Source organism: Columba livia, chromosome 1 (genome assembly GCF_036013475.1).
Source record: "Columba livia isolate bColLiv1 breed racing homer chromosome 1, bColLiv1.pat.W.v2, whole genome shotgun sequence".
Taxonomy (NCBI): domain Eukaryota; kingdom Metazoa; phylum Chordata; class Aves; order Columbiformes; family Columbidae; genus Columba; species Columba livia.
Window position 1 is genome coordinate 105819133 of NC_088602.1, and position 72089 is coordinate 105891221.

Consider the following 72089-nt stretch of genomic DNA (forward strand, 5'->3'; position numbering starts at 1 on the left):
TGGATTATGGATATTAGTTGGAATGACAGCATCTCTAGCCCAATGGGGTACAGGCTCAAAAGCTGTTAACACACTGCAAGTAACATGGTTTGGGGGTGTGAAAGAGAAAAATCACAGTGTGAGATAGAAATCATAATTTCTACTTTGAAAGCTGCTTTTCAAGAGGGAGAAGTCCAATACTCCCCATTCACATGCTAATTCCCTTGTTTCAACAAACTGGTATTCTCCTCACCTATTGACATTAGCATAAAACAAGGAGCTTGAATCTGCATTTCTCATAGGCTTCAAAAGAACCAGGTTTCAGAATTTCCAAAATGCAGCTACTCAGGGATGGTTCATACATGCTAAATGCCAAAGTATGATATAATAAATGCAATACCCCTTTGCCTCCTGCATCCGGAATGTAATTTCCATTTTTATTTTAATCACTAGCGATCCATTGTTCACATTTCTTTAAATAAATATCCCCCACTGCTGCCTATAGCTTCTGCAGAAACAATTTTGAATATTTTGCAGGGAAAAATATCAGAAGTGTTGAAATTCATGCCATTCCTCTCCAGAGTAGATGACTGATGAAATGCACATTTCCAAGCCTGTGAAAATATGAGCCAGAAATAAATGGCAAATGAGATTATCCTTATAGTGATTTCTCTGCAGTACGTTCTGATTAATCAGCAAATCAAAGAGGTTTTTTCTAGCGGCCCCACCAAGATCACATTCTTCATTCTCACTGTGTGTGCCTTCTGATAAGTAAGTGCTTCTTTTAGTTATCAGATACCTGGGGGCTTTTCTGCTCTGCTATCCAAAAAACTTAGTCTTCTTCCTATATGTCTGAACTTTCCAAAGGTGGGTTCTAATATTCTATTTGCTCTCTACAAAAGACTCCACCACAAAATATGTTGTTCAGATCTTTTACAGCCTATTTCAAAACCAGCAAGTCTTGCTGAAAGTGTTCTAGTGTGCTTGGCCCTTCTTAAGGTGTTAAAGCGACCACCAGGACAATCTGTCTGAGCTTGCGGGACATTTTGGATCGCCAGAAGATTTTTTCAGAAATCAAACCCAGTGTGTTTATCTGAAAGACCTTCTGGGATATAATCAATGGTTAGCTCAAGGACTCTATTGCTGGTGTTACGATGAGCTGTCTAGCCTGAACTTCATGATAGTGCCAAAATATCCAAAGAGCTAGTAGTCTAACCTGCCCTAATCATAATTAAAAAACCCCAGTGCTAATCATCAGTGTGACATCAGTCCAGGTGTCATGACAGAGGGCAATATTATAGCTTTACCTTTGTTCTGGTGCAAATGTGCAGCTAACTTTCAAATGCCACACACCAGCCCAGATGTTCAACTGCCTGTGACCCAAGACCTGCTTTTGCAGTGGCAGAACTGTGATGCCTTTGCTGAGTTTTGCTTAGAAAGCTGTTGTCCAGCTGCAAAGAAGATTTTAATCTAAAGCCATGTGAAAGTACACAGGCAGAAGTGAAATTGTAGTGACAGTGAGAGTTAGCTGGAAAATACTGGGGAAGGGTAAAAACTCAATACCCTAAGAAAGAGGGCAGAGACTCAGCAGACAGCAGAGGGATCATGATTTTCTCCAAAGAGCATAGAAATTCCCCTTGTGACCAACAGCTGCTTGCTTGCTTGCTAATGCATGTAATATTCAGCTGATTAGGCTGTACTGAAGTAACACTTTGAGTAGCCTATGTATTGTATCCATTAGCCAACCATTGCCATATCTTTTAAAACCTTGCAGTGTTTTGGCCAAGGTGCCCAAGGAAAAATGTCCCATTAAGACAAGGTTGCAGGCGTGAGCACTAGCCCTGGCTCTCTTCCTCCTCTGTCCCTGCTTCCTTTCTTCTTGCCGTGCAGTAAGAATTCAGGGCCTGAAGTTGTGACGTACCAGCAACTGAAATGGAGCTGGATACCATGCATCACTAGATAGTATTGCTGTCTAGCAGAAGGGGCTGCTGTGAAGTGGTGAAGAATTTTTTTCTCACTAGTAAGTAGAACCAGCAGGCTCTTACTTAAAGGGAGACTAAACTAGGACATTAAGTTCTGACAGTGCCTCTTTAATCAGAAGGAAGGAAAAGGCTCTCACTAGAGGGCACATTGAGCTTGGATTTTTATACATCCTATTCCAAACAGCTACTCTGTATGACTGCATCATCCTGGATGGCAAACTGCAGATGGCTTTGAAGTGCTCCGAGCCCTTGGCACCACAGACTGTGAGGTAGGGCAGTGGGATACGCCACTTCTCTGTATGCAATGAAATAAAATTTTTCCTGTGTCTAGTACCATACCTATCAGCACTGTGGAAAAACAAATCCCTCGAACAGCCACGACTGGTATTTCATACACAGACAAAGAGAAGAGAGGAAAGAAAAATATCACACAGTGGGCACGTTTTCACTCATTGATGGCAAAATTCTCTCAAGGCTTTCATTTGAAGGAAACAGCACATAGTATAAAGATTGGTGGTGGACAAATTCAAGGACTCCCAAATGAAGACTGGGGGAAATTTCACATTAAGCATCACTAACAGTACCTCCACATACATTTGACACCATAGGATTAAATCTGTAAAACGCAACAGTTTGTTATGAGGACTCAATATCTCCATTATTCACTTTTTTTGCCACTTTTATGCTGGTTCTGTGAGCTGAAAGCCTGCTGGCAGTTGAGGAGCCCTAGGTACACTCCTGGAGCACATCTCTCCCTTGAGCTTCCCCCAAAAATCATCCAGCCAGAGTGCTCAGAGATCAGCCCCCTGGTCAGCTTAAGGCATTGTTAGAAACACAATTAGGAGATCTGCTTCACAAATGCTAATCCAATTTAAAACTGTAAACATATCCAGCCTGGCCAGCTGTAAAAATGCACCCCCCAGGAGTTATTTGCTTTATGCCAGGCAGGGTGTTGACTTCAAGACAAGCTGAAGAACCAAGGCCCCAGCACCAGTGCCTCCAGTTGGAGGGCAGGATTCAAGAGCTATATGTGCATATAGTTTCATGTCCCATGGCTGGTCTTAAGCTGGCAAGGCTGAAGGTCAGAGCTGAAGGTGCAATAGGAGTAACTGCACTGCGTTTGTGATCTTTGCAACTCAAAGGTGTACTGTATGGTGAAGGAGATGTTACCTGGCAGGACTAATAGAGTAGGATCTGAGCAAGGACAGCTGAAACTGGCACCCATCACCTGGTTTGATTTACATTTTTCCTCTACAGGAATGGCTAGAAGGTAACCCAATTTTCATTCTTACAGCTTATGCTACTGGTAGCAGTGATAACAACAGTAACTCCTACTAAATATTTTGGGGAGTGTAAGTAAAACGATGGAAAGCATACAAATATTTTGTAAAAATTGTTATTTCAAAAGAGTATCCAGGGTGGACCACACAACGCATTATTCCTCCCCCCCCAAATAAATCACAGATCCCCCTAACCTTGCAGCTGTGTGACTGCTGCTGGAGTGACAAGCCAGGTTCATGTTACTATTTGCAGACATTCCTCGAAGCAGCCAAAATAAGCCATAGTCCAACATTAAAGGCAGCAAAACCAATTTAACTATAACTGAAAGCAAAGAAATTGAGCTTTGCATACTAATAATAAATTGTAAGCTTAGCAACAAAGGCAGGAAACTGCAGTAAAAATACCATATCGTCAGAACTAGACTGCACATCAAAGAACCCTTGTCTCCCGTGGGAGAAGCTCTCCAGCACCTGCAGAGCCAGGTAAGGAGCACTGTGTGTTGTTTAAGTGTGCCATCTAGTGATGGAGTCTGCTGGGCTGAGGCTGCCTATGGATAAACCACCACTTGCAGTACCTATATGTAAGAATTCCTCACATTTCTGTTCTCCAGAACATCTGGTTGCCCCAGATGTTACGCTGAATGCTTCCAACTGCAGTTGCTGGTAATGGGGCTATTGGGGAAGGAAAGAGGAAGTGTGTTCAGCCTCTCAGGGCCACTTACTCTCAGGTGGAGTCACTGAGCATTCAACAGTGATAGTCGCTCTGTCACCTGTGAAATAACCTACCTTGTGGTGCTACACTGAGTTCCTCATTTGTGAAGAAAGGAGGAAATGGGAGGGGGAGGAAGGGTGGTGACACACCATTATTTTAGCATATTCCTCTTTTTTCTTCCTTTTGAATCAAAGCAGGGAATTATCTCAAAAACAGTGATTTTGACTTCATGAGCGGAATGAAGTTCCTTTTCAAGGTGTAGTACTAAAGCTCCTGGAGAGACTGTAGAATAAAAATAGATTAAATGTGGATTGACTGTATTTACAATCATGGAACATATAGAAACTCCAGCCTCTTTTGCTATTCCCATGGCAGTATGCTGAAACCTCTGCAATGGAGGCTGCTGGAGAATTACAACTGTCCTGGTTTTGTTAAAAACAAGTTTCTCTTTTAGTGATTTTGCCTGTCAGCTAAAGCTTTCATATTAGCTGCATTTTCCTGGAAAACCAGACACATGTTTTGGTAAACATGGCAATGGAATGCAAACTTATTGATAAGCATGGATGGACATCTCATAAGAGGGGCAAGGAGAAACAGGTGACCAAGAAACTGACCGACTGTGTATGACATTCCATTCACGTGAATACTTTATATGAAAGTGGGAGGTCAGGAGGATCTCATCCCTTTTTGCCTTTTCCCTTCTGCTTATGGCCGACATTAGGAGAGGACCTTGCTAGTCGTCCCTGCAAACTGAGGCCTAGTGAGAGACTGAATCCAGCTCCGGTTGGCTGCAGAGTCTAATCCAGGACTTTGGTTGCCGGCTCTGCAGTTGCTGAGACTTTCAAGATTGGTTTTGTATATTTTGTAGTATTTTCTCTATTATTATTAGTAGCATACTAAAACATCGTTAATTTTTCCAACTCTCTTCTCTGTGTCTTTCTTTCCCTCCCCATCGCCTGTCCTTAATGGGAAAAGGGGACAGGGAGGGGCACAAGGGGGAAGTGGGCGGGGGAGAGGAGGTTAACAATACATCTGCCAGGGTTTTATTGTCACCCTGCAATCTTAACCCTCGACAACAACTCTTGGTGACTGTCCCTCCTTCACTGACACTTCTCTAGTAGCTCTGCTTCCCTTGCTCTGTTAGTCACCTCTGCACACGCAAGCTGAAAGGCCAAACGTACTAGCTGCAAAAAATAATCAAGTTAATTTGATTTAGCTCGTACTGACATATAGAATCACCAAAGACTAGACCAAACAGGCTTTTCCTGGGGACACATGCAATGCAGATGTTACGCATCAGGGAAAAAAAATGAGGCATTTTGCTCATTGAGAACATAATGGGGGATGCTTGTTATTTTTTTCCATTAGAAATATTTTACTTTTCTGATAATTATTTTAACATTTTAAAAATTTACATCTGTCATAGTGTGTTCTTTGATGTTTCCCAGAAAAGCAAAATGGGTATTTGTTCTCTGCTAAAAAATACTTGAAAGACAGGACAGTGTAGAGTACAAACCCAGATGTTCTTCTACCTGCAATATAGAACAAACAGAAAGAGATGCAAGGAGCAGGGAGAAGACGGCATTGCACATTCTTGCCATTTTCAACTACTCCCAATAGCTGGAAAAGACAGAAAACCCTGCGAGAGGCTCGGGGATGGGGACAGCAGTGGCACATGGCTGGGCAGTCAGCTCATACCTTCCCAGGAATACAGGAATTCAGACAGGAGGGAAGGTGGTAGGTCAAATTTTACTAATCATCTCTCACTGCAAATTTTTTTGTGTAGCACAACTACAGAGCTTCTTCACCCAACTTCAGGTGGCAAAAGAATACAGACAGAAGATAAGAAAGCTTGGATGTAATTAGTGAGACAATTTTTAAGAAAACCCACACGTGTCTCACCTCTCCTTATGAAAGGGTTTCAACAGAGATTGCTTACTCACATGGAGGGAAAGCAGCAGTAGTAAGTCTTATCTCAGACAGCTACAACTGTTTACAGAGAGGATTTGCCTTAGTGTCAGGGAAATCTGTTTAGACTATTGGTGGAAATCCAGCTTGAGGATGGGATAAGGTCAGTAATATTAGCCAAATCCTATTAAACTAATAAAGGATTCAGATTGCTTCCTCAAAAAGAGCCATTCAAAGGGTGGGTTTAAGTCTAGAAAATTAAGAATAATAAATCTAAATTAAATCCTTTTAATCTGTCTTCGTTTGTCAGCATTCTTTTCCTTGGGGGAGAGACAGGCTAAAAATGATGACAGAGGTGTTGGTATGATACCACTCTCTTCTTTAATGTTACAAAAGCCATTCAAAATCCCATTACAATCATTACAAGAAAAATGTAATTGATTCCTTTGCAAGGGATTCAGGAACATGGTTTTACTGAAGATGCTCTGGCCGAGGGCACCGTACAGCAGAAGCAAGGCTGAACTGCTGTCTGGTTTCTGATGCCACCTGGCTTCTGCCTTGTAACCTGATGAGCTGCCTTGGCTGTTCAGCAGCTGGAGGATCTGCCTGTGCCCTTTGAAGGGCTGTTTGGCCAATACTTATCAACAGGGCAATTTACATAAAAAACAGAGGATGGCTTGGTGGCCCCGATGGTGATTTGGAAATATCAGTGTAAAAATTATAGTCAAATAGTTTTTATGTTGAATTGCACATAAATAACTCCCAAGAACCTTCATTTGGCATGCTCAGCTTAGTGTACATATGTTACTTCATATATCTTTGATGCCAGTTTTGCATGCCACTCAGTTAAAGCCACATAAGTGGTTAAAAATAGAGAAATTATAGGAGGGATTTGTGTGTGCACACACATTGGGAAAATCACCAAGAGATTTTGTTGTTGTCTTTTTTTTTTCTCTGGTACTGCTGGGTAGCAAAGTAATTTACATTTGACATCCACAATTTTCTGGTAAGAAAACAACTGACATTTAACTCATTACTATTTTTAAGAGACGACTATTAGTTTCCTGAAGCTGGCTGATTTTCTGACACATAATTACAGTGACAGCAAAGAGCATCGGAACCTCACAGCCACTTACCTGAGGGCTCAGAGCAGCCTTGAGTCCTCAGCAGGCAGCCAAACAAGGTGGCACCTCACCAGGGGATGTCGTCAGATATCTCCCATTTCAGCGGAATAGGCTGTTCTCCCCATGTGGTCTGCATCCAGGAGATTGCCATCTTTAGGCCTCCAAGAAGAAAATTTCAAAGGGAGAAGGGAGCACAAAGAGGTTACTTAGTAGAAAGCAACAGGTAACCAAAAGGAAAAGAAAGGAAGAAGGAAGCGGTTGGTTGAGCTTTATCTCCCTAACATGATTCCCAGGCAGACAACAGGCAGGACTTGGTCAGGCAGATGACCTGAAGGCTTTGATGTTCCTTCCTCCTTCAGTGTGTGTTCTTCAGCAACTCCCAAGGTAGCTGGTGCTGCAGAAAAAATTCAGCCCAAAGTTTCCAGGTATGTCTTTTGTAATGCAATAGCCCTTCAGTAAGAATCAGAGCAAAATGGCTAATGTATTTCTTGTGAAATAAGGGTTACTTGACTAGAGCTTGAAATTTGATCCTTTTTGGAAGTAAAAGACAAGGAACACAGGGAAAATAAATAGCTTCAGAAAAATAAACAATTATCTCCAATAAAAAAAAAATAAATTTAATGTATTAGTTCCTCAGACTCATTTGCTCATGTTCTCTTTTTCACATTACATATGAACTGCAAGGGGTGATGCTCCACACAAGACAGAGAAAAGAATATGCTCTCACAGCTCTAGGAATTTGGCACAGGAAGTGTTGCCTATAACCAAAGCAACCAGTTCAGGTGTGAGCAATTCCTCCTGATGAACAGAAGAACCAGCAGCTGATGTCATGAACAAAAGTAGGCAGGTGAACACAAATAGAGCAATAGAAAAGTGGCTATGAGAATAGCAGTCACAGAATCACAGACTGTTAGGGGTTGGAAGGGGACCTCAAAAGATCATCTAGTCCAATTCCCCTGCTGGAGCAGGAACACCTAGATGAGGTTACACAGGAATGTGTCCAGGCAGGTTTTGAATGTCTCCAGAGAAGGAGACTCCACAACCCCCCTGGGCAGCCTGTTCCAGTGTTCTGTTACCCTCATTGAGAAGAAGTTTCTTCTCATACATAAGTGGAACCTCCTGCGTTCCAATTTGTATCCATTGTTCCTTGTCCTACCATTGGCTGTCACCAGGAAGAGCCTGGTTCCATCTTCATGACACTCACCCTTTACACATTTATAAACATTAATGGAACACCCCTCAGTCTCCTCCAAGCTAGAGACCCAGCTCCCTCAGCCTTTCCTCATATGGGAGATGCTCCACTCCCTTAATCATCTTTGTTGCCCTGCGCTGGACTCTCTCCAGCAGTTCCCTGTCCTTCTGGAACTGAGGGGCCCAGAACTGGACACAATATTCCAGATGTAGTCTCACCAGAGTAGAGTAGAGGGGGAGGAGAACCTCTCTTGACCTACTAACCACCCCCCTTCTAATCCACCCCAGGATGCCATTGGCCTTCCTGGCCACAAGGGCACAGTGCTGGCTCATGGTCATCCTGCTGTCCACCAGGACCCCCAGGTCCTTTTCCCCTACACTGCTCTCTAATAGGTCATTCCCCAACCTATACTGGAACCTGGGGTTGTTCCTGCCCAGTTGCAAGACTCTACACTTGCCCTTATTATATTTCACTAAATTTTTCCCCTGCCCAACTCTCCAGCCTGTCCAGGTCCCGCTGGATGGCAGCACAGCCTTCTGGTGTGTCAGCCACTCCTCCCAGCTTGGTGTCATCAGCAAACTTGCTGACAAGGCACTCTATTCCCTCATCCAAGTCATTGATGAATATATTGAATAGTACTGGTCCCAGTACTGACCCTTGAGGCACTCCACTAGATACAGGCCTCCAAATAGACTCCGGCCCATTGATCACAACTCTCTGCCTGCTTTCCTTCAACCAGTTCACAGTCCACCTCACTACCTGATCGTCCAGACCACACTTCCTCAGTTTAGCTGTAAGGATGCTGTGGGAGATGATGTCAAATGCTTTACTGAAGTCAAGATAGACCACATCCACTGCTTTGCCATCATCTGTCCACCTGATTATGTCCTCATAAAAGGCTATGAGGTTGGTTAAGCATGACTCCCCCTTGGTGAAGCCATGCTGGCTACCCCTAATGACCCTCTTTTCCTTGATATGCCTTGCGATGGCACCAAGGATAAGTTGTTCCATCACCTTTCCACCAGTCCAGAATTTCAGAAGCAACAGGAATTCAATTTATAAGCAAAACTTTAAAAAAGCTTATAAAAATCAATACTGACAAAGAAAGGGAGTTGTCGTCAGCTTGCATAAAAGTGCTGGTCCATACCACCTGTGTGTAGCACTTCTGGCAGTGTGAATCCTCCTTGATTGGCATGGACACAAATCTCAAATGCATCTTCTGTGAAAGAAGAAATGCAATCTCTATTTACATGCAAAAAAAAATGCATTGAGAAGAGGAAGCTCCATACAATTAAGATACTAGAAGTGTTCAAAACAGGTTACCTAAGTCAGAGATATTAATCCAGTAAGAGAATTCCCAAGTGCTGACTCACATACACCTGAATCACAATTCCTATCTCAGTGCAAACATCTGCCATAGATATCTGTGGGCATGTGAGAAGACAAGGCTGTGCAGAAAGAGCCACGTTTCCCTCCTAGGGTTTCGTGGGGCAGCCTTTCTGCCTAACGGATGCTGCTTGATGAAGCCTTGGTAGATCAGGTGCCATTTAAAGCTACTCTACCTATGCTGGCTTGTTTTTGTTTTTGTTTTGTTGTTTTCTTTGGGGTTTGTTTGTTTGTTTTTGTGGGAGGCTCTTCTTGGAGGTCTCAGGGATTTAAAAGCAATATGGTGACAAAAGGCAATGAAAAGCTCCAGGTGCTGATCATGGGCAAGCAGAGCTCACGTGCCATGCTGTGTCACTGTACCTGTGGCCAAAACTGCATTTCTTCTAAACTAAGCATTAGTCCAGACAATACACCTGAGCTCTGCTGCACCCTACCCATGCACATGGAGTGGGCTCTTCTTGTCTGTAGGTGCCAAGTCACACCCTCCTTGTCAACAAGCCACAGTGTGCCCACAGCCACGGGGCTATCGACACCCTTGGGTGGAGTTGTCTCAGCTACAGGAGATTAAATCACTCCTCTCCCTTGCACGCTTTGCGGTGAGAGGTCACTAAAGCACTGAGTTGTACTAGTGCCATGCTCTAAGGTGTAAGAGCAGCATCATTTACCAGAAAGAATATCTGGGTTAGACTAGCTAATATTATCTGATAACACATAGAAGTGAGGATGATCAGGGTTATATCAATAGCTGAAACTTTAAAGCAGAAAATTGTTTTGTGCTTTCCAGCTACATTTGTTTCTCCCATGTATGCATCTGCTTTCCTAATTAGTTGTCCCACCTGAACATCCTTTATAAATACTACAGAGCATTCACATTCTTAGGAATGCCCTTAAGGATCAGAACATGGCTCTCCCGGGAACACGCATTTTAAAATTTGCAGAACTCATTCTAAAGCCCCAGTCTAAAATGACAGTTTATGATCTCCTTTTAGAGATAATAAAAGCAAGTAACTGTGGGAAAGTCTATATTGTCAGGAAGAAGAAGAAATAAATAGAGCACCTTTCAAAATAATAATAAAAAAAAAAAAGTACTCATAGCCCTGGAAAATAATTTTAAAGTACAACTCTGCAGAGAATCAATCTAAATAAATACTAGAACACCCTACACTGCAGATATTGATACTGAAAGGATAGTAATAGAGCTCTGGGGAAACCAGGCACACCATTTTCATGCCAAGGAAATCAGTCCTTCTACCGTTAGCCTTTACATAGGTTTTTATGTTATACCATGTGTTAATTATTTCCAAATCACAAGTGCAAACACTCACCCTGATTGGAAAATTAGCAGATTTCAAACTCAGGTAATTTCTCCCTAATGAGGAACTTGTTGAACTGAATTTAACAATTAGCTCACACCCTTTGCTGGCTGGGTATGGAAAGGCTACAAGGAGACACAGAAACTCACCTTTTTTCAGTAATTTGCACTAAAGGATGAACATAAACTCTGTTGTTGTTTTCATGCTATTTCTAACCCCTCTTTTGCTTTTTAGGGCAGTGATTCTCAATAGGTGATAGAAGAGGAGGTGCTGCCTACACTGAATAGTTGGCCTTTGTTTTCTAACTTCCCCCTGCCCCAGGTCAGTTCATTCGTGTGTCTTTTGCTACATACAAGGACACTACAAAAAGGATTTCAGAGCCCAAGAGAGTAAAGCTCCTGATTTATTGGCCAATATACACGATATGTAGGTAGAGCAAACAAACAAAAGCACTTGCCACCCCGATCAGGCACCCAAGGAGTCACTGCTGGCTGGGCAGCCCACAGCCAAGAAGGGAAGGGTTGGAAAGGGATGATCATTGACATTGCTAAACTGCCATCCTCAGGCTGCTTTCCGTAGGTTTCTGTATGGTTTCCATGTTGCTCTTTCTCTTCAAGAGCCATTGAGCTGCTAGCTATCCCTGCGTCAACACTCACCCCTTTGCCAGCAATCTTATCTTCACAGTATCACAGTATGTTTGGGATTGGAAGGGACCTCAGAAGATCATCTAGTCCAATTCCCCTGCTGGAGCAGGAACACCTAGGTGAGGTCACACAGGAACATGTCCAGGCGGGTTTTGAATGTCTCCAGAGAAGGAGACTCCACAACCTCCCTGGGCAGCCTGTTCCAGTGCTCTGTCACCCTTACTGAGAAGAAGTTCTTTCTCCAATTTAAGTGGAACCTCTTGTGTTCCAGCTTGATCCCATTACCCCTTGTCCTATCATTGTTTGCCACCGAGAAGAGCCTGGCTCCATCCTCATGACACTCACCCTTTACACATTTATAAACATTAATAAGGCCCCCCCTTAGTCTCCTCTTCTCCAAACTAAAGAGACCCAGCTCCCTCAGCCTTTCTTCATAAGGGAGGTGCTGCACTCCCTTAATCATCTTCGTTGCCCTACGCTGGACTCTCTCCAGCAGTTCCCTGTCCTTCTGGAACTGAGGGGCCCAGAACTGCACACAATATTCCAGATGTGGTCTCACCAGGGCAGAGTAGAGGGGGAGGAGAACCTCTCTCGATCTACTAACCACTCCCCTTCTAATACACCCCAGGATGCCATTGGCCTTCCTGGCCACAAGGGCACAGTGCTGGCTCATGGTCATCCTGCTGTCCACCAGGACCCCCAGGTCCCTTTCCCCTACACTGCTCTCTAATACGTAATTTCCCAACCTATACTGGAACCTGGGGTTGTTCCTGCCCAGATGCAGGACTCTACACTTGCCCTTGTTAAATTTCATTAGGTTATTCCCCGCCCAACTCTCCAGCCTGTCCAGGTCCTGCTGGATGGCAGCACAGCCTGCTGGCGTGTCAGCCACCCCTCCCAGCTTAGTGTCATCAGCAAACTTGCTGATAGTACACTCTATTTCCTCGTCCAAATCATTAATGAATATATTGAATAATATTGGCCCCAGTACTGACCCCTGAGGCACTCCACTAGATACTGGCCTCCAACTAGACACCAGTCCATTGACTACCACTCCCTGGCTTCTCTCCTTAAGCCAGTTTGCAACCCACCTCACTACTCTATTGTCTAGACCACACCTTCTCAACTTAGCTGTGAGGATGCTGTGGGAGACTGTGTCAAAGGCTTTACTGAAGTCAAGGTAAACCACATCCACCGCTCTGCCATCATCCATCTACCTTGTTACATTCTCATAAAAGGCTATGAGGTTGGTCAAGCATGACTTACCCTTGGTAAAGCCATGCTAACTGCCCCTAATAACCCTCTTATCCTTGATATGCCTTGAGATGGCACCAAGGATAAGCTGTTCCATTACTTTCCCAGGGACAGAAGCGAGGCTGACCGGTCTATAATTACCCGGGTCCTCCTTCTTGCCCTTTTTGAAGACTGGAGTGACATTTGCTTTCCCCAGTCCTCGGGCACCTCCCCCGTTTCCCAAGACTTGGCAAAGATGATGGAGAGCGGTCCAGCAATGACTTCAGCCAGCTCCCTCAGCACCTGCAGATGCATCCCATCTGGACCCATGGATTTACGGATGTCAAGACTATTTAATTGCTCCCTAACCCAGTCCTCATCGACTAAAGCAAACTCCTCCATTGACCTGGCTTCATCCAGGGTCTCAGGGGTACAGGGCTCCCCAGGACAGCCTTCGGCAGAGTAGACAGAGACAAAGAAGGCATTCAGTAATTCTGCCTTCTCTGTATCTCCTGCCACCAGGGCACCCACCCCATTCATCAGTGGGCCTACATTGCCTCTGGTGTTAGTTTTATCTGCTATGTATTTGAAAAAGTTGCTGTCCTTGACCCCTCTTGCCAGCTGTAATTCTAAGGAGGCCTTGGCTATCCTAGCTGCCTTCCTACATCCTCTAACAGCAGCCTTATATTCTTCCCAAGTGGCCAGCCCCTGCTTCCATGACCTGTAAACTCTCCTATTCTGCTTGAGCTTACGCAACAGATCCCTATTCAACCACGCAGGCCTCCTGGCTCCCTTCCTTGACTTCCTGCGTGTGGGGATGCTCTGATCCTGAGCGTGGAAGAAGCAATCCCTGAATGCCACCCAGCTATCTTGGGCCCCTTTTCCTTCAAGCAGTCTTGCCCATGGGATTTCCCCCAGCAATTGCTTGAAAAGGCCAAAGTTAGCCCTGCTAAAGTCCAGGGTTGCAATTCTACTTGCTATTCTGTTCCTGCCACACAAGATGCTGAACTCCACTATCTCGTGGTCACTGCAACCCAGGCAGCCCTCAACCTTTACTGCTTCGACCAGACCCTCCGTGTTAGTGAGGATGAGATCCAGCAGCACTCCTCTCCTGGTCAGCTCCTCCACAATCTGCATGAGGAAGTTATCATCAATGCACTGAAGAAACCTCCTGGACTGTGGCTGGCTGGCTGAATGGTCCTTCCAGCAAACATCAGGGAAGTTAAAATCCCCCACAAGAACCAGGGCCTGTGACTGTGAGGCCACTCTCAACTGCCCATAGAAGGCCTCATCAACTTCCTCAGCCTGATCTGGTGGCCTGTAATAGACACTCACAACAGTGTCACCCCTGCCAGCCTGCCCCTTGATCCTGACCCATACACTCTCAACTCGCTCCTCATCCACTTCTGGGCAGAATTTAGTACATTGTAGTTGCTCTGTCACATAGAGAGCAACTCCACCACCACGCCTGGCTGGCCTGTCTTTCCTGAAAAGGGCATAGCCATCCATGACCACATTCCAGTCATGTGAACTGTCCCACCATGTTTCTGTAATTGCCACCAGACCATAATCTCCTGACCGAACACAGGATTCTAACTCCTCCTGCTTATTCCCCATGCTGCGCGCATTGGTGTACAGGCATTTCAGGGAGCGAGCAGAGCACACCAGTTTCTCCCTAGGGGCATAGGAGGCCACCCGGTCCTCATCAGTTTTAGAACGCTGCCCCACTGGGACAAGCCCAGCTACAACCCCATCCCCCTTCGAGCCTAGTTTAAAGCTCTCCAAATGAGCTCAGCTAATTCCTGCCCCATCTTCCTTTTGCCCCTGCGAGATAAACCTTCCCCGCGTGACACTGTCCGGACTGGTGTCTTATAAAACCAACCATTATCAAAGAATCCAAAGCCCTGCCTGTAGCACAAGTCTTGGAACCAACCATTTAGAGACTGAATTTTCCTATTCCATCCCACATCGTCACTTGAAGATGGAAGGAGTGAAGAGAAGATCACTTGAGCCCCTGAGTCTTTTACCATCCTTCCCAAGACCTTGAAATCGTTCTTCATTCCCCTCAGACTACGGGAAGCAGCTTCCTCCCCATCTGTCTGGGAGACCAGCAGCGGGTAGTAGTCTGTCGGGTGCACCAGTTTGGGGAGCTCTCTAGCGATATCCTTGATCTGGGCTCCAGGTAGACTACAAACTTCCCCAAGATGAGGGTCAACCCTGCATATTTGGCCCTCTGTTCCTTTCAGAAGGGAATTTCCTATTACAATCACCCTTCTTTCTTTCTTATCAGAGGCAGTCTTAAGTTGCGAAGTTAACCGCCTCTTCCTATGTGATCTTGTAGGCAGGCTTGGCACCACCTCCTCACCTACCTCTTCTTCAAGATCCAGGGCCTCAAACCTATTACGGAGGGGCACCTGGGGAGACAAAGCAGGCAGGGAGGGGGGCTGCCCGTGATGCCGAACCAGAATACGCTTCCAACCCTCGTTGTCTTTTAGGTCCCCTACCTCTGCCCGACAGCAACCAGGGCGGGACCATCTCAGGACTTCCGCCTCTGTCCGAGAGGGCAGGAGGTCCATCTCCTTTTGGGGGGTACCTCCCTGGGACCTTTCCGACTGGCACGTCAGGGTGTTACTCCACCAGTCGATCTCCCTTTTGCACTCCCCGATGGTCCTCAGCGTCTCAACCTCCTCCTTAAGTTTCACAACCATGTCGAGCAGGTCTTGCACCTGCTCACACCTCACACAGGTGGAGAGCTGGCCTCCCTCCCCCGGCAGCAGCAGGCTCTGGCACTCCCTGCAGCCGGAGACCTGAACAGCCACCGTTCGGGACAGAAGCTCCTCAGTCTGCGCAGCCACAGTCTGTTTGAAACAAGCTCTCCTCCTGGAGGTGACCAGGGTCGTCAGCAGTCTGGGATGCTGGCAATAAGTTAGAGGGGCTGACAAGCAACAAGTGCTCTCTGCACCCTGCTGCACAAGCTACCACACCTGCTGCTGCAGCACAGTGCGGGTGGGACTCACCCGCTACACAAGCTGGTTGCTCCTCTCTACACCTGGTGGGCAGCAACTAGTCGCTGCCCTCCCAAAGGATTTTTCAAGGCAAGGGGAGGGGGTGTGATCACCGTCACCGTGGGAACGTCCCCTGCCACGTCAGCCGCTCTCTCGCAATGGCTGCCGGGGCTGCAGGGATCGGGACTCGCCGGGAATCACGCTGTCCCTGTACGTTTCCCTCTGAGCTTCCTAATCTCGGCTGAAGCTCGTGGTCGGCTGAACCCCGCCGGCTCTGGCTCTCGCTGGGCTGGCTCCGATCAGCTGACTTCTTTCTCATGACTCTGCTTTGCAGAATGTCTCGCAGTGCTTTCTCACAGCTGTCGAGGGTTAAGATTGCGGGGTGACAATAAAACCCTGGCAGATGTATTGTTAACCCCCTCTTCCCCCACACTTCCCCTTCCCCCTCCCTCTCCCCCCTTTCCACTAAGGAGAGGCGATTGGGAGAAAAAGAAGGACAGAGTGAAGAGAGTTGGAAAAAATTAAAGATGTTTTACTAATGCTACTAATAAGAATAGAGAAAATAATACAAAATATACAAAACCAATCTTGAAAGTCTCAGCAACTGCAGAGCCGGCAACCAAAGTCCTGGATTAGACTCTGCATCCAACCGGAGCTGGATTCAGTCTCTCACTAGGCCTCAGTTCGCAGGGACGACTAGCAAGGTCCTCTCCTAATGTCGGCCATAAGCAGAAGGGAAAAGGGCAAAAGGGACAAAGGGACGAGATCCTCGTGATCTCCCACTTTTATATGAAGTATTCACGTGAATGGAATGTTATACACAGTTGGTCAGTTTCTTGCTCACTTGCTTCTCGTCGCCCCTCTTGCGAGATGTCCATCCATGCTTATCAATAAGTTTGCATTCCATTGCTAGGTTTACCAAAACATGTGTCTGTTTCTCCAGGAAAATGCAGTTAATATGAAGGCTTTAGCTGACAGGCAAAATTCACTAAAAGAGAAACTTGTTTTTAACAAAACCAGGACAACAGCTTAGCAGTTCTCTTAGATGTCTGAACCGACTTCAGCCTCAACAAAAACTATGCCTTAGATTCCAGAAGGCATCTCTGATCTGATGCCTGAATTTCTAAAGGGGAAACTGGCATTTTTTCAGCTGCCAAATTGCATTAAAGGGGGCGGGGGGTTCGGGGGGAATAAAAAAAAGTAACTTTATGCTATCCTTAGTTTCCTACATGTGCTGTGACCTTAATGGGTACTGGGCAGTCAGGTCTTAAATAAGGTGGCCTGTTTGTAGTTCTGAAGGGAAGAGACATCCACAAATGAAAGGGAAATTGCCTTTGGGCAATTTTTCTCTCTCCCTAGAACTGACCCAGAACATCCAATATATTGCCAAAATTTAAGTCTGATTTCTCCCACAAAAAATGTAAAAATTATTCAATAGAATCTTCTTCCTGTTCTTCAGTGGACTTTCTGCAGGAAGGATTTCTTCTCTTTGCTTGAAGAAGATTTTTCAGAGACTTCGTGCTGCCTTAGGCATGTCACGAAGCACCTGTGCCCTCAAGTGCTATGCTGGCACACCAACTGCTTGATTATTGGGCAGCAAGTAGCATCACAATAGGCATAACAAGGTTTTTGAATGTAAAGAAAGGGTAAGAAGAATATAAAAATGGCACAAAAACTTATTCTTCAAAAATAGAGTTCTGAGCTCTTTCAGTGTGCCATTTTGATTGTCTTTATGTATACACATTTTAATAGGAACTGTGATTTTGAGAAGAATGAAGAGTTTCTGCGTATCTACTAATAAGGCTGCATGATGATCTGTGGGGAGTTATACTAAGGTGTGACTTAGCAGAGACAAATAGTCTAAGATATTCTGCATACCTCCTCTTGCAAGTCAAGGATACCTAGATCTGTTCTTCACACCAATTCCACAACCAATGAAGAGACGCTCTGACCTGTAGCTCTTACTCAAATGAGGTTATGAAAACCAAGAGCAACTCATTTTATTGTTCTGGTGGACACATTATCTAACTCACCTAACTATTACTTAACTCAAGACACTCTTAGCTTAATTTGTGATCTTACCACATGTAAGAGGTGTTATTTTTCAGAGCAAGGGGGTGAGACTGGGTAGCTTCTGCAGTATGATCCTAGCTGATACAGAGTTCCTCTGTGTGGCTTTGGGCAAGATCTCTAGATTTCTCTGCCTCAGTTTCCCTTTGCTAAAACAAAGATGATCATGCTCACCAGGTTCAAACAACTGTTAGAATTATCTGTTTAACACTTTTAAAAGGATCTAAAGCAGTAAAAAAATCAGTTTGTTATCTAACCCTCTTCCTCCACAAACTGCCCTGAAAATAGCGATCCCTTTTACCTGGGAGCTAGGGAGGTGCAAGCGGATTCATGAACTGTCCTGAAGGAACACGTGGATGACTGCCAGTAAAAGTGGTAGCATTCAAACTATCACAGCAGTCAAACCTTGTTAAAAAGAATAAGGAAGCCATGTATCAATGTGTTGAATAGGTGGACTCGTAACTGAGCTGTTCCAGCATTTTCATTAGCTGTGTATCAAATGTCTGCTGTCTTCCTCTCTCAGTTACCCATGAGTCTTCTTCTGGGCTTCTCTACTGCTTACATGAAATCTGCCTATTCCCAAACTTGCTCAATTTACCCTTGTTTGTATCCTTGTTGTGTTACTTCTTCCCCTACTCCAGCTCTGGGAACCATGAGATCACAGTTCAGCTCTTGTACTGTTTTGTGTTGTTTTCTTGGCCCTTCTTAGGGAACAGACACTGCGTAGAAAGAAGGATCCATCGTCTGGCTGACCTGGATCTGGAGGTGTGAGCTGACACCCTCGCACTGCTCCACAGAGTCCAGCGCCAGGAGCACTTCAGCTTTTTCTCTTGAGCAGGGAGAATGAGGCAGAGGCAAGTATGAGGGTGCTGGAACAGACAGGAGGGGAGATGGGGGGACAGAAAGGTCTATAATCAACAGAGCAACCTTCTTAGCACCTGAAACAAATCCTTTGGGTATTAAGTCGCTAGGTCTTTGCTGCTGAAACATGTAAAACGCAAAGGCACACACTTAAATACATTCTTTGCTGCCGTACCTAGGGAATGACAGGAGGTCTGCTGGGGGGACCTCTGCAAGGTTCCAGTGCTGCCCATGCTGCAACCAACAAAAGCCTGCACCATGGTCTTCTGGAACAGGAGGCCCTCTGTTAGTGTTGTTTTAAAAATAATAGCATGAATGACAGATGGAAAAGAAGAGTGCTGAGCAGCTGTTGTTTGCCAGCCCACTCGTGCAACTTTACAAGGTGCTTGCGTTCATTCTCCACCCCTTGTACATGTGCTGCTCATGCTGCACATCCCTGTGTCACGCTCCAGGAGGCTTCATGGCTAGCAGTCACCTTCACACCACATCCTTAGTGCATGGCCACCCAAAACACGTAACTATTCTTTTCCCCTGTGTTCTCATGAATTTCTCATGAAACTCTCACAACCTTTGATCACGCATCTCTGTGTATGCTTATTTTTCTATTTAATGCTGTTGGTGCCTTTTATCATCACAAAAGACACCGATAAAATTACCTTTACCTTTCCTCACATGATAATCTCAAGCAAACATAGCATAAATGTTATGCGCTCACCTTAACCTGCCTTACTTTACAGCAGCTGTATAAAATGAGTTGATAAATTTATCTTCTAGCTTTCATAAAATGTTTTCAGATGCCTTAATCACAAATACGTAATTGAAAGTGAGTTTTTTTTTTCACTGACCTGAAAGGGATCCTTATCAGAACTGAGAGAGGGGGAATTTCCGGCTTTCTGGTTTGTTTTTTTTTCCATACTCAGACTACCTAAGGTCCAACCAGGAGGCTGTGATTTGCAATGCTTTCATGTCCAGAGCACCTGAATGAATGCATGGCAGTGCAGGCCACCTGCTGCTCCTGGCTGCCAGCTCCAAGACACCTACCTGGATGCTGCACCTAGACTAGGCGGGCTGCAGCTATTGATCTGAGCCAGAGCTGGGAAAGAAATTCTTAATTTAAAAAGCTCCAAGAAAAAAAAAAATTGTAACAGTAAGACCCATACATTCCGCTGCATTCTTATAAGATGTAACTCAGGAAAGCTCTTAGGCGCATATTTCAGATTAAGTATGTCAAATTTTGCTCTGAAAAGGGTTCTTTGCAAGAAATTTATTTTTGGAATGAGACCTCCATGACTGTACATAGTAAAAAGGAATGTCCTTCCTGCCAAATCGGAAGTCTGCTCAACAATCACCACAGTACATTTTATTACTGAAATATGTCAGAAAAAGATCACAACAAATATTAGATATCTACCCAAAACCAAATCAGCCAGTGATGATACCTGTGGCTAAATCATGCCGACACTGATGTTTGCAAAACCTATTTAATGGGCACTTCAGAGATACGACAGATACCAGATGCGCAGTGATGGGTGAAGGTTCTTGCTGTGCACCAGCAGCTGCCTTCGCTGGACCTGCAGAGACCAACCACTTCTCCACACGCTTCACCTGGCTCCACACGCACTGTCCATGTGCAGCAGATGGATCTGCTCTTCTGTACCACAGATCCCACCCAGCTTGGTGTGTCCCTCACAGAACAGCTACAGAAAACACATTCCAGTAGTGCTCATGTGCCTCATTTAGAATCATAGAATGTCCTAAGTTGGAAGGGACCCACTAGGATCAAAGTCCAACTCATAGAATGTCCTGAGTTGGAAGGGACCCACAAGGATCAGAGTCCAACTCCTGTCCCTGCATAGGACAACCCCACAGTTCACACCATGTGTCTGTCACACCGTTTGCTCTAGCAATTAAAGTCTTTTCCACGGCAATTCACAATTCCTTACCAATTCAAAATATTTTATTTTCTGGCTTTGAATCTGCTCAAACTCACAGCCAACCATTCCCAATGCCATTGTGAAATTAAGTACTGTTCTGCAAGTTTACAAATATACCTGTGTCCTAGACTACACTGATATAAAGTAACATTAGGAATATGCTAATAGCCATAATGTTAAAATACATTAAGAAGATTTCTCATGTTAAGAATATGTCAGCTAATCCCAGTTAATTCTACTGACACACTCTAATGCAGAGTGAAAATTCTTGCCTAAATTATTTTTCAAGTGTAAAGTGTAGATTCTCTCACAGTCATGAGTTCATGAATCCGTTAAATTTCCCAGGCTGTCTGCTTAAAAAAAATAAATATAAAAATTGTTTCAATGACTTAAAAAACAACAACTCCATTTTTCTACTAAAATGGAATCCTGTTGTTAAAAAATACTATTTCTGGCCTCATTCAGAAAGAAGAAAACATTTTGTTTAATCCAGCCTCCTTTTACACTTCCAGATTGCTTACCAGCTGTTTTCAGAATATTTCATTTGCCACCAATCCCCAAACAAAAAGTATTTAAAAAATTCCTTGTAAACTAAAAATTAAAAAAAAAAAAAAAAAGAGATTACTTTCCATAGCTCTTCTCCTCACAGACACCATTAGTACAAGGATCCTGAGCATTATTATTCCCATTTTCCAAGCAGAGAACCAAGCACCACGTACCATCATAGAGCTATGGCAGAAGACAGCTCAGACTCCTACTTTCTTTTTCCAGGCCAGTGACAGAGAATCTGCTGTCCCTGGGAAGAACATCTGCCAGTGACATATCTACAAACAGCAACTGTGTGTTTATCAGGAGGTGAATTGCCAAGGAATGTAAAAAGTCTTGTCCTAAAGAAATCATCATTCACAAAGGTGGAGAGCCCAGACAGGCTTTGGGATTTCGGAACAAACATGTGCAAATGTATTTACTGATCAGAATTAGCTATGGTGAGCTTGTAGCATACAGTGAGAGCTGATAAATTTTAATGGGGTAAGGATGCGAAAATGGTGTGTTGACATTATGACAGCAATCCAGGGTGAAATGAAATAAAAGTCAAAAGAGATGAAGAAGAAGGACTCTGGATGAACTCCAAAGCAAAGCCATTCTAATAGCTAAAAAATAATGCTCAATAACAGCATAAAAGTACATGGTAAGAAATCTTACTAAATTACATGGTATGAAAACACACCGTGTTTGTATCACTGGAAAATAAACAGGATTATCTTTCCACTAGTGGTCCTTTCAATACTATAGCTCACAGGTGTTTATGTCAGAAGTCGTTCCAGCCTGGACAGTGGCTATTTGCAGTGCAAGAACATACAAACTGCTGCAGCTGAGCTCCCAGCTCCTGCAGAACAGGAGCTCAGAGGGCTCCTAAACTCTCGGCAACCCATCTTTGCTAATTGCACTATTCGTGATAATCCTAGGAGTCTGCTTGTTGTCACCAGCTTCTTCAGCCATACACTCCGGAGGCTCCAGATCATCACATCTTCTCCGATAGACCACTCTTGAGATCAGGGTTATGAGAAACATCTCCATGATGAGGAGCTGCTGGATTGTGTCTGCCAAAAAAAGGGGAAAAAAAAAAAAAAAAAAAAAGAGGCAAAGAAAAGCCCCAGAAAGGGGCAAATGACTACCAGACATAAAGTGGATACCTGGCTTATTTATTTTCATCTGTGCAAAAGGAACAAACTTTACTATCCTGTCCCCATAACTGTCTCCCACACTTGGTGATAAAATAAGTTACAGAGCACTGCCCATCAACAAGCACGCAATAAGTTATGCATTCAAAACAGTTTTAGCAGTAATTATGCATGCCGATTTCTTGTCCTCTCATTTCTGATTCCAAATCTTCTCATTATCAATTTTTTCTCTGTTATTATAACAGCTATAAAACATTTGTTATTGGTTTTTAGTAAAAGCTGAGATTCTCCAAAAGCTACATGATCCCAGGAAATTAATATTTTGGGGAAACACCAGATACTGCAGTTACCAAAGCTGAACTGGCACCTTTACATGTAAATTAACAACATCCTTCCCAAAAGAACTTACATGCTCCTCTTGCTGAAGAGGAGAGTGGTGGAGCACAGGGTATAACTCTTTGCATGGCCAAGATGTTGATAATAGCTGCCTGCAGGTGGTTCAGAATGAGGATAAACTGCACCAGAAAGAGAAAACAGAAGCCTTAGCTACCAGGAAAAAGGTTTATATTTCACACAACAATTCCGCTTTCATAACAGACACTCTTTTGCCTCATTTCTCCTTTCCTGATGTTCCTCTCCTTTCGCCCACCAGCAGGCTGCCTGCCTTCTGCAGGATTTGCCTTTAGGACAGGATGATACTGCTCTGAATGGAAGTGTTAAATTAAACCTCTGTTTGAAAAGTGTTTCTTCTCAGCCCTTCATTTGGGAGCTGCAATATACACAGAGCTCCCAGCTGGGATTTTAAATAATAACTGAGTTCTGAATAATAGGTAACAATGTTTTTAAAACTTCCTGTTAATCTAATTGATGAGTTTATGGTCTCCCTTAGTGGAGGAGGGACTCAAAGAATGTTTTTTCTGTTGTCTCCTCTTTTTGCCACAGCAGGGAGATGTGGTGCTCCCCAACTTAAATGGGACTGGTTTCTTTGCCAGAAGGGATGAAGGACTCTTCAGAGCTTGGCTTCAGCAACCATCACTGATGTCTCTTATTACCTGCTATTTGCTGAGTCAGGCCTTCGCTGCCTTGAAGATATCGAAGTGTCTCTCTAGCTGCTGGTGTAACTGCATGAGTATTAACCCTCACATTAAGAGACTTTGCCATCTTATACCTGGATTCACCCTAATGCAGATTTGCAGGTATGACTATCCTGTTTATTGCATTTATAAATGTTTAATAATTTACTTAACAGAGACCTTAGTGCACCAGCTTTTCTACATGCCCTGTTCAAGAACGATGCATATCCAAGGATTCCACTGTATTCTCTTCAGGGTGATGTGAAAGAGGGTGGCCCTGTCCCTGGGCTTTTTCAATCTGACCTATCTGGTTCTGTTCCTTACTGCTTAATGATTCCCAGCCAGTATTTTCATTATCATCTAACTCTAAAGTGCAGAATAGCTAAGAAAAATATTGGCAAAACAGAACATTATGACATGCTGAAACAGTTCTAACAACAGCCACCCACACAATGCTCCACATCCTCTCCTAGTATTTAGAAGTGCACATCAGCATTTTAACATTGTGTTTCAGGATACAAAACTTCCTTCCAGCCCTCCAGAAGGTGCTGGTTTGATTTCATTTGCCTGAAGTTGAATGGATTTTATGTGGCTTCCACACCTCCAGTGCTCCTGAGAGACTAGAGGTAAAATGGCTCAAGCTGAAACCCAACAGAAGCCAAGGAGAGTGCTTCAAAGGGATGCAGCTTTAATCAGGTAAAAATACACCTTTGCACACTGCATTTAATGGGAAAAACAATACTATAACTTTTCAACAAAGGACCAAGAAACAGAGAGATAGTGTTGTGCCTGCAGTTAAGAGAAATTCTTATCAGAAATATTAAACGTCTCACCTGATAAAGAGCGAACTTTGGGATGATCTTCTTACAGATAAGTAGAGTCCTAACTTGTTGAAACATGATTCCAACTGGCCACAGAGCAATAATGGTGATGACACCAACGAAGCAGCTAATCCATATTGCAGCTCCTTTGGGAGATAACTGAGAAGCAAATCAAACAAGCGTAACTATAAAACTTTACAGTGCATTTTACTATTATATTTCCAGGAAGAAATTGTGAACCGGATGATGAAGATGTTAAAATGCTCGTTTCTGTCTCCATGAAAGCTGATGGCAGCAGCCGTTGCTGGGGTTTGCAAGGGGAAACCACACAGAACCAACCGGAGCGCTAGCACAGTGCTGGCGCCCAGCAGGCACTGACATGCCAATCTGTTCTGCCTGGGAAGGTAACAAGTGACACAACCCCTCAATCTGACCCCAGCAACACCTGGGAATGCTCAGCAGCTCATGAGAGCATATTCAGCGTGACATCTCAGAGGGGTAATTTATTTTAGACCACGAAACAACAGAAAAAAGTATTACTTTTAATCTGAGTTATCCACAAGGTGCAAAATTATTAGCCGTTACAGAATTCTCCATCATCTTGCTGCTTACATGGTACAGAGCAGAAGAACAGTGCTATCTTTTCTACTTTGCACAGATATAAAAATCACCATGATTTGCAGAAAAACATAGACTTAGGTTTTGTGTTTACATGCCAGTGCACACACTTGATTCTTAAGGATGTACCTTATAAAACACAGGGCAGGCACATCCCACAGTGCACCCTGCAGTCCTGCTATTCTAACCACACAAGCTGGGAAACATGCTGGAGCATAATCTGATGTCCAGCCCACCCTGATGCCCAGTTTCTTTCCAAGCCAAGACAGGAAATGGAGAGTCTGGCGGGAAGGCAAATATTATGTGCTTAGGGTCTTAAAAGAATACAGGAAGGACTCACCTGGAAGTGCACTCAGATTTCACAGTTTAGTTGTAGGCTAAGATACTAACATCGGCCATGAAACCTATGGATTTTGTGAACCATCTCCAATTCAAATATTTACTTACATTGTAAGGGGTGTAAATGCCATTAGTCCAAAGCACTATTGATAAAAACATCAGCACAGGTCGAAGGAAAGCAAACTGAAAGGTGCCCAGCTTCAGCCAAAAGAGGGTTCGCCTAGCCAAAAAAAAAAAATCACATAATCACATAGGCAAAAATCTTATTAGCAACCTTAATAACATTTTTTGATACTGTCAACTGCGAAACTTTTCCAGTCCTGTAGCACGTGGCTAAAATCCAGGAAGGAACAGCTTCAAGATTAGAAAATCTTTTCAAGAATTACCCCGTGTTTATTTTGTAAAGTCTCTACCAAAATAGCACTTTTTCTGTCCTGTATCAAGTACATACTAATGAAAGCTGGGCAAAACGTGATGTATTTCTCTTCCTAACCAGAGAGCCAGTAGCAGCATAATTGGTTTCTGAACGATAATGACACTTTCTCTTGAGTTGTTGCCTTACTATTTCAGTTTTCTGATGAAATTGGGCAATTTAGCTTTCCTCCTCAGACACTTCCTAGCCCTGTGGTAGATCAAGAAAGGGAATCATATAGACCTAAGTGACAGGACTGGTGGTTCTTCAATGTGTCACTAATACTGCCATGTGAGCACCCAGTTTTGCTCCTTTGTACTCTAGCAGGAGAAAAGATATTTCACTTGGCCAACCGCAAAAAGCCAGCAGAGCAGCTCAGGATTTCCTTAGTTTCCCTACACGTGGAAGGGCCTACAACTGGCCAGCCATTTAGTGCGTGTGCCTTTTCAGGTAATTTTTGTTCCCAAATGGGCTTTAAAGAATAATATGACAAACAGGGCAGTCACTGCTAGACCAGGAGTCTAGATGCAGATGTCTTAACCATCAGACCTCTTCTGCTACGTCTCTTCCCATTGTATGGTTTGTTACTTTGCCTCATTTGTCTACTGTACCTTGTTAGCTTTCCCAGGACTGCTCGATAGCACATGGCTTTTTTAAAGAATTAATCCCTCCCTTGGAGTAGCTCCCTGTTTCACCAGGAGATACCTATGAGAGGAATATGAGACCAACCTTTCTCTGCTATAGGTTGCTCATATATTTAAAAAAATTGTACACTGCAATGGGAAAAGGCTAGAAGTCAGAAGCAGAGACAGCAGATGGGCCTCCAGGTGCTACAGACGCTGGAGAAGGAGCCCTAAGCCTGCTTGCAGAGCAAAAACACAGACAGCTGTCCTTCCTCCCAGCAGAAGTAGGAACTACCTAGCTCCTGAAAGGAGTTGATATCAGCTAATATCATCCTGGGTAAGCTGTCACTGGACTGTTCAAAAGGGGGGTGAGTAGAGGATCCTCTCCCAAGCTCCCAGATACCACAACCTATACAGAGGGTGACAGACATGGAAAGAAAAACAAATATACCGGTGACATGTTAGATCTATAGCACAGATCTGTCCCATGGCATTTCTTCAGCTCTGCTGAAACACACCTAAACCAATGCCCATGAAAACTGGAAGTCTTTTAGATCCATATCAGTAGTTGCTGATTTTATGTCATTGTACTACATCCATTTTTGGAGGTATGTTTTTCAGTTGGTTTACTACCTCTTCTTCTTGATGCCTCCTCCATATAAATACTTACTGTTATTCCATTTAAATAAATCATGGAAATAAGAGTTTAAATTCTAATACTGCAGGAAGCAGTTTAAGGAATAATTGTTACAATAAAAATTTTTGCAAAAGCAGCACAAACTGCTATGTTGCATTCTGTTTGCTGCTTTCATTTAACCAGATCATGAAATCCCCAAGGTCCCTCTGACACTAATGTCCAGTCCCTCATAGAAAAGTCTCTGTCTTGCACATTCAGTCCTTCAGCTTTTGCTTTTAATGAGAGAAACATTCTCATACTCCGTGCCACTAGGAAAGCCTTGGGAAATACACGAGGCTTCCAGGCCGCAGAGCAATATGTAAATGACAGGGTGACACTAGCCAGAGCAGAAGCCCCACCAGGCAATGCTCAAAGGAAGCAGGGTTTATGTTAAAGCACATTGGCTCCTACAGGTGCAGATCTTCATCCTCACCCCACTTCTCAAAGGTGCTTTAATACTAAGTTTAATAGAAGAAAGAAATTGCTTTTACCTCATCAGACAATGCTGTTTCATTGAGATCAAAGCTTTCTGGGAATTAAATCTACTTTTTGTTCTAAAAATTATTTTAATCTGAAGTAGTTCTGAAGTCAAAATCAGAATGAAACATTTCAATTTTATCAAAGTAGGAGAAATTTATTTCAATACAGCCTCAATTTGACAATCCTGCTTGAGAAAAATATCCCATTTGGAGACATTTGTTCCCTTCTGGAATGAAAAGTAACTGAAATCTCAATTATTAGGTTTTCTAAAGTAGAAATTCCTCCTCCCACACACACTTCTTACTGCAGAAATGAGAATGGGATTAGTTGGGGAGATGCCACAGTGCTCAACACTACTGCAAGTTGAAACACTGCACTGGATTAAACCGAGAGAGCTCATGCTCTCGACTCTTATGCAAAATTCTGCATTATAAAACCAAAATAAATTAGTGGAGGCGTACAGCCCCAAAGTGATGGCCGCATTTAAAAGAGACAGCTGGAGACTGACTTTCGGGAAGCAAGGGAGGCCCTTTGCTGTAAGCTTGGCCTTGCCAAGTTGGCTGAATTCCAGCAGCCGTTTTCCAGCTGGGAAATCTTAAAGGGCGACTCACCTAGTGATGCGCACACGAGGGAGGCAAAGGCAACAGCAGCAGCAGGGACCAGTGCTGATCTTGAAGCGATCATTTTCAAACCGCCTGAGGAGCAGCTTTTGACCTCCGCACTCCTTAATCATCATCAGCAGGAACTTGTGGATAACTATGGCGAAAAATCTAGGGGAGGACGAAAATGATGGCTTGAACTTGCTTGTGTGTTTCTTTTATGCCAGTGCCACCTTCTGTCCAGGGCTTTTACAGCTTGCACTTTGCAAGCAACAGAAATCGTAGCACTACCTGTGAAAAAACTTCAGTTTTCCATCACCTTGGAGGACCAGAACTGCCCTAAACCTCACCAAAAGGGGAATAAACTGAGGTACAGACTAGCTGCGCTTGTGGCTGGTGGCAGAGCCACCAAAAGCACAGGCTTCTCTGGCCCAAGTCATTGTGGCCATATTTTTCTATCTATTACCTAGTCCTGACTGGTCCAGACTTTTCAGAACAAGACCTATTCCTCCTTTAAAACAAACAAACAAACAAACAAACAAAAAAAACCCAACAACAAAAAAAAAATCGACCAACCACCACCAACAAACATGGCTAGGTTCATACATATATATATATATAAGGCTATCATTGTATGGGCTGCTGCAGTCAGGGTGTGGTTCCTCTGCAACCAAAGCTGATCCAAGCACCAACGGCCGCAGCCCCACCTCTCCCGCCTTCACCACCTGCACATTCCCAACCCATCCCAGGAACTACAGATTGTGCAACCGCACCTTCCTCCCATGTCTCAAGCCGATTTAGGGAACTGGTTCACTGAAATCCAGTCTCACCAAATAAAAGAGGTCCTCTTCAGCTGCACTGTCTCCTCGAAGGAGCTTGCTGTGCAGCTGGAAACTGTGTGTGGAAGTGGATGTAATTGAGGGGACGGGAACCTGTAGTTTGGACAAGAGAGGAGGGGGGATGCAGATAGGCTCAATGTGCCATAGGACTGGATCCTTGGAAGATTTTGGTAATCTGCACTACCTGCACAAATTGCTGCATGCTCACGGTGTTCCGTACTGCTGTGTTTTCCCTCCTTTTTTACTCTACTGTGACAAGGGGTGAGGCTATTAATGACAATCTGTGTTAACTATCCTGCAGTGGGTTCCAAAATCATCCCAAAACCAACTGTGCAGTGCCCAAGGCCAGAGCATCCCCCCACCTGGCTCTGCCTACCAGGGCCATGCCATCACCTCCAGAAAGCAAGGACTACATTTCTCCATTCTTCTCTGTGCATGTCAGAGCTGTCACGAAAGTGCTTTCATCAGGACAACCGTGGAACATTTTTACATTGATATACTCATTGGAGGCTCACTTGCCACCATTAATAATAGACCTCCACGGTTCATCATTAGTAAAAGCACAGAGAAGTCACAGGTCAGAGTCTCATTCCACATGACACACAGAGAGAGGAAAGAAAGAGTACTGCTTCAAAGCTACTGTCAATCCAAGGGATCAATTACATGCGAGTCACAGATCTTTCATACTGAGGTTCACACACTAGGGGACTGTAGCACTGGAAACTACTTCGGCATTTTCTGCCTCCCAGAAAAGGGCTGCCAAGAGATTTCAACTCAAACCAAAGATTACTAAATTGTTAAATTTACAAAATGACTGTGTTTACCAAGAGCAGCAGATGTTTAAAGGGAAGAAATTCAGGGTTTGGGGCAACTGTCTAGAATCAAGCAGAATACTCACACTGCTGCTGTGAAATCTGTAAACATCGTTGAGCGAGGAATCCACATGCCAATGCATGAAGTAGTAGCGATCACCTACAGAGACAGGGACGAGGGTTGTACGAAGGGCAGAGAAAAAGCAGGTTCATGTGGATTTTCAGGGAAACCCCAGTTTTCAAAATTCAATTTTATCTCTTTTCTGTGATAACTTACTGGAGCTGCAGCATTAACCCAAATGATTATTGATCTTTTGGAGGAGGGAATTTTCCGGTAGATGTAGAGTGCTTCCTCTATAAATACCAGATCGGCAATTAGCGTCATCAGAGTCAAGATTGCAAAGAGAAATTTTCCTGGTAGATCAAGGCCTGCAAAGAGTGAAAAGAAAACACAAAGTTGTGATTTACTTCATAAGCATTCCAAACGTTTTATGTAAAGACACCATCTCTGAGAGGCTTCTTAGCCCTATTCCTGCAAGGACTTTTACTCATCCTTAGCTACATAGATTGACCATTGACTCCACAGGATGATTCAAATACTGAAGTTCATGACTAAATCTTTCCAGGATCCACAGACAGCACATGGGAAGAATATGCCTCCATGTTCTCAAAGCATTATGCAAAAATCCCCTTCAGAAAGACATAGATCCAGGACAAATGTCCCCACATTAATGTAAATACATAACAGAATATAAATAAATATATAATATATAATGTACACAAACACAGTAAATACGTATTCTGGGAACTTTTCCAGGCAGACTACAAGCAAAAATGTATTTAATCAGTATTAGTTCTTTGCTTCCATTGTATGTTCATAGGCATGTTTGTGCATAACTTCCTTATTAGAGGCTTGGTGGAAGTTTCTAGGATACATGAACAATGTAAGGATAGGCCCCTGATATGTTAAGCCTGAGATAAACTTGATGCCTTCACCAAATACTTCTTTACTTCTTCCTTAATGCTGGGTATGGAAATCAACTTTTACCCAAGGCTGGTGTGTTTTATATCTCCCTTGACCCTGGGTATGGATATCAACTTTTACCCACAGACTAATGGTTGAGGTGGATTTTCTTCCAAGAAAGGTGCTTTTGGAGACAGAAGAAAGCACTGCAGTGGAGTCATGCTTAATTTAGCAGAAGCTCACGCCCAACACTGGCACTAACTCCCGCTGTGGCTATAGCCTACCTAAAGGCATACCATGCAGTGCCTGCGAAGGAGAGCCTCTGCCTCAGCTTCTTCAACATAACCTGCTTCAAAAAACACCAACACCTCTAGAGTTGGCTGCTGGTGAGCAGTCCACACCTCAATGGACATCCCAGCACCACAGATCCCATCGCAGGGAAGCCTGAGACCAGAGGCAGGTCTATGGGGTTGGTCCCGTGCCCAGTGCCGCGGGTACCAGGGGCACAGGCGCTCCCCTCGGACCACCCTTCACCTCGCCCCCCAGCTCTCCCAGGTCCCCACCCGCAGCTCCGGGCTGGGGGCCGTGCTGCCCTCCCTCCCTTCCCCGAAGACAGAAGCAGCTCAGCCCCCTGGTAGGCAGAGGTGACGCCGGGGCTGGTGGCCCCCTGCCTCTGCCCGGGGGATTTCCTCGCCGGAGAAGAACGGCGGCGGGGCAGAGGGAAGGGCAGGGGCAAGGGCAGGAGCATATGCTGGGGCAGAGGTGGATGCAGGGGCAGATGCGGGGGCAGAGGTAGGGGCACAGGCAGGACAGATGCAGAGGCAGGGGCAGATGCAGGGCAGGGGCAGATGCAGGGCAGGGGCAGCTGCCGGCTCTCTCATGCCTCCCCCCCGTCACGCCTCTCCCTCTTGCCCGGCCCGGGCGGGCGGCCGCACTTACTCCGGAGAAGCTCCTCCGAGTAGGGCGGCTCGCTGGCGCTGCAGGACGGGTGGAGGGTCTCGTTCCCCTCGCCCTCCATGGCGGAGGGACCGCCGGCCCCCGCCGCGCTGCCGTGGCAGCGCCGAAGGGACGAAGGACGAGCGCCGGCGGGGGTCGGTGCCCGCCCGCTGGTCCTTGAAGAGCGCGGGAGCCGCGACGCGCAGCCCGGCTGGTCGGGGCCGCCGAGGGGCGGTTAATGATTACCCCGGGAGCCGGGCCGGGCAGGCGGCGGGCCGGGCCCCGTCTCCGCGCTGCCTCCTGGCGCCCGGCGGCCCCGGCAAGGTTGGACAGTGCCCAGCCCGACGGGCAACCCGCCCAACTCTCTCGGCGCTCCACCTGCGAGGAGCCATGGTCCGGCCGTGCCCGGCGTCCCTGCTCGGTCCCCGTGGAGGAGCTCCTGCAGAAGCCGCGTCCCGACTGCTTTCACAGGTCCGGGGTGTCAGGGCACCGGGAGTCGGGTCTCGCACAGAAGCGTGGGCTGCCAGCCGAGGAGGGCTGGGAAGTCGGGCTGGGATCCCCAGCGGCATCTCTGCCTCCACACCAAGCCAGTCAGAGCAGCTCCGGCCACTTTGTTCTCTGCAGAGGCCTGTGGAGGCGAAAAGTTGCTTGTTCAACGTAGCAGACATTCAAAGGACTTTCCATGGAGCCCTTCACCAAAGACTTCCCAGTAATCTTGGCTGCAATTAGATGGAAAGCTGCACCATCTTCTACATTGGCAGAAGGAATGCACGTCGAGGATAGAATCATAGAATCATAGAATGTCCTGAGCTGGAAGGGACCCACAAGGATCATCGAGTCCAGCTCCTGTCCCTGCATATGACAACCGCACAGTTCACACCAAGTGTCTGAGGGCCTTGTCCCATCTCTTCTTGAACACTGTCAGGCTTGGGGCCGTGACACCTCCCTGGGGAGCCTGTTCCAGTGCTCCACCACCCTCTGGGGGAAGAACCTTTTCCTCATGTCCAACCTAAACCTCCCCTGGCATATCTTCTTGCCATTCCCTCAGATCCTGCTGTTGATTGCCAGAGAGAAAAGATCAGCACCTGCCCCTCCTCTTCCCCTTGTGAGGAAGCTGTAGCCACCATGAGGTCTCCCCTCATTCTCCTCTTCTCCAGGCTGAATAAACCCAGTGACTTTAGCTGCTCCTCATACAGCTTCCTCTCCAAACCCTTCATCAATTTCGTAGCCCTCTTCTGGACACTCTTCAGTAGCTTTATATCTTCTTTATCCCGGGACGACCAGCACTGCACACAGTGCTCCAGGTGAGGCCGCACCAGTGCAGAGCAGAGCAGGACAATCACCTCCCTCGCCCAGCTGGCAATGCTGTGCTTGGAGGGATTCTCCACTTTCCCACGTTTCTCCTGCTGGAAGGATCCTTTCTGCAGCCTGAGCCTTTCCAGGAAAAGGGAGTGGACTGAACATTAGATCTGCTTCCTTAAAAGCTGCCGTACATCTTAGGGGAGTATGCATCACCTCTTCCTCACATTCTGGGCTACTTCTTGGCAACAATATTTGCCTGACAGTCCTTACATTTAATAAATCAAATTGAAGAACATGTCATGACCCCTCAGCTGCCGCAGTTGGAGGTCTGCTGCTTTGTGCACTTTCTTAGCCCAGGCTCCTCCGCAGTGCCCTCTCTGCACCGGCCTCTGAGACAAATGCTGGGTCTGTTCATCAACAACAAACCCTTTAGAACCCCAGGAGCCTCCCAGCTTCACTACTCCAGTTTTTGGTTTAACCTTTTGGGCTAATACGTGGTATTTATCACAAAAAAACACACCTTCAGCAGTAGAAAAGTATTTATAAATGGATCACCTCTCCATTTAGATGCATCAAGGGTTTACACAGTTCCTCAGAATAAAAAACACCTGTGAATGCATTTCTCTGCCTCTGTTAACCAGGGGCTTTCGAGTACTTTGTGGCTCACCCCCTTCCAGACAGTGTACTGCTCAGATTTGTTTCTCCTTAAGGAACATGCCCCTTTGCTTCCACCAGTCTGCTCTTCCTTTAAAGAGAACTGCAGATGTTTATCTTTCTTCCATTTTTATGATGGTTTTCATTTCCACCTGCCTTGCTGCAGCAATAACTGGATCCTCTCAGCTCTGTTGAACAGGATCCCTGTTGTGATCATTGCCCCCACAGCACACAGTCTGGAGGAGCTGATACCATCTGTGGCTTCTCCCCAAAGGAGGCTCACTGGCCTTCAGAAGGTGACACAGTCCCTCTATCCCATATTGCTGGACCAAGCCTATAGACAAACATCCTGATGTCAGCCCTGGCTCAGAAACTGAACAGCAGGAGATCCTGCAGGCTATCTCACAGTAAAAACTCAAAGTTCCATCACATGGGGTGTACTAATATATTTTGGTTATAGGGAAGTCTAGTAGACATCACCATCATCATCAGTGCAGACGGGAAATACAGACAAAGACCTTTCCTGGGGGCTGAGTTCAGCCTAGCACTAGAAGTTTGTATAAGCAAAATATATCAACAATTTCCAGTGCCGTGGGACTGCACATCAGTTTTCTCACAAGTTTGGATACCCAACCAGCTAAGAAAAATCAGCTAAAATTGTCCAGCTTCCAAAGGCATGTACAGACTTAATAATGAAACCAAATCCTGTTTCTCAGCTATAGCGTATTATACAGTTGAACTTAGATGCAGCTTGGCCTTTTCCACTATAAAGCCACTGACTTTTCACCTACTGCCAGTAATAAACTAGTCATTTCAGAAAAGGTGGCTCATTAATGTGAGAGAAAGAACATATATATATCACTGTTAAATAAATTAATAATGGGATTTTCTTGTTACTTGGACTCTGGCAGCAACTGAAAAAATAAAGAAAAGGTGACTACAATGAAATAAATTAAGATAACAAAACTAAATTGTAATTTGGTGCCTATTCAGATGGACAAATTTCTGCATGAAAAAGAATATCAGGTGTGCCAGAAGCTTTACATCTATGCTTTTAAGAAGAAAGCTTAGTCAAAGACTCTTATCACTAGAGAAGTAATAAAACAGAAAAGGGAGAGACTTTCATTAAATCTGAAGGTAACAAGTTTGATTTTATCTCACTTCCAAAGTAGCAAATCAGTTTCTGGCAGTCAATATAGGGGAGAAATATACAGCACCGGAATAAAGCCATTATTTTTGTAATATATTGTTACACTTTCATCCAGACATGAGTAATTATTTGCCTTGTCTTACCTTTTTAAAGTAACTTGCGAGCAATTGAATGTGGCAGCAGAACAAGAGAAATTCACAGCACTTCAAAGTAGAACAAAGAGCTGGAAGAACCTTATAAAATTAGGACCCTGAGTTGGTGGTAAGGGGGGTAGCCAACAATCAGCATCCTGAGGGAGAATAGAGGCAGGTAGTGCATTTTCTCTGCCATCGCTGTGATAAAGCACACATATTTGATTGCAGAGCTTTTCAGCAATGGAAGAAGTTTTTCCCCAAAGGAGTGTTGATGAGCAGTAAGACAAATATGTCTTAAGGACCAAGTAAATGCCACTTTGCGAGCATCTCATATGTGTCCAAGGGCACTGATGGGCAAAGACAAACCTCACAGATCTTCATCATCAAAAATAGTAGATTAGGATTAAGAAGTTCTTTCCCTAGAGTGAATTTCTGTAGATTTTTCTTTCCCAGTCTTGGCTTATAGTTCCCAGTTTCTAGAGGGGGGATGTCAAGAGTTTTGGGAAGTTTTTTTGTCAAAAATGCCAGTTCATCTGAACTGAAGCTTCTGATAAAAGAAAATATTTGTATAAGATGTATTGACAAAAAACTATTTTTTAACTTTAGTTTATGTAGAAACATCTCAGTTTGACATTTCCTATGTGAACTGTTCTGCATCTGCTGTTCAAAGCAAATTTTCAAATCTGAAACATTTTGAAACTCATTAAAATAAACAATAAGAGAAACAGAAATCAAAATGCAATGTTTCAAAATGAGGAAGTTGCACACAAATTGATTGATTTATTTTTTGTTTATAGAAGTTTCTGCTTTTCAGCTTAATTCAGGACACCAGAACTTGAGAATATCTAAGGACCTCTTTATGGAACAGGATAAACAAAAGCTAAGAACCTCTTTATGAAATAGGGTATGTGGAGTAAAGATGAGTATGCTTAAAATGGTGTTTCACAGCTGTTTCATGGAGGGGAATCTCTTTAGAAGTTACTGATGTTATTCTGACTGGAGGATGGCCTCTCAGGCACACTGCCATTAATGACTAAGTCTGCTTTTCCCCAGCAGTCAGGTGCTGAGCAAGACAGGTCATGCATTTCTTCCCACAGGTCATAACATGACAGAAACAGTTTTTGCTCCTTCTGTATTGCTGTTACTGGGAAGGAAAACAAAAATGCCAAACCAGAACATGCACATACAACAGTAAAACTGTAATAGAATGATATAATAATTAAAAACAAAAACAAAAATAAAAACAAAATCCACCCTCCAAAACTAGACATATGTTGTTTTGTCTAGCAAGCAGACCACGCATTAGCAAAGAAGGAGAAAAGACCACACATGTATGACTGTGAAACCTTGTCAGTGCGGGGTTTAGTCAGAAAAGCAGTGAGACTGCCTGTGCCAGTAGCCTGGGCACAGACAAGATCCTGGACTGTCTACCTACAAAATCAGTGCTACAGCCTGAAACTGTGCTTTTTGCAGGACTTTCAGGAGATCACATCTGGCTTAACTCTGGCAGGGTTTCTGGAGCGAAAGCTCAGTACCTCAAGCCTTGGCTTTGCATAAGGAAGCAAAGCTATTATCTGCCAGTAGACAGCTGGGGAGTCCCTGATTATGTCTTTCAAGCTATGATAGAAATTCCTGCTCTGGATGTCAGTTCTGGTACTCCTGCATTTCCAGAAGGTCTGCATCTGACCTGGTGGAAGACTGGGGCAAAAATAGACACATTGGGGCAACTCTTTTGAGCAGGGTGCACCTTGCACATTCCACTTGTGCAGCTTTGGTGAGGTCAGGCTGATCTGCCGCAGACACAGCCTGGCAGCCCATCCTGGTCCTACTGCTGGTGCTACGTGTGATAGACATGGCAGCAAACTGGCATCAGCTTGGCCACAGGCAGGCTTGTAACCAACCTGAGAGGAGGACATCACCCCCACACAATGCTGCACCCAGTGCTTAGAACTGTTATTTTGGCACCTTCACAGCAAACTTGAGAGGGGTAGGGAGGCTGGGACTGAAGAGCAGAAGGAAAGATGTGTGCTGTGTTTTTGATGCACCTTGAGGGTGCAGGTCTTGCCTTGGGCTCTCACCCAAGAGCCAGCAGCTAAGATTTAGTAGAAAACTAGCCACGTCTTTCAAAAGTTTCCCTGCCTTCAAGCTGCTCTGAAGTTAGCAAGCCAATTTCTATGGCATTTTGGCATGATTGAGGATAGCTGCGGCAATGTATCCCATATGTCCACCTTGTTTCAGCACCAGCAAAACGTCTTTTAATGCTTGTCCCAGGACACTATTCTCCCAGGCAGACCTGACAATATATATGCACACACTTTGTCATGGTGAATTTCATCAGCATCTGTTTCAGGAAGGAAAGAGATGCTTTAGAGCAGCTAGAAACTGTACTGCTGGCCACTTTTGTTTAATTTCTTGAACCATTTTCGAAACAGATGTTACATATTCCTCTTACATTTCATCATCTCAGGACATGCAGTAGATATGTTCATGAAGGGACAAACATCACTACTGAGAGATTGTTAAAAAAATAAATCAGAGAAAGGAAAGAGAAAGACAAGCAGATGTTTTGCATACTAGTGAGGCAAAATTTATAGGAAGAGAGACTAAGTTTTAGTAGTCCAACTTGAGTAAGCTGGGAAAAACCAGGAAAGCTTTCAGATGTGAAAGAACCTTCAGGTCTGAGGCAAGACCATGTCAGTAACATTGTAACAGATATATTTGCTTCTCCAATAAAATGTATGGCTCAAATACAGTAACCTTAGGCAGCTTTTTAACTGCAGGTAGACTCAGAAGGCAGAAACTGTTTTAACATACTGTGAGTTAGCAACTAGAGAGATGTTTTCTGCACATCTTGCTTTTGAGTTTGATGAATTCACTATTTTCAGATACTTGCTTACATTTCTGGTAGACTCCTTCTGTCTTCCCCTCAGCTTTTTGTTATTTTATTACAGTATCTTTTTGTATTTTTTATTAGAATACCTTTTTGTTTTACAGGAGAAATTGTTCATGTTAATGTAAAACTTGCAGGGTGTGTGGTCTATCTGAGACCCAAGGAAGCTTTCCTTCTCTTGCTTGGCAGTTCCCATGGCAGCACCTGGTAGTTGTGCCTTAGTCTAACATCTTTCAGATTTACCTCCACTTGCCTCTTCTATTATCTCCTCTTGCCACCAATTTCCTCTTTCTGGCATCTGACAAGTTGACTAGCACCTTCAGATAGCAACTATCACAGCTCCCCCGGCATCATTCATCCTTGCTGACAGCTGAATAATATGGTATCTGTCCTGTTTCAGAACTGTCATTCCCACATAATAATTTTCCAAGAGTAATTTCTCTGATGCCCTTTGTTTCTTTTTCCTTCATCCCCCAATCCCATGTAGTCAGTTTACAGTTTCTCCAGTATTTACTCCTCAGCAATTCATTCTGGCTTTGTAAGTGGAAGCAAGAAGCTGAATAAGTTCTACCCGAATGCTGAGCTGGGTATTTTGGAGGGAGGTGTTCAAGTCTCATGAGAGAAAATTATTATCTTGTCTGACTGACAGGTAATACTTAGGGTCCAATTTCTGCAGTGCAAACATTTGCATGGCCTGGAAGTAATTTATACAAACATTTCAGAACAATTGCTTGGAATTTACTATGGCTGAAAACATTCAGGTTTGTAAAACTAACTCAGAAAAATGCTTGCAAAAAGGCACGTTGCTGTTTCTCTAGAAACTTCATAATACTTGGTGTTTCTCTTGAAGTCGTATTTTCTGCAAGAATGTCAGCTTTTGCTTGAAATAGAAATTCATTTTTTGAAGATATTTTATCAGAAAAAAATATTGAAAATGTGATCTATATCCTAAAGATTAAAAAACAAACCAAAACAACAACAAAAAACCCCGCAGAACAAAAACCCACAACCCCAACAGAATACAATAGAAGTTATATATCTCTTTAAATCTCATCATTCTGTGAACCAGGCTTGTAATAGCTTAGTCCATTAAGTGAGAATGCTGAAGAAAGTGTATTCAAACCAAAAGCATGCTCTTGGTGATTCTTGGGCTATTTTTGCAACACCTGACGAACCTGTTCCCTTTTAAAAAGTCAGGTATAATGCCTCAGGTGTTTAAAAATAGACAGACATAAAGCACAGCATTGTTATATACTCAGTACGGTTCCCAGATGCCGTCATGTGCTTCTAGTTCTTGCAGTTCTGGAAGAAGGGATGTTTCCTTACCTTTACTTGCTTTCTGCCTGCAGTTCCCACGGCCTGTAGTGGCCTTTGTGGAAGCTGTTTCTATCCCACTGGAAAGTTATTGACCTGTACAATACTGTGGGAAGCTGGGAGTGCAATATCACCAACCGTTGCAGGAGATTAGAGATAAACTTGTGCCCAAGCAACTCACTGCTTCTGTGTGTGTGCCAGTGGAAAGCATCTCTCAGCTGTGTTCCAGCACCAGTTCTCCATTCACCCCTTTCACCCATGTACAGGACACCCAGGAAACAGCACGTGATGCTGTCTTAGAGAAACACCACGCTGTTGTGCTGGATGACACAGAATTGCAGACTGGCTGAGGAGGGACGGCAGCCTCAGAGATCATCTGTGCTGTCCCTCTGCTCAGGGCAAGGTTGGTCAGAGCGGGTTGCTTCAGGCCATGTCCAGCTTGGTTTTTAACACCTCCATGGACAGACTCCACAACCCCTCTGGGCAGCCTGTGCCAGGGCTTGATGAGCCTCACAGTAAAGAAGTGTCTTGTTATGTTCAGTGGAACCTCCCGTGTTTCACTTGGTACCTGTTACCTCTCGTCCTGTCACTGGGCACCACTGAGGAGGTTCTGGCTCCATAATCTTTACTGCTCTATAGATATCATCAGGTGTTTATATAGAGAGACACATGACCACCAACATATATAAAAACTATCAGGCCTTTTTTCACATGGAGAAGATCCCACTGAGTCTTCTTCAGGCTGAACAGTCCCAGGTCTCTCAGGCTTTCCTTGTATATGTGCTATAATGTATACCCACCAACCATTTCACACACTCAGCTGCATCCTTGGAATATTCTGTTTTCTAGATGCGTGTTTACAGAACATGGGTACTTCTCTGATTTTTGGATGTACCTGTCTATGTTTTGTATGCTCAAATAATTTTAAAATGCCATTATGTTCTTACCTCTGCATCTACAGCAGATACATACTGATCAGCAAGAAGTAAACTACACTAGCAGAGTCTTCCCATATACCTGAAAAAGTAATGAAAAATGACTCACATTATATTTTGTATATTTGATACAACCTCAGTGGCAAAGCTCTAAAGCTGGGGTGCCAGCCTAAGCCACAGCAACTGATGATTCCAAACACCCAGGCTAAGGTTACTCTGGAGGGCATGGCAACAGTTGCCCCACCAGAGGACAGAAGAGGGTAAAAAAGCTATAGATAAACTTAAATAACTTATGTTGTCCTTTATGTTGACCTTGCAAATGCTTTTTTTCTTTTTTTTTTTTTTTTTTATCCTCAGCTAAAATAATATCGTGAAGGCAACTGATTTATCTCCAATAATGAGTTGGGAAAATTAACTCTCTGAGGATGAGGATGGTTGAGTGCATTTTCTCGTGGAGGAAGGGAGCCAAATAACACCACGTAAATAGGACCCTTCGTCCTCCCAACCAAACCATAACAAGAAAGAGAGGTTCCTTTAGATTGCCTATCTGCAGCCATTTACTTGGTTTAATTTTGGCAGGTTCCTTGGGTATTGCGGGACAGATCCACTACCTGCAGTGAGGGTTGTTCTAACAAAATCATTGTAAAACCATTAATTGTACAATCCTGTCTAGCTACTTTCTTGGAAGTGGTATTTCACTGCACTAAGTGACCATGAATAAAAATTTCCTATTGTTTGTGTAACCTGGTGTCCTCGTTTTCACTGGGATAGAGTTAATTTTCTTCCCAAAATGAAAGGTGCTCCATAAAGGGTGGAGAGGCTCAAAACCAGAGAGAGCTCCTTGCTAGCAATGGGGCAACCTCTGCCCAGTGAGATTAAACCTGGGTAAAGGGGAAGCCCCTCCAGATGAATCTGCCTGAGCCAGGTTCATGCCCTTAAGCCCATGGCCAGGCTATGGAGCTGTGCTGTGACCCCATCGCTGAAGGAGACATGACACCAGAAGGCCAAGGCCATGCCATAGGTACATTTCTGCCATAGCAGAGTCAGTACAGGGACATGTCCACAACCAGGCCTTGCTACATGGCAAGGCTGGACTGCCTCCCACAAAGGGCATCCGTTGTGGTCATCATCTCTCTCATCATGGTGACCTGTCGTGGTGATCCATCATCACCACAGTGATTATCATCCACTGGCAGAAAGAATGGGGTGTGGAAGGATGGAGCTGTGGAATTTGGCACCCTGCTGTTCCTGGCTAGGTCGCATACACACAAAATGCCAGGAAGCCACTTCTTCTCCTCTTCTTCCTCTCCTAGCCTCCAGCATCCAGCTCTGAGGATCCAGTACCAGGGGCCTCCCTTACTTTTCACTGATAGAAAGGCCCTGGGGGGGCTCCTCTGGGGAACTGAAATACGGAGAGAGGAGGCATTCGCTCCACCTAACCACAGTGAAGCCCAAGAAATAGCTCACGAAAGTCATCACTAGAAGATCTCCTTGGGAAACCTGGGTCTAGTTTTCTCATTTACTACTATGCCTGTGAAAATGGGAGCACCCTTCAGCCTGCCCAGGGCTTGGATGAAGCCGTGTTCTCCAGTACAGGGGTAAGGCCTGCTGCTGTTAAAGTGCTACTGAAGGTAGAGCCCTGCTTTATCAAAAAGTATTATCACACTCTGCCTCTCAGTTTCAGACCCATGTGGATACTTGCCGAATGAAGAGGGTAGCTTATTTTTTTGCAAATGTCTTTTGTTTTCCATCACGTGCTTTGACTGACATTTGAGCACATTGGCATTGCACATTCCCGTAGCCACCCTGCATGCACTATTTGTCCTTGAAGAGTGCTTCTGTCTGATCACATTTCTCAGATCTCTTTATTATCTAATCCAAACTTAGACCTGATCAGTAAGTGATCTCTTCTGCCTCATAAAAATATTTTTATATTTAAAAAAAAAAAAAAAACTTTGGAAAATTTAGGTCTTTGAAAGAAGGAGTAAAAGTAAAGCAGTTCCTCATGAAGTCTGCCTGCACTGAGCAGCCAGTTGCAGACAGCAGCACCTGGTCCCAACAGCCGATCCTGGAGAGAGAAGAGAGGAAAAGGCAAAAAGGCCCAGAGACCTCTGCAAAACAACAGGATGGCAAAAAGGCCGAACCAAGGAAGTCCCAAACAGAACTTCTCCAAACAGGTCTCTGTCCCGGCTCCGAGAAAACCTGAACCTAGCTGGAAGATCCCAAGTCTCCTTAAATATGAAGCACAGCACTAATGGCATGGAATATTCCTATTGATCAGTCTGGATGTCAGTCAAGGTCTATCCCATCTCTGGCCCCCTTCCCAGCTGCTTCACACCTCTGGGCAGAGCACTCAAAAAAAGTCGTTGGCAGACCACAACAATTAAAAACATTAGCTCTGTCCCAGGGTGTTATCTTCTTGTTCTCAAACTAAATCCAAACAATGACTGTGCTAGCTACAAAAAAGAAAAGTTTCTAACTGCATGAAGAGAAATTAACTTGTTTCAGTCAAACCAGCATACCACATATTCCCGATTCCCTTCCTCTACAACTATGCAGTACCATTCTTTCATTTCTCTTCAGAATACCAGTATATTTTTCTTCTTCTTCTCCCTTTCTTAAAGAAGAAATGAAGCAGAATGATATTCATAATTCTGTAAATAAAATTACTTTCAAACCTATTCCCTTGCATATTATTTTTGTAAAGGTCAGCCATAAATCAAACTTGCTGCATTTTTTCTTTGCAGTGAAGTGGTAAAATGTGGAGTGCTCTGTAGCTAGAAATGCAATTGTGCAGACATAAAAATCATATCCATAACCATCATACAGATACTTATCTCAAGATGTGTCTCTATGTCCTTCAGAGCAATAACGGTAGCAACTGAGAATGGGACAGAGGGAGCTTAAATGTTATGACTCATTTACTTCCAGCAGGTGAAACTGCACTTCAGAGAAACTATAGTGGTCATAACACATAAGGGACACTCTCATGTACTAGAGAAGCTTTGAATCCATTAAAATAAAATACGAACCATTACAGCTGTTCAGGTATTTTTCAACTTCTTATTTAAAGCACAGACATGGAAGATTGCAATTGTATTATTCTGTCTGATCTCTAGTAATTCTTATAAAAAACTAAAAAGTCCGTGATGTCAGGCTGCCTCTTCTGTAGGACTAAGGAAAATCAACCCAAGTGAAGACAACATATTTTTGTGATGCTGGGATTTATAATACTTATGCTAGGTAATTCAGTTAGGATGTTAAACACTTTTTACATGTGAAATAGCACTACATTCTTCCCTCTTGCAGCAAAAGGATTTTTATTTGATACCAAAAGATAAACAGCGTAACATGCCGAGTAGAGTAGAAGATCAGGAGCCCAGAGGTGTTTGCTAAATAAAGGAGAATAAAGGAGGACCAGCCTGTGCCCAGCACAGAAGGAAAGGGCCAGACCTAGAGGGAAGGTGATGTGGAGGCAGACCAGATGGGGAAGGAGAAGCTGGCCGGCCGGCCTGCATGGGCACTGTAGCTGCTGCACACAGCTTGCCAAAAAAAGTGCCTTTTTTTTTTTTGCAGCCATTTGAGGACCTGCATGTGTTTTTTACAGGTGAGCTGCAACACAGATGGAGTTTCTTTTGCCACAGAATAATATAGTTTATAAAAGCCCTACATAAAAGGAATGTGAGACATGCAAAGTGTGCCATACACAGTGAATTTCTGAGAGGTAACCAGTGTAGCTAGAGGCAAAGAAACAGGTGGATGCCCAGTAAAGCGATTTGTTTTTACAGTCTGTCTGGAGGAAAGCAGGACTGTAAATCAGAGTCATTTAGGAATATGAGGAGTATATTTTCAGGGGTATCTGCTGAGAAATGATGCCTTTTGCTTATGCAGCACTGCCTGTATTTATCGTGAAGAGGTTTTCAAAGGCTGCTGGACTCCCTTGGCACATCACTCCTTTAAAGTCTTACCATGACAATGAGAACTGTCACATAGCATGGAAAAAAAAAATCTCTGCACCAGGTATTATTCTTCACTAGAAAGCTATACTGTAGTTTAAATTAGCAAGGTGCTTCTGAACCCTTATTTAAAATGTATTTGCCCTGACATCCCGAGAAAAGAGTTTCTTTATTTAATTGCATTGTCAGTGCCGATGCTTTCAGCTAGAACTATTTGAAGTTAGACCTTCTAATAGAAAGTGACAATTTAAATTGCCATGATAGCAGCATAACTGGTGCTTAAAGTCATTACTAACCTGATGCTGCAGTTGGCTCCGGACCAGTTTATTAAAGCAAAAGATGGAGGGAGTAGGGGAAGAGGAAATTAAGTGGTGAATCATTAATTCCTTTAGTACTCGCTGTAACAACAATAGCTGTGATGAAGGTATTTGCCTGTATGATGGAGACAATGTATAATCCCATCACATCCTCTCTTTGCGTTAACTGACACCCCTCACTAGTGAATTGCCAGCACTGATTCGAACTTGCTTTCGCACGGGATGGTGTCTTGGTCTCCTCACTCACTGCCATGGTCCATGGGGTGGGCATTTTTGTTTTGTCCTGCTGTTTGGGACTCAGCAAGGTACCAGTTACATTGACCCTGAACAAGTGTTTTGGGATCTGTCTCCCTTTGCTGCCAGTGCAGAGCCATGCATTTAACTTTTTTTTCTGGGAATAAGGTAGCTAATGCCCGTAGGGGCCGGTGTTCCTATTCCCTGTGGGGCGATACCTCTGCAGAGAGGTCTCTTTCAACCACCCAGACACCCTCGGGTCTGACACCCCTGGGAAACACTTTTGCTGACAGGGTCCCTCAAACTACGGGGTGAAAACGGTTTTAATAGAATCATGGAATGCCCGGAGTTGGAAGGGACCCACAAGGATCATCGAGTCCAACCCCTGCCCCTGCACAGGACAACCCCAAAATTCACACCGTGTGTCCGAGGGCGTTGGGGCGCTCTCCCCGTCCCCCGCGGGGCGAGAGGGCTCCCGGAGCGGAGCGAGGGCGGGTGAAGAGCCCTTGTGGGAGGGGACAAGGGCTCGGTGGAGGGGGGTCCTGGGGGCTGCCGCCGGCCTTATCCGCCACCGCCACCTAGTGACACGGCCCCGGGGTGCCCGGCGGCCGCGGGCAGTACCTGTTCCGCGGCCGCTGCCGTGGGCCGGGGTAGGGCTGATGGAGAGCGGAGGCGATGGGCGAGGGAGAGGTGGAGATGTCGAGCTCCGGCTTGTGGGGGCGAGAGGCTGCGCTCGGCGGTGGCTCAGCTGCCCGGCCGGAGAGCCGCAGGCATGGGCTGCAGGCAGGGGGCAGGCAGGGGGAGCGCGGCTCTGGGCTGAACCGTGAGGTGGGAAGACCTCAGGAAGAAGAAAACCCACCTGCACAGGGTGACCCCAGCGCTGCAGCAGCAAGGCATCCCGGCAAAACCGCCCTTCTCCCTGGGGACATAAATAGTCACTGACCGTGCCCGGGAGCAGAAGGACCTCTGCACGTCTTTTTGGTGTTGGCAAACTGGTGACCGGAGGGAGTTTTGCCGTGGAAAAGCACGGGGCTGTCACAGAGGGGTTGCTGGCAGTGAGTCAGTGAGAAGTGCAGAAGTTAGGGCAAGCTTTGCAGGCAGGGGGCTTTCCAGCTCCGTCAGATCAATTCCTGCTTCTCACCACTTCTGCCTCCTGCTCATAACAGCTCCAAACAGAAAGGTCCCAGCAGCAGGAGCCTAGCAAGTCAGGAGCGCCACAAGCTTTCTGAGTACCCATTGGCCAGGAAAGCTGCACAGTCTTCTCTTCATTTGGAAACACCCTTCAACACCTCTCCCCAAAGCTTTCAAAGTATTGGTTTCAGGGTTGGTTTTGTGTTCAAACCCAGTCTCTGCAGCCAGGAGCTTCACGCACTGATGAGACTTCCTCAGTGCTTACAGGGATGCCACTCAGAGGGACTTGGACAAGCTTGAGAAGTGGGCCCACATGAACCTCCAGAGGTTCAACAAGGCCAAGTGCAAGGTCTTGCACATGGGTCGGGGCACCCCTGGTATCAATACAGGCTGGGGAGCACGGCCAGCAGGTCGAGGGAGGTGATTCTGCCCCTCTCCTCCGCTCTGGTGAGACCCACCTGGAGTTGTGCATCCAGCTCTGAGGCCTCCAACATGAGACGGACTGTTGGAGCGAATCCAGAGGGGGCCACGAAGATGATCAGAAGGCTGAAGCACCTCTTCTGTGAGGACAGGCTGAGACAGTTGCGGTTGTTCAGCCTGGAGAAGTGAAGGTTCCGAGAAGACCTTATTGTGGCCTTTCGGTACTTAGAAGGGGCCTATAGGAAAGACAGGGACAGACTTTTTAGCAGGGCCTGTTGTGATAGTAAAAGGGGTAACGGCTTTAAACTAAAAAAGGGGAGAATTCAGACTTTATAGAAGGAAGACATTTTTTACGATGAAGGTGGCTGTTTAGCCTGGAGAAAAGGAGGCTGAGGGGAGACCTTGTCGCTGTCTACAACTACCTGAAAGGAGGTTGTAGCATGGAGGGGGTTGGTCTCTTCTCCCAAGTAGCAAGTGAAAGGACAAGAGGAAATGGCCTCAAGTTGTACCAGGGGAGGTTCAGATCGGATATTAGGAAAAAATTCTTCACGGAAAGGGTTGTGAAGCACTGGAACAGGCTGCCCAGGGAAGTGGTGGAGTCACCATCCCTGGAGGTGTTTAAAAGGCATTTGGACAAGGTTCTTAGGGACATGGTTTAGTACCAGAGTTAGGCTAGGTTATGATTGGACTTGATGATCCTGAGAGTCTCTTCCAACTGAAATGATTCTATGATTCTGTGGTACAACACAGGAACAAGTTGCCCAGAGAGGTGGTAAATGCCCCATCCCTGGAGACATTCCAGGCCAGGCTGGACGGGGCTCTGAGCAACCTGATCTAGTTGAAGATGTCCCTGCTCAGTGCAGGGGGTTGGACTATCACAGTATCACAGTATGTTTGGGATTGGAAGGGACCTCAAAAGATCATCTAGTACAATCCCCCTGCTGGAGCAGGAACACTTAGATGAGGTCACACAGGAACATGTCCAGGCGGGTTTTGAATGTCTCCAGAGAAGGAGACTCCACAACCCCCCTGGGCAGCCTGTTCCAGTGTTCTGTCACCCTCACTGAGAAGAAGTTTCTTCTCAAATTTAAGTGGAACCTCTTGTGTTCCAGCTTGATCCCATTACCCCTTGTCCTATCATTGTTTGCCACCGAGAAGAGCCTGGCTCCATCCTCGTGGCACTCACCCTTTATATATTTATAAACATTAATAAGGTCACCCCTCAGTCTCCTGTTCTCCAAACTAAAGAGACCCAGCTCCCTCAGCCTTTCTTCATAAGGGAGGTGCTTCACTCCCTTAATCATCTTTGTGGCTCTGCACTGGACCCTCTCCAGCAGTTCCCTGTCCTTCTTGAACTGAGGGGCCCAGAACTGGACACAATATTCCAGATGTGGTCTCACCAGGGCAGAGTAGAGGGGAAGGAGAACCTCTCTTGATCTACTAACCACCCCCTTGTAATACACCCCAGGATGCCATTGGCCTTCCTGGCCACAAGGGCACAGTGCTGGCTCATGGTCATCCTGTTGTCCACCAGGGCCCACAGGTCCCTTTCCCCTACACTGCTCTCTAATATGTAATTTCCCAACCTATACTGGAACCTGGGGTTGTTCCTGCCCAGATGCAGGACTCTACACTTTCCCTTGTTAAATTTCATTAGGTTATTCCCCGCCCAACTCTCCAGCCTGTCCAGGTCCCACTGGATGGCAGCTGGACGACTAGATTACCTTTGAAGGTCCTTTCCAACCCAAAGCATTCTGTGGTTCTATGGTTTAGCTTGATCTTAGCCAGGCCAACTGAAAACCAAAGAAAATATCCCCCAGTGATTTCTGTCTAGCCTTTGAACTGGGCAGCACCAAGAAGGAACGGGACTCCTACAGGTTCCTACCACTGGTCCATTAAAGGGATCACTGATTTAAGGCTCGCAAGCCTCTTAGTGTTAACGAGCTAAGCACTGGGAGGTCTGATGAGGCTTTGAATACTGGAATTTACTTAATCCTTAGGTGGGGAAGGAAAACTCACCTGCAGAGAAGCAAGGTGCTTGTCTGGGAGATGCCAGCACAGGGTTCACTTTGGGTCTTGGAGGTTGACAAGGTGTCCCCAGCCCTGCATGGGTGATTTTGCAGCCCAGAAGTGGCCCTGGGCATCCAAACCATACAAAAGCCACCAAGATGACTAATGCGTGGACATTGTGCCCTCAGCATTGAACCTTTTTTGAACCTTTTTCTCTACAGGTCCTCTTCTAACAATCCAGTCTGCTAGTTAATGTAGGCAGAGCCTTTGGGACTAGTTGTATATCACCTGCCATTTGCATTACAGCTTGTTGTATGCTCTTCCCCACCCCCCCCAAAAAAAAAAAAAAGGGAAAAACCCCACTATTTTTAGACTCTTGAAACTCAACTCTAAGAGATTCCTCTGTAATCTGATTTTTTTTTGCAAGTTTCAGAGTCAAGATCAAGGTCTGTGACATATTGAACAGACATCATTTGCCAAATATTTTTACCTCTCAAACACAGCTGTATTTCGTGGGTGGGTGTATGTACTGGGGGACCTGTCTTACCTTCTCTGACTTGCATTTAAACAGAGGTGGTAAATCAAGTCCTTCCCCTCCCTGGGGAGCCAGGGATGTCCCTTCAAGTACAGGGAGTTTCTCTTTGCTAGGAATGGGTCCTCTGCATTGGGAAATGCGACACAGCTGGTGTCTGACTGCTGGTGTCTCCTTCTCACCCTGCAGCACAAAGGAAATCTCTTTTTTGCCAGTCCTTTCTGAAACCGCCACCTGTAAGTAAATGCCCAAGTGGACACTTAGATTGCATTTGGTTTGTCTGCAGCTCATTCCAAAAGCTCTATTCTACAAAAAGGGACATGGAAAAGGAGCTGCTGCTCAGTCACTCCTGCCAGCCCAGCAGCTGTCCCTCCCTCCAACCAGAGCCGAAGGAGAAGAGGGGGTTAGCTCCTTGCCACTCAGCCCTCAGGAGGCCCCACCACCCAGCATCAGCCATTCGGACTCCTGGGAAGGCGGCCAAACAGGGATCCTACTTGCCAGCCAACGCTGGAGCAGGTGCTTCACGTCCATGTTACAGGGCAGGTTTTGGTCCACGTTCGCAGGTAGGAGCTCCCTGGTCTCAGCGATATAGCTCCTCCGTCCCTTCTGGTATGCACAGAAACCCATCTTGCCCTCCTTTGGTGGTTCTCTTCAGGCTTGCACAGAAATCCCAGCACAAGGCACTTGGAGAGCAGGCTGTTTGGCCCTTCTGCAGCCACCGACTTCTCCTGAGACTTCCCAGGCCCTGGGCCTGCATATGTGAAGCATCTGAATTTGTGGTGACAGCCCCAAGCCCCAGAACTACTCTAAAAAAAGAAGGAACGGGGCTCCCCTTCCTCTGCAGCTGCCGTGAGGCAGCATTGCCACCCCAGTTTACTGGTGTCTTTTTGCAAGGTGTATGTTGTACCATAGAAAGGTCTGTTGGTTGGCAATACAGGCTTGTGGAATCATTTTCCCTGCATCCACGGTAGGTTTATTTTGATACTGGTCAACTGTCCAGAGAGGTGACAGCTTTGGGTACTGCTGCAAAGGAGCTTAGTGGGTCTGGTCAAGTGTCAGCATTGCTCTGGCTGCCCACAGAGTTCACACTGCTCCTTGGCAGAGGCTTCCCAGCAAAACCACTGTGTTGAAAGCCTAACAAGTGAGGAAGCTAAAGTACTTTATTAATAGCTCTATGATAGATAGGCAAAGTGGTGTTAGTGATACCATAATTACGTCACAAATATAGTAAATATATAAAGTATATATTAATTTTCTCAGTTTCAAGCACTTCTCTATTCTTAGCGCTCTCTGCTTCTGCCATTCATTTGACCTACTGTAACATCCCAGCTCCTGTACCTGTGAGTGCTTGTTAGCTATGACTCATCCTTTCAAATGGATACAATCCTGGCATTGTTTTCTTGGCCTGTGTCAGACAAAATATGTCCCAGACTTCTTAAAGCTACCTTCACCATATCAGCCTTAGCAAAACTCCTGATTCATGCCAACGCAAGAGAAAAATCAGGTCCACGTTAGCTCCTTTTTTGCATGTCACGAGAAGTGTCTTTTCACCTGTGTTTGTCTCAAATGACTCATCCTGTCAATTGGACACAAGCCAGTTGGAGGATGTGGCTGCCCTTCCAGGGGTTCCAAGTGCTGTGGGAGGTGCTGTAGCTCCTGGGCACCACACCACTGGGGTGCGGGTCCCCCAGGGGGGACTGTGTAGCACCTGCCAGTCCCAAGATGTGGCTTTTGGTGCCTAGGTGTGAGCTACTGAACTGAGACCAAGAAGTCTAAGTAGAATGAGGCAGTAGTTTTGGACCCATGCCACTGTACTCGTAGGCTGTCCTCCAAGCTTCCAGCCAACAGAGTAGACTTTGGCTTAAAGATCTCAAAATGAGCACTTTGCGTGGCTTTCTCTTTCCTAAGGCATGAACATCTCTGTGGTCCCTGTTGGAAATGTCCTCATCAGTGCCAGTGATCTCTGGTGACCCATTTTGGACTTTGATTATGGAATGTTAAATTTTTCCATCAAAACCCTGATTTCAAGCACTTGGCTCCTCAAAAGAGACTCCAGGATGCTCAGTCAGGCACCTCAACCCCTGGCCAGCAGCATCTCTGGGTGGTGGGATGGACAGACATCCCCAACCAGGGGACAAGCAGAGATTGGCACCACAATGGCAGTCACCTGTCCTGAAGCTCATGACACCCCTGGGCTCCACGGTGGAGCTGGTTGAAGTCAGCTTCAATCAATGGTTAAACTGCAGCAGAAGATAAGGTGAGAGCAGGAGTGAGCAGGTGTGGTGGTACTTGTACTACCAAGGTGTTGAATGAGCTTGTTCAAAAGGCGCATATATATATGTGTATATATATATATGCCTTATAACATAGGATACGTTCATTGTGTTTGCCTCTTTTTCTGTTCCCTTCAGGTTCTTTACTTGATCCTAATGGCAGCAGTTCTTTATTCTGATGTTTTTAGCAGGATCATACTGAGATGACCTGTTGTCTTCAATACAATAGTAACATTTTTTCCAGATTTGTGTAGTTTCTGTGAGATTCTGGTAAGCCCGTGTGCTACATGGCCTCCGAACCACCTGTCCTTGCAGTTTTTAAAGTGCTTATTGCATTACAGAAATTAATGGCACTTTTGATTGCCGCAGGTCTAGAAAAAACAAACAAACAAAAATGCCCAGCCCTATTTAATGCTTCTGCTACTTTTAGAAAATAAAAAACCCCATTGAAACACTTGCCTTTTCTGCATCGTCATTTCAAGAAAACCACAACCACCCTCCCTTCAATCTTCTCCACTTAGTAAATGCTTTCTGGCATGCTTTTTATGTATATTGACAACTACTTCTTTGCTCCTGACCCCTCTGCTGACCTGCTTAGTAGTTCTAGTCAGCCACTCCTCGGTCTGTTTTCTACCTGTCACAATTGTTAAGGTATTCATTGTGTTTCCTATTAATGATATATTATTTAATTTTAATTACCGCCTTTAATAAGCCAGGGAACTGCAGTGAGCTGTTAGCCAGATGCTTTTTTTTGCTAATTAGTGACACAGCCTTTTGGCTCGCAAATAAGGCTGTCGAAGAACTCCTGGGATGGCATCCGGGCTCTCCTGCCTCATTGCTCCGAGTGCCTTTGCTGCTGCGTCCCAGCAAGGGGGACGTCACCGGCATGGGCTGCAGGCCCAAGCAGGCTGCAGGCTGCAAGCTGAGGAGCTTTCAGCAGAGCCTGGCAGCCAAGCAGCGAGGCTTTCACAGCTAAGGGAATCCAAGAGGAAGGGGGTAGATCCAAGGGGAGGGAGAGATTTGTTAGTCTGCACAAGCTGGAAGAACTCCTAATTCCTCCTGGCTCTTCCTCACAGCAGCCAGGAATAGGGATAACTGTCCTTCAGTGCCCTGAACGTCTCTGTTACTCAACATGCAGTTTCCCAATCAGCAGCTGAGGAACACCAGGTAGATGGAAAAAAACCCACAAGAAAACAATTCAAAGCAAAGCAGATTGCTGGCAGCTCAGCACAACAGCTTCTTACTGGCAAGAGTTGCCCAGTGCTCATCTGGCTGCACGATGAACCAAGACGAGAAGTGAAGGAGTCAGCATTTCCTAAAGGTATCCAGTGAGAGCAAACTAGTTAGACCAAATACCCTGGTGGTATGTGGGCCAGCAGATGTGCCACCTCCATGTTTCGCCTCCTCCCTTCTCAGGCAGGCAGGGAGGGCAGGGACACCCAACAGCACCTCTTGTCATTAGGTTAGTGGGGGCAAGGGGCTGACACGAGGTCACACACACCCCGCTAAAGCAGGACAACCTGTGCCCAATGAACGATTACCGAAACAGTTCCCATGTGCAGAGAAACAACCATAAAGCCCCTCCGCCTCCACGCACAGACACAATTCAACTGAATGAGGGACTGAATCACCCGCGCCTCGGGACTACACAGAATGAGCTGAAGAACGGGGAGCAGAAACATAAACTGAAGCTCAAGAGAGCTGCAGATGGTCGTGTCCCTCAGAACAATGCTTGGTCTCAGTACTGGCATCAAATAGACCGAACGTTCATTAACAGGAAAATATTTTGAATTTTATTTTTTCACGTTATTATCAAGTACACAATTACAATAATGTCACACATCCCTATATGATTCTATGTATTTTGTTTTTTTCTTTTGTCTTTTTTACAAAGTGTACAGAGGGAAGGACGTATACAATATTTAACAGGGTATTTTCTACAGAACAATAATTTATATTATGTCCTTGTAAAAATCTGTACCTTTTTTAAACATTAAACTGAAACATCCATTTTATAGCATTTGCTAAGCAAATTATTTAAGAATTAAAACTAACCTGTAACTAATGTCAGTACATTAACAATAACTATAATTTCATCTTCTCTTTATACAGACAAATACATTTTACAAAATCCACTTGACCAAACCTTTAATTATTAAAAAAAAAGTTTCAACATTGTGCTTTAAAAAAAAAAAGTGTGTATGATTCCAGGCTACATAAGAGAAAGAAAATGTGTAAAATTGTGTTCTTTGTCTTTCAGCTTATTTAAAAAAATAAAGTTCGAAATGGCTAAAATCCTCGGCAATGCTATGGGAGTTTATGCAGATTTTGTACACTTTTCAGGTTTCCAGTTAGAAAATGCTTGGACGTAAGGGGAGGGGGGAAGACACAAAGGGAAAATGCGTACTGGGTTTTACTGCATCTGATTTGGCAACCAGTGGACAACAGCCGGACAGCTACGGCCATGTAGAAAATCTGCTCGACTTCACGTGGGATTTCAAGGAAGGCACAGTGCAGCACACCTGGGGATTACACACTAAAGGCTCACAGCCCATTAGTAGCAATATTATACAAGAGCGCATTGGACTAGTCCAGGGGCACTGCCAAGCAAGCATCAAAAGAAATTATACAATAAAGGTAGTGACATGGCATTCGACTCTTCTGAACTGCAAATTAAACACAAGTATTTCGGCTTAGAGTGAAACAGGAGGGCTGAGCAGGAACAGGGCTCGGTAAGAAAACTAAATACAAAAGGCTCAGAAGATGCACATCTGAAAGGAAACCTTTGTCCCTCTGTCACCCCAAACCTGACACCATCACTAAAACTCCTGTTCCATTTCAACAGGAGGTTTGCCTGCCTAGAAACAAGAGTCAACAGCAGGCCAGGCTCCGAACTCTTCCCATTAGCGAATTGTTGGTCACAAATCTACCCTAAGCTGGCAGGCAGCTGCCTCCCAGTTCTGCAATCCATTGTCAGCCAGTGGCTTCGGGGGCAATCTGAGCAAGGGGAGCACGACCGGGGCCTAAAATCTGGCACATACTTAAGTGGCTTGGGTTTTTCGCTCCACAGTTGTTGTTGAGGCACACGACTTCGTGCTTTGTACCTTTATGCTGCAATTAGCAAACGACATGGCGCTATTTTGTAATAGTCTTCAGGTGGCAAAATTGCATATAATAATTGTAATGTTCTCCCAGCTGTCTATAAACAGATTAAAAGAACTGGGTTAATTCTGGATACTGTACTAATTAATAAACGGCGGCTTAACACGGCTGCTAATGGCTCAGGAAAAACAGTCAATTTAGAAACAGTTCTATCATAAGTTACTTTTCTTATTAAGGATATCTACATTAAAACACCTCTACTCCTCCTGAACACATCTGCTCCACTCCATCCCCCTCTGAAGCCCTCACTGTAAGTATCTCATTTCCAAAATAGAGGCACCTCTCAGTCTTAAATTTTGTTCTCAACCAACTCACAATAAAAGCTGATATACTGATATACATAAAAGCATTAAGTTTGAGGTACGTTTACTGGCACGTACAGACGGTTGCAATCTCTTAACTCTGCGGATGGAACAACAGTATTTTATGTTTCCAACATTAAGATAGCAGTAAATTGAAAAAAACCCAACTCATTTTTTGACAGGCAAAACCTTTCAAAGACAAAGAAGCACAGAACAATAAACACATGCGTACATGAGCATACTTTCAAATTCAACAAAGAAAGATAACAAATGCCCCAAACCACTTAAAATTTTTTTTTAGCTGAAACCTGAATTAAAACGCAGAATGGTTTTCTGCAATAAAGTCAGATGAGTAACTCCTCAAATGGAAAATAGTTTACCTGCCACAAAGTCTGTATAGTCAAAACAAGACAATGAGGTGGGCCCTACTGACTTGATCTTCAGCATCACAATTCCCCATTTTATACACACCTCTGACAATTTCATCAGGAGAAATTGCGTATTTTTAAAATTCACAAAACTGCATTAACATGGACACTGTGAGTATCAACAAAGTCAGTAAGATAAATATACTTAAATAAACTATTACGGTTGAAAAATTCAGTAAGAGACAGGGTTTACTTTATTAAATGCAACTTTATTGTTGCCATCTTTTCTTCATTTATTAAACAAACTGAATAGAATTCAGAACACGCTATTGAACAAAAAGTATAAAAGTCAACTAGAAGCGATAATCCTATTTTTATACAGCAACAAATCAAATGCACAGTATGTTTTTTTTGTCGTTTTTTTTTTTTGTGTATGTGTGTGTGATCGCAGGTGATTTGCTTTAAAATAAGCTAACTGCCCGAAAGGCAAAATTCCTTTATAATTCCAGCTGTAAGTCTGTGAAAGAGACTTTAAGGCAGCCCAACATCTTTATGATGCCTCATAATGTGCTGGTTCTTCTCTGAAGGCCTTCGGAAACCTTTCTTGCAATACTCACACCGGTGAGGGTAGTCTTTTGTATGAATGGAAATAACATGCCGTTTGAAGCCTGAGGCGTCTGTAGTGCTATACTCACAGTATTCACACTGATAAACCTTCCTGCCACTGTGTGTTTTCATGTGTTTTTTCAGCTCGCTTTGTTGCCTAAAGCCCTTCCGACATCTCTTGCACCTGAATGGAAGATCCTTTGTGTGAACTGAGAGTATGTGACGGCTCAGAATGAAGGGATCTGCAATCTTAAAGTCACAATGTCTGCATTGGTGCAACTTTTTACCCTTGTGAGCCGCCACGTGTTTTTTCAGTTCCGAAGGCCTGTGAAAGCCTTTGTCGCACATATCGCACTTATGAGGATAGTCTTTCGTGTGGACTGAAATTATGTGTCGTTTCAGATCACTCGAGTTTGAGCTCTTATGGTCACAATGCAAACACTGATGTGTTTTACTTTCTTGATGCATAAGCGTATGCTGCTGTAGCTCTTTGGTATCTGAAAAAGTCTGGAAACAAATATCGCACTTGAGTGGCGTTTCCTTACTGTGTTTAGTCTTTACGTGTGTTTTCAAGTTAGAGGAGTCGGCGGAGCGGTATTCACAATATTGGCACTGGTAGGGTTTCTCACCAGTGTGGATTCGCATGTGCTTCTTGAGCTCTGACGGATGGCGAAATCCTTTGCCACACTCCACGCAAATGTGAGGAAAGTTCTTGCTGTGGACAGCTAAAAGGTGATGACTCAGCAATCCTTGTTCCGCTGTCTCATAATCGCAGAATTTGCACTTGTGCGTTTTATTAACTCCTTTGTCCCTGTGCACCAGCTTGTGAGTAAATAAAGTTCCCGCATGAGAGAAGCTCTTCCCACACTCATCGCACTCAATAAGCTTTTCTGTTTTGTTGGTCAGCTTATGACTCTCTAAGTGGTTATGTAAACTTATTTTTTTATTTGTAGTGTAATCACAGTCTGTACATCTGTATTTCTTCTTAGTGAGAAGGTGCTCTGGGTGGTTTTTCATGTGCCTTTTCAAGAAACCTCTAGATTTAAATTTCTTTCCGCAAATCATGCAGGGGTAGACTGTCAACGGGTGACCATCAGGGCCAATGATTATTGCTGAAAAACAACAAGAAACCCTTCCTCAATATTATACAATAATAGTACGCTTCAATAAATGTCATATTTCAACCTTCACAATACGTTGAATTGTTAAACAACATCACAGTCAGACACATACACTACACTATATAATAGAATGGACTCGGGTAGGAGAAACTGAGGGAATTAACTGCTTTCATTCATTATTCTTATCAGGAGAAAGGAAATACTGTTTTTTTATGGAGACAACCAAAGCATCACCCAGCTGTTCTTCACCTTACATAATTCTACTTTGAGGAACTGTGACTGAGTTCATGCATTAAACACAGGCAGAAACGGTTGCTGGTGCAAAGAACAGCAGCCAACCATTTAGACTGAGTATTACATAGTAAGCATAACACATGACCTTCTTCAACTTTCCACGATCTGTAAAATTTAATCTGGTAGTTGAATCACCTACTACTGACTACAGTTCACACGTCCCCAAACTAACACCTCCTTCTCGTGCCATCTGTCACAGTTACAATCTGAAGAGGTGTCAAGCATGAATCAATGAGAACACATTTCACTTACAGACACCTCAAAGCTTTGGAACTTATTTGGACTCATCCATCAGCCTGATTTGTTTACCCTGAATTTGTCTAGGCATGCTAAAAAGCTCTCTTTTCCAAAAACATTTTAGAAGGAGAACTGACTAGGTAGCTGGAAATAGAAAAAGCAAACTTTAAGATTAAAATTTGCCTGGTTTACTAATTCAGTGCTAGACAAAACAGAACTCCTACAGTTAAGTCACAATTTGGAAGGAAACTCTTAGTATCATTTAAGGCAAGGCTACTAAAGAAAACAGTCAAGTGTTTTCTTTTAACTTTATCAGACCATAACATAGTAAGAGCAGAAACGAAATCATGTCACAACAGCACATCTGTTCTTACTGATGCAATTAAGAACACTGCCATGAACATCTAGGCAATTAATTTCACAATTAAAACAGAAAAGGGTATAGAAGTTATACTACCTACTATAACATAAAATGTTCAGATTTTCCAGTTACTTATTGAGCTGATATAATGAAATGTGTTGTTCTATATATTTTCAATAAACACGAAAAGCGTTTTTAAAAAGCACCGGTATGGAACACTTTATCTAACATCATCTTTAAAAAAGTAACATTTAATATTAAAATTGGTGTGGCAAGTTAAGTACATAGATTTTTAACCTTTTGCTATGATAGTTTTTTTTCTATGTCAGGAACTGTTTCCTGTAAATCACCCCCCCAATCCAAATGAGCTGTCTATTTAAAAACTTGAAAATAAAATACACCTTCCCTTATGATACAGAAGTGTTGTCAACAAAGTAATTCCCCGAATAATCACTGCTTTTTACAAGATGCTGCACACCCCACCAGCAAAGTAGATCTGGTTTTGGATAAGTGTCTAGAGGAACCGGATTATCACCAGCCACTCACCTGTTTGATACTGCCGGGACTCAGGTCTCCTTTTTTTCTTTGGTTTTTGCTTAGCCAGTCTTCCAAGCCCAGCTGACTCATCTATGTGCAAAAGAGCACTTGCAGTGCCATTCCGACTTTCAATGCCATCATTATTATTACCTAACAAGATAAGTTAAACAGTTATCTACCGTCATCACTCTACAGTTTATTCAAACAACAGGCTCTACAATGATAATGGAAGAAAAGATAAACTATTATCTGCACATCTAATCAAACCATAATGATGCACAGGATGGGCTGCAAAACTTCTCTGTATGTAACTTAGGAATTACGTGTGGTATTATGACCCTGGAAGCACTGGCTTTGTCAAGCTAATTTTACAGAAGTACACAATTTACAGCAATTAATGGTTTTCCATTTTACAAAGAGTACTCCTTTAAATGCAGGATTTTTCACATTTCTTTGGTTGCTAATTATGTCCAAAATGTTTAACATCAGTAAACAGTAGCATGTCACAATATTTACTGTGCCCCATTTTCTTCCAAGTCCTTAAAAACATTCATGTGTGAGCTCCCATTCACTTCTGGACATCTGAATTCACCTGACGGAAGTTTCTCACACACCAATTTTCAGAACTGGAACTGTGATGAAAGAATTGTTCTGAACAGCCCATAACTTGCACACAAAGTACACTACTTACTCTTTGCACACCTGACGCTTTAACACTTACAAATTCTTTCTACTGGGAACAAAGAGCATGCTCTGTATTGTATAATAGAAAAAGAAGGAAACAATCTTTGCCTCACAGAGCTTCGTGTTTCCTACACAAATGGTATCACTGGATGCAAAACAAATAAGAAAATCACAGATAAATGTATCTATAAATTCGGGAAGGTATTCACTGGCAATCAGTTTCACATTCATCATTTAAGGGTATAAATAAATTTTAATAATAAATTTCACAGTTAAGCATTTACTTGAATCAATAGAAGTCAACAGTTCCAAGGGAAAGCAAAGCACACAAATGAGAAAGGAAGACTGAAATGGACAAAAGTGCAAGATGCTCAATAGCTGTTTCCTTTGTACTGTGCCAAGAATGAATAGTCACCGTTAACGTAAGAACAAAGGTATGATTCCAAGCCAGAAAAAGGCATGTGCAGAGCCTGAAGATTCAGATTTATATGCTGGCTCAAGTGTTGAACAGCAAACGCGGCAAGTGACAAACGCTGAAAATGAAAACCCATTTCACATCTCATGTGCAGAAAGTTTGCAACAGGTGCATGGAGTCCTTCTAGAGCGTAACACAAAAAAGGCCCCAAACATCTTCTAATACTAGAATAAAATCACAAAAACTTTCTGCAATATGAAGCACAGTGGGACTGGGCTTTGCTACAATACAGCAACAAAATAAATCTAACATTTCAAGATGCCACTGATGTCAGCTCTGTTATCAGAGTTCTGAGAAGTGCAGATGACAAATCTCCGCCATTTTCACGCCTTCATGCTTCACTATTTCTTCCTTTGCCCACCACCGCTCATCTTGCATGTTAGGTTGCTTACTGCTGACAGTGCAATGACTTTACTGTTTCCCAAATTTTAAAATTCTCCTTTCAATTCCATCTCTCTCTTCTCAGTACACTCTGCTCCATTTTCTTCTCCTCCAAAATCACTGAACTTTCAGTCTACAACTTTTGTTTGAGTTCACTTAATTCCATTTTTAATTCATACTCAATGTAGCTTCTTTCCTCTTCACCCAAACTGTGTTCACCAGCATATGGACAAAGATAAGGCTGTGGGTGCGCTACCATCCACCTCCTAAGCAACTTCCAACACATGCTACTCCCCAAAATCTTGCCCTCCCCTGACTTATGTCCGTGATTCCAGCCCCCACTGCATTCTCAGCACTTCTCTGCCATTTGTTTGCTGGCATCATCACCACAACCCTCATCATGCAGACATATAACCTAAGTTCTGTCCTCTACTCCACTATTTCTTCTGCTTCATTTACTCAAAGTACATTTAGAAGAACAGGACAACACAGAAACATTTCTGAGATTTTGCTCTACCAGCTTATGTAAGTTTTGGAGATCAGTTTGCATGAGTTGGTGTTCAAATACTAATGTTCAAGAAACATGGCTCTGCATGCTGGAAATATTCTCAAGGTTCTGCTATAATTTTAAGATGTCTTCTTCCAGTTTCTTTTTTTGTGAAGCAATTATTTCCATTGGTTAAATCACATATTTATATGTTCCTTCAAGAAAGCATTTATTATTTTTATTTAAATCAAACAAGAAGTCCGTGTTGCTTTCCACTGTTAAACTGTATCTCACATATTCCCATGTGCCTTTTCTTTTTCCCCCAAAAATAAAAATATTCAGTTCTATTCCCAAGCCAGATTTTACTGTGTCCTAAAACTGTGAAGGACAGGTGTATTTGAGGTGTAATTTTTCAGCTGAAAGCTCATGTACTTCCCCTTCTACATCATGAAAATATGAAGGAAAATGCCTGTTAAAATAGGAATAAGAACCTGCCTGCCTTACAGATTCTCTCTGTTTAAGGCTCATTATGCAAAGAAACCATTATTAAACTAAAACTTTAAAACTGAAACTAAAATTTTAAAAATAAACATACTACCCTCCAAAAAACAATCCCCAACATTTTGCTACAGACAGCATCACCAGGAAAAACTCTTTAAGCATTACCTACCATAAGCTGCTGCCCAAGCTATTGGCATGAAAGTTTTAATTTCAGTGTCATCTATTTGCTGCTCATGGGCCACTGCTGCATCCTCCTCTCCTACAATCACTTCCATATAAACCTCATCAGCTATTTCTGCAACATCTAAGAGAAAAAGAAGTCAAGAAAAAGTTAATAGGAACACTGAACTGTTGAAAGTGAAAATCCTTGTTCCCAAATGAAAGCCACCTACTTACTTAAGTCTTCATCTTCATGCTGAGAATCATTTACAGTCATGTAAACCATTTTCTCCCTTGGAATACGAATACTGCTATTTTGATCGAGTAATCCGACTGCGTGGTCATTCTCTGGCTCGCTCTCCACAATGTCTACTGTGCCCCCTAGTTAGGAAGACCAGAGTAAAGTATTTTAAACACACTTTGTTCAAGTTCTGTGCTAAAACACAGAAAACTGGAAGTTTCTCACTCTTTAACATCAGACCCACAGCTCTTTACAGATGACTTCAGAGAAACCACAGTCTTCACTTATGCAAAATTTCAAATGTCAGGGTGGAGTATTCCAAAATGAGCATATTTTACCTAAATCATCTTCTCCAGGATCTGCTTTGAATATATAGACCTTGATGACTTCTGGACAAATGCCATCCACTTTACAAGAGCCACTTTCTGGCTCTGCTTCCATGGTAATTTCAGCAGAACCTTCTTGTTCTATCTTACCAGCATCATCCACTACAAAAACAAGTTATTACAATTATCCAGTCATCTACAGACAGACATATATGAAAGACGTTATTACTCAAATTTGGAAACAGTTTAAAATTACGTTGTGATAAAGAACCTACCCATAAATACTTTATTTTTTTCATATCCTTGAAAATAACAACAATAACCACAGAAATAAATTCAAGCCATATCTCCTAGTTAAGGTGGAAGTGCAAGAGTGCTGCAGTGGTATGACTAGAAGCATGAAGGACCACACCAAGCAATGCTAATAGGGAAATAATGGCCTGTGTCAAGATCAAGGTAGGAAGAAACTGCATATTAGTACTTACTCTGTGGCATATTTCACTTATTCTCAGTTGTAATTGCATTCTCCTTCACAACTAACATGCTATTAACTGTTTTTTTCAAAAGCATTATCTGTTGCTCAACCCCATCTCTAACACAAGCCAGTCAGGCCTGGTTCCTTGCAAAGCAGTGATATTGGTGCTTCTTCAGCTGACTGGAGAGGAAATCAGTGAAAACTCCAGGAAGAAAACTTTCCACTTTTCTCTCACCCGCTCAACAGCCGAGGGATCGAGCACAGTGTCAAAATGCAGCCTGACGCTACAGCGCTGCTGAACCTATTTGACTAATTGTTCACAGTGCCCTTACTGAAAGGGAATTGAGCTTCATTTTATGCTGTAGCGCTGCCCACTCTCCTTACGATCATCTCAAATTTTGCTCTCTTCCTTCCAGAAGCAAACCAACACCATGCTTCAGTTTGACTTGCCATGACTTGCTTCAGGCTCCCACACAAACGTGGCCAACAGCCAGCTTTGTGAGGAACACAATTCTGATTTTTAAGATGTACTCCACAGAGGCACATGCACAAACGCACCATCTCCTTTACCGAAAGTGGGTTTTCAAGAAATAAATATTAAATACACATTCACAAAAATAAAATCCAGCATCTCAAGACCTTCAGAGAACCTCTCAACTTCAGAAGCTTCTTGAGTGTTGAGATTATTCAAGAATTCTTATCATCATGTCATACTTTTGTCATTTGTGACTTCACTGTTGATAAAGTCACTTTTGGAGGCTGACATGGCTCCCCTCAGAGCCACGCATAACTTCAGTTCATTACAAGACATGAACTTTATACTAAAGCAAGCATAAGAACAGCCCCGTAAATGCTGTAGAATTTTTAACGACTGTGCCTAGCACATATAAAATACTTAACAAAGTATGCTCATTTTACTGGCACTCATTTAACTATCCTCCTAACTAAGTCATAGCTTTACTACTCAGTAACTGCAAGTCATCCATTTATTTTAAGATCTACTAGTACCAAAAAAAGTTCAAAACATTATTACTATTATTTTCCTGCCATTAAGTCAATAAATTAGCCTTTGAATTAGATAAATCAGCACATGTTCTGTCTCAGGTATCAAACACAACTCTATTTAAGTGCAGTCTCTCAATGAGGCATCATTATTCACAAAGAAATACGAATAACATTAAATTATGAAGCACTAAAATGAATTTATCACCTTCCTCACCAAAAGAGCAACAGAAAAAACATTACATACTCTTATGGCAAGTTCATGATCAACGGCCACCATACAGAATGTTTCAAGCAGTACCATGTTTAAAAAATTATTTTGTGCCACAAATGCCAACATAACATCTTGAAGCTGAAACCACAAAGCATTTCAAAAGTAAAAACCTTAAGATGTTTTTTTGACTCGTGTTAACAACATAGCTACACAGTACGCATATTCAGTTATCGAGCAGAATTTCATAAATTCTTTGGCATATGCATGAAATACCAAACGTCACTGGAACTCTTGACAAAAAGAAAACTTCCTTTCATTCCTATGCTAGATTTATGTAGTTGCTCTCCCATAACTTGGCTGTTTCCAATGTCACGCACGTGTACTTGGAAGGCTTTCAAATCAGCGTAGACTGATTTTACAATGCTGAAGCCAAAGTGGACGTCTGCCACCCAGCTCAAGTCACACTGCAACCAAAGAGGAAACAAACCTACATGTGCCATGTGAAATAGGTTGGTTTCTTTTAACTACAATAGAGTTTTTTACCTCCATACATTAATGGAAGTATCCACTGCTAATATTCACACAACGGAAGAATTCTAGATCTCAAAAATATGCCACATTTACTCTTTGAAGTAAGTTCTCCAAGCTTCAAAGTAATCATTTAGACAACATGATTTTAAAAAGAAAAAAAAAAAAGTCATTATATAATTTGGAGTTTGTTTATCCCTGATTTCCCTCTATATTCAACAGCATTTTCAAAATGTAACAACTGGCTTAAATATTTTTTAACAGCACCATTAAAATGTGTAAGAATATTAGGCAAACTTTTCTCATCTGAAAGGAAAATATTTCACTCTCAGCAGGTAGTAAAACTTGAAAAACTGAAGTACCTGAAGGGCTTAAAAAGTTATAGTATTCGCAGAATAGTAGCAAACAGGTAGCAGGAAGAAAAGTAGGGTGGAAAGGAAAAGGTAGGAAAAAATATAAAAATCAGAAGAATAATAATATCATTTTGGTTGGAAAACACCCTCAGGATCATCCAGCCCAACCGTTAACTCAACGCTGTCACTAAACCATGACCCTAAGAACCTCTTCTATGCGTCTTTTAAACACCTCCAGGGATGGTGACTCAGCCACTCTCCCTGAGACAAAGGCGGCGAAACAGAATGGGTACCTATCACACAAAGCACCGTTTTCTTGCAGTCTTTTACTCCTAATTAGAAAAACGCAAATATCTGTAACTGTCTCTATTTTTTAATGGCTTCCATAAGCTTTTACATTTATTCCTTCCTAGCATTTTTCCTCTATATGGGGTTAATGAGGAAATATAAGGAATGTAAAAGACAAAATTCACTGAAGGACTAAGAAACCTTCCATCTTTTTCAAGTACACACTGCTCACTGCTAAATAACATACTGAAACAATTCTTACAAACATTCTAAGAAAGCCTGTCTCCACACCAGTTTAACAGATCTTAAAAATCTGCCTATGAAGCAATTTGATGAGAAATCATCTATTTTATCAACCCTTATGCTCCCAAGTGGTTCTCTTTGCTGCTAAAAAAATGCATATAATAGGATACTTGCCTGCTTACAAAATAAACAACTCTACTTAACCATTCTTAATGAAAAAGGCCACTGCTAACTATTCTGTTTTCTCTAAAATAGACAAAAAGCATGCTGTATTCCTCAGACTTTCTTCAGTTATCTGTGATAGAAACATTTTACTTGTACTTCACTTGATAGCAGAGAATTCCTCATCCACTGAAAGTTACTTCTACTGTCCAGTTATTTCTTAAATGGCAAAGCAGGTACCCTAAGATGTTGGAAAACAGAGCTCTGTTCTATTTTTATTTTAATGCAAATGCCATTGCCACATGATCAACAGTACAGCCTGTGCATCTGAAGCTCCCCTCAGGGCAGCAATCTAGCAGAGATCTTCCTGAGCACCACACTGGTATCTAACCCTTGTCCTTCTCTCACTGCTGTCCCCAGCACACAAATCAGACAAAGCTCCAAGGTATCACTCTCGTTTGCAACAGCGGCTGCTGCTGTTCCAATGGTCAGGCAGAAGCTCAGCAGCAAGTTCTACTTCACAGAAAGGAAAAAGTAATTTCCTGCATCTTTAAGAACCTCCAGGGAAAAAGAGGAGGGTACTTCTTCATGCTAAAAAGGCAAATAAAATCATTTTGTGTTCCTGACGCAAATTTGCTGGGTGGCCCTAATGAAGGCATGAACTTTATGGCCTTTTTGATCAGATCCTCTGCTTTCAATTTAAGCATCCAATGAGGATGAGAAAATATAGGTTTCACCTATACCAATTAAAAGATGCAATCATTATTCTCTCTCTTTGAGTACCCTGGGTTCTGATTCTGTAACGCAAAGTGCTAATTCAGAGACAACAAACAAAAGACATGCCTGACTCGGAGCAAAGTGAGGATATGGATGGACATAACACAGGCCCTGTAACAGCATACATCCTATAACTTCCTAAAACTGCAGCTAAAACTTTGTGAGGCCACCTGTCCCTTTCTCCAGATCCCCTTTGTCAAACTTACTTTGCATCTCACCATTTTTACTGCAATTAAGTATGAGTATTATCGGAATACAACTTTCTGTCTTATGGAATGAGTTCATGCCAGAGCACGTCTTTATTTGCCAAATAGAATAAAATCAGACAAGCAAAAATCTTAATTTCCATCTTATGGCCAGGTGTAAAGCAATACTTTCCTTGGTTAGTAAATGCTGGGGGGCGGGGGGGGGGGTATTGTTTTGACAAACACTAGCTAATCTCACCATTACTGCTTCATTTATGGAGAAACTATTTTCCAAGTCTCAAAATTTGCTACCAAATAATTAGTGCCAGTGTGAGTCAGCACACAATTTATCCTTCCCTGACCAAACTCATGAGCTGGCTTCTTATGGCATATGTGAAAGGAAAAATGATTTAGCAAACTCCCTGGGCCCTTTTCAAGCTACTAACTAGTAGCAGTTTGCTTGCTTTGTTGAGTAAGTATCTGATTCTGCTCTGCTTTAAGTGCCCCAAATATATCATCGATCAAAAATGAAGCTTGAGGGCAAAGTATCCAAGAAAAAAAGGTGAGTACATCAAAAGGTAAGTGATAATATAAGCTGTGCCAAGAAACGTTATCTTGGAAATTAAAAAAACACAGACATATCAATGCAGAAACTAAATTAAATCTAAATGGGAAAATAAATGTTAAAATACTGCATTTATTGAAGCAAAGCCACAGAATGAAACCTACTAGAACTATACTTTTTGAAAAGACAAACCAGTCTGAAATCAAGGTAAAAACACAACATTAAAAAAGTACACCTGCGTTAGTCATTTCAAAACAGATATATTCAGGATAGAGCTAAGAAAATCATCTTAAGAAAATCTACGTAGATTCAGTTCATTAGGGACAAAAATGTAAATGCTTAAAGAGAGAGACACAAGAAGACAGCAAAAAGATTTTGCCAATAACTTCCACTGAAGAATACAGACTGAGAAACCTTCAACAGAAAGAACACAAACTGTCATACTTTGTTTCTTAAGTGTCTAGATAAAAGAGGATGGGCAAAAGCATCCTGAAGAACACAGTCTTAGCTCCCAGATTTGAGAATCAGCTTCATTTGGCTACTGCAATGGCAGACAAAATTATATTCCAACATCTGCCCCAGCAGTCCAGGGAGGTTTGCCAAAATCAAGCATGAATTTACAGGTCAGGATGAAAAAAATCAAAAACTAGGCTGATGTTACTACCTTTTAAAATCCATCTAAGTTCAACTGAAGAACTGAGATAGTCAACAGACCAATAAACACACACACTACCAACACGCCAAAAAGAAAAAGGAAAAAAAAAAAAAAAAAGAGAGATAAATTAATTCAAGTAATGTTTTCCATACAACGAAGAGACTATTTGGCAAGATAGTCTTTACTTCACAGAAAAGCACCAGACTCTGACTTCACAACCAGAAGAACTTGTTATGCAGGCTTTAAACACAGTAGGTGGTAATAGGGAACTTCCCTTTAAAATGAACTGTAAACTTTCTCAACATTTTAAACACAGATAGAAAGGATGCATGTTTTGCAGCATAACCATTATTTTAAATGCTTGCTTATTTAAGGTTCTGAATCTAAACAAAGCATATTGCAAGACTATCAAGAAGCACTATTAAAGAGAGTATGAAACTGCAGAAATACATGACTGAGAACAGAATATCCCAGCACAACAGAACAATGAAATTCCTGTGTTTTCTGCCAGTTACTACCTGTTGACGATTGGTATATCTAAGACGACTTCCTAGCTGAGTGGGTATGTTAGGAGTCATGCAATACAGCACCCACCAAGACATTCTGTCCCCATTCAGCCACTAGCAATGGTTGAATGGGACACGCACCTACCCACCCCTCTGACTTGAATCTACACATACACAGTCTGCAAAGTGTTCCCACGACTGCAGCTCCGCAGGTGTCACACTGCTGCCCATGCTGTGGGATGACAACCTGCAGGGGAGGGGTAAGCAGAGAGACAGGAGCAACAGCATCTTCAAAAGCTAAGTCAAGGATAAGAAACAGGTAAGGATCACCACAGGAGTCTTGACACAGTCAGGCCTGAATCATCCATAGGTGGATTATTCACTTTGTTGCCTAACTATGCCACAGGTGTGGTGGCATTTGGGCTGCTTTCAGCTGACCTAACTCAGGTCTAGACCCAGAAAGTTGTATCTGTACCATAATGTACAGAGTGCATTTATTTATGAGTTTGGATTAATGCTATTTCAGAGAGGAGCATCCCTGATCTATTTCACCTCAGTATGATCTTGCAGCTTAATTTTACAATATTGTGTGTTATCCATATTTTGCACTATCCCATTTCATTGTTTTCCCAGATAATAGAGAATTAACTGTACCTCATATAAACTCAAAACATGGCTGCACAAGGTTACTCATGGAACACAAGAGATGATAAATTAAGAAATACAGTGACCCTAGGCAAGGAGAAGCAACATTAAAATCCATAATTACAAAATATAAAATTAAAACAAGTTATTATACATTTCAAAAAAGTGTCTAAAGGGGGAAAAAAATAAAATAGAAAAGAAAAAGGGTAACTGAAGCAGAGCATGAAGTATGCCTCATCAATAGAGTCATTTAATGACAGACAAAAGTGAAGTGCCTGAAATGGCAATTAACCAAACCAGCCTAACAAAGCTTTTTGATTTCTACGACAAACAAATGTTCAGCAGTGACACTGATGTGATGTTCCTAGGTTATGCACTGAATAAGCATTATAAGTAACATTCTTAAGAGTAAGCTCTAGTTTGCACAAATGGATATCCTCAGTAGAAAAATGACTGATGATATGCTCTGTTTTTCTCCACCCTCTACTTTTAAGTCTTTTGAAATATGATTGAACATGATTGCACCAGTGTCCCTAAAGGAGACGAAGATATTCATGGTTGCTCTGCAGCTGTGAGCAGCGATAGCTATTCTTTTTGTTAGCAGCATACCTCTGTCCTTTGCTTAATCAAAAGAAGAAAGCACATTCTAACAGCAAAGAAAACCATATTGTTGCCTGTATCTAACCATAAATGAAGTGGAGGGGGCCTAGCAAAAAACAGGACAAAGATAACAAATTGTCACGTGGAGTGCTAAAAAAGAGGGTTTTTTACTTTCCCTTTTCCAAGAATTTTTGTTTGTTTGTTTTCTTAATGTCTTGGCAGTAGTCTTGGTAACCTGCATATACATTCATTTTCAAACAAACAATGTCACTTTCATTTTTGTTCAGTTCTTACTAATACATGGCATTTAGTTTACCAGAATTCTTACTCTTTTGTTCATACACTATAAAATGCTAAAGAAATAATTTATAATCAGACATGCATTTGCCAGTATTTCTCTCCTTTAACTTCACCAGCATTTTTAGCTGGTACATGTCCTTAAAAATACCCCCATTTGAGTGCATTTGTGAGATGTGCATTTCATTAACTAATACAGTAAATCTCCCTCAGATATTTCAAGCACCACCTAGGCCCATATATTAAGAATTTCGATGGCTTTACCCAGACACTTACAGGAAATCATAAGGTAATCTTCACAATTGCCCTTTTCATCTTGATGTTCCACAGGAATTCCATTGGCATCGATCACTGCCTCTGATGCACAGTCTGCCACCAAGACTTCTTCAGAAACAACATCTGTTCCCAGAGTATCAGTGACAATATCTGCCTCTTCAACATTATCATGAACTACATGTTCTACATGTCCAACTTCAGGCACATGCATTGACTCACTTGTCAGTACATGTTCTGGTATAGACATTGCTTCTGCTGTTATGTCAGAAGCTAAAACATCATCTGGGACAGTGCAATGAGCCAGAGAAACCTCTTCGGCTACATCTGTGTCCAGCACTTGCTCAGGAATAATGACAGTTTCAGATACGTCTGGCTCCTCCATGATGTCTGGGCACTGAACATCCTCGATAACAACATCCTCAATGACATCTTGGATTACTACCGAATCTGGATCATCAGGAACAAAATTATGCACAGTTATATCTGAGTCGACTACATCTGAAACAAATACTGTTTCCTGTACTTCCACAACAATTTGATCTCCATCCATATGTCCTGCATCAGCTCCTGAAAAACATGATTAAAATACCAATTAAATTGCAAAACTAACTCAGATTAAGTGGTTGATAGTTGAAATTACTTCTATTTTACTTCAAGTTGCACACTATGCTGCAATTTAGTAAAACAGGCATAATAGCCTATAAGCATTTAAGATAGGCAGATATATGGGGAGCTGATAAAGCAAGTCCTCAGCAGGTGCTAACAGAACATTTTCTCTTCTGGAAAAGGTTACAACTTTTCAGACTCTCCCCCAACACCCAAACAACTATTACCTGACCAAAGAGCAGCTCATTCATATTGCTCTGAATAACAAAAACAACCAAAAATCGAAAGTGACTACTCTATACAAAAGCATTGATGCAGTACAGGACTTTTAAGCAAAGACAAACAAACAGCCAATAGTATCTAATGTGAATACTTATCTACATGTTATCTCATGACCGACCTGTTGGATCAAAAAATGCATTTGGCTCATGTGGCTGCAATTCAAGCCCATCTTCATCCATGGCCTTTAATTCTCATCAGTCACAGTGTCTGTAAGAGGTAAAGAAGACAGGTTATTTAACTCATATTATGCTATGAATATTGCCTCTTCCTGTGCACAGAAAACAGAAATTTTGGGTGCATGGCAGTTAATAGATGACACCTTTTGACTTTAAGATGGACCAGATTTCACTCAGAGCACCTCTGTTTGGGATCCCAGAAATACTATTCTAGAATACCAAACACCCACAGTCTGAGTAAGAGAAGGATGAGCTCCAGCACTCCAGGTCCAGTTCTCAAAACCCCACAGCTCCACAAACACAGAAGCAGCTGATAAAGGGATATGAAAATATGATATCCTTGTAATCTTACAAAGAAAAAAAATAAAAAAAGACAAAGCCAAGACAAGTTCACACTCAAGTCTTTTTTGCATTATGAGGAATACAGCATTGTCAAATCAAAGTTTGATAAGGAAAGTTAAAGGCAGACAGCCAATAATCTGCAATGCACACAGCTTTTGATTCCCCTCTGTCCATACTGAGGCACTATCAATGTAAACTGCTTCCAGAACATAACACCATATGTTTTGAACCCCCAGATGCTTGAATATTTTAAAAACTTCTGCCCGAGACAAAGTACCTGTTTGTTTTTGTACTAAAACATATTACCAGTTCTCAAAAATTACCAATGCCATATGCTACCAGATTTCTTTGAACAGAATGTCAACGTATCTTCAACGCATCAGAACAACTTAAGATTTCTATTTTTTTTAACAAAACTACAAAACAAGACCACGAAGTTAAAATACCTACTAAAATCTGAAACCGCAGTCTAAATTTTGCTGCTTACATATGTGCATTATAATTAGGATCAGGCACACTTAGTTGGGTAAAATGTCATCTAACATAAACTTGTACTACTTCCTTGCACTTAGTCCACCTAGTTTCCTAAGTGTAGAACCAGTGAAAGGCAAGAGAACATTGCTACACGTTTCTGCTCATGTTTCTGTACAGACCAAGATGCAATTCTCCTTCCTTCAAACTTTTTTCACAGAGACAAGCAGAAATCTCCCCATTCCTGTGATACTTTCACGAAAGACCTAGGAAAAACATTAAGATTCTGCCCAAGGTTTCCATAAGAATCATAAGCTTTCCAAATTACATCAACTAACATTTATATTAATTAAGTCTTCATGGGGAAAAGTTCTATACAAAAGAAAAAATTAACTATGCCAAACCACAAGCCTACAACGATAATCCGTAGCAAGTATTTTCTAGACTTTGCTCTTTTTTCTAGCTTAACTTTTCTCAGCTCTTTGCAGCTAAACACCTAATTTATATATAAGAAAAAAAATATTTTTACAAGTTGAGGGAGAAATATAGCCAGAAACTGAACTGAAGAAAATGCAACAGCAGTCCAATAATTTTCCAAGGGGTCCCATATTTGTGCAGTGTTCGGTTGGAAGGCCCCTATATTTTAAAGATTGCTGTGCTAACAAATTGTTGTGGTGTCCATCTGGACATAAATCGCCTCACAATTATTCTGTCAAGCATTTCTGTCAGAAGCACCCACTATTAACAGGGACAGCTCTTCACACATGCTTTTTTCAGAACTAAGAGCAGAAGAAAAGTGTTTCTCAGCCTCTGATACAAGACACCGCTTGACTGATGGCAACCAACTTCTGCCATGCCACAGAAACAACGGAATAACAAGGTTTCATACGGTCATTTAAGCAATAATTATTCATACCCAACTTGGTTTACTTCTATTTATTCAGTGTACACCTAGCCAACCTATCACGAGTATCTTTCCTGTTCATGCTGTCATCTTTTCTGTGTTGTCTTCAGTGTTTAGTTTAATCTTTTCTGTTACTTCTCCTCCAACTTCTTGTGTCCTGGTATCTACCCTGTTTCCCCAAAAATAAGCCCTAGCATGATTCTTCAGGATTTTTGAAGATGTTCAAAATATAAGCCTTACTCCAAAAATAAGCCCTAGTTACAGTTCATTAAAAAGTCAATTTAAATAGTGTCCAGGCAGCTATACTTGTCCAAAAGGGCATCTTTGGGAACAAAAATTAATATAAGACCCTGTCTTATTTTCAGGGAAACAGGGTGTGTTATGTTCCTTACCTCCTCACATGCTTATTTAATTTCTCCAGCTTGTAACTACAGCACACTCCCAACCTTTCCTCAAAGCTGTGCTACTGATCAATTTGTAGCAAAGACTGTACCAACAATTCAGAGAGTTCTTTTCTGGAGGAGGCAAGGGGGGGGATTAAGGGTT

At 43.2% G+C, this 72089-nt stretch overlaps 2 protein-coding genes across 5 annotated transcripts in view; both read right to left on the minus strand.

Annotated features, from left to right (window-relative positions):
- Nucleotides 1–20624: 20624 nt before the first annotated feature.
- On the minus strand, nt 20625–32012 carry LOC102098655 (organic solute transporter subunit alpha). 2 transcript variants are annotated; one of them, XM_065070822.1, is made up of 8 exons: nt 31501–31758; nt 29875–30026; nt 29684–29757; nt 27959–28117; nt 25265–25376; nt 24212–24358; nt 22715–22820; nt 20625–22224 (listed from the first exon to the last, which is right to left on the minus strand). In XM_065070822.1, exons 1-8 carry the CDS (start codon nt 31577–31579, stop codon nt 22037–22039), a joined length of 1017 nt encoding a protein of 338 aa, XP_064926894.1. In that variant the 5' UTR covers nt 31580–31758; the 3' UTR covers nt 20625–22036. The 2 variants fall into 2 exon arrangements, with proteins under 2 accessions (XP_064926894.1, XP_064926905.1); XM_065070833.1 differs by lacking the exon at nt 31501–31758 and adding an exon at nt 31876–32012 and having other exon boundaries at nt 21812–22224.
- A 20507-nt stretch (nt 32013–52519) lies between these two features.
- Nucleotides 52520–72089, minus strand: part of ZFX (zinc finger protein X-linked) — a 23552-nt gene continuing 3982 nt past the window's right edge. The window contains exons 2-8 of one of the 3 annotated variants that reach the window (XM_065070843.1): nt 69769–69857; nt 68763–69329; nt 61004–61153; nt 60662–60805; nt 60435–60569; nt 57747–57887; nt 52520–56299 (exon numbers count right to left, since the gene is read on the minus strand). In XM_065070843.1, the coding sequence (XP_064926915.1) occupies nt 55113–56299; nt 57747–57887; nt 60435–60569; nt 60662–60805; nt 61004–61153; nt 68763–69329; nt 69769–69829 (2385 nt within the window). In that variant the 5' untranslated portion in view covers nt 69830–69857 and the 3' untranslated portion in view covers nt 52520–55112. The remainder of the gene's footprint in view (nt 56300–57746; nt 57888–60434; nt 60570–60661; nt 60806–61003; nt 61154–68762; nt 69330–69768; nt 69858–72089) is intronic. The other 2 variants (XM_065070851.1, XM_065070861.1) reach the window with 2 other exon arrangements.

Coding starts and splice junctions, on each gene's coding strand:
- LOC102098655 (XM_065070822.1), bottom strand. CDS start 31,579: ATGGAGGGCGAGGGGAACGAGACCCTCCACCCGTCCTGCAGCGCCAGC. Junction 24,359..25,264: donor GCATTTACACCCCTTACAAT/GTAAGTAAATAT, acceptor TTTGCTTCTCAG/TTATCTCCCAAAGGAGCTGC. Junction 22,821..24,211: donor CAAAGTTCGCTCTTTATCAG/GTGAGACGTTTA, acceptor TTTCTGGTGCAG/TTTATCCTCATTCTGAACCA.